The 72,089-nt window shown below is 33.3% G+C and overlaps 3 protein-coding genes, 1 long non-coding RNA gene and 1 pseudogene across 10 annotated transcripts; all 5 read right to left on the reverse strand.

Moving 5' to 3' along the window:
• LOC122274706 overlaps window positions 1–1,632 on the reverse strand; it is a 12,752-nt pseudogene extending 11,120 nt beyond the window's left edge.
• Window positions 1,633–10,452: 8,820 nt separating this feature from the next.
• On the reverse strand, window positions 10,453–12,421 carry LOC122274707 (DNA-directed RNA polymerase II subunit RPB1-like). The gene is made up of 2 exons (XM_043083720.1): window positions 12,109–12,421; window positions 10,453–10,799 (listed from the first exon to the last, which is right to left on the reverse strand). The coding sequence occupies exons 1-2, from the start codon at window positions 12,419–12,421 to the stop codon at window positions 10,453–10,455; spliced, it is 660 nt and encodes a 219-aa protein (XP_042939654.1).
• An 11,217-nt stretch (window positions 12,422–23,638) lies between these two features.
• Window positions 23,639–29,808, reverse strand: LOC122318861 (probable disease resistance protein At4g27220). Its single transcript, XM_043136565.1, has 2 exons — window positions 29,664–29,808; window positions 23,639–27,388 (listed from the first exon to the last, which is right to left on the reverse strand). Exon 2 carries the CDS (start codon window positions 27,026–27,028, stop codon window positions 23,831–23,833), a length of 3,198 nt encoding a protein of 1,065 aa, XP_042992499.1. The 5' UTR covers window positions 27,029–27,388; window positions 29,664–29,808; the 3' UTR covers window positions 23,639–23,830.
• Window positions 29,809–35,273: 5,465 nt separating this feature from the next.
• On the reverse strand, window positions 35,274–51,187 carry LOC122318860. Of its 6 annotated transcripts, XM_043136559.1 has the most exons (10): window positions 48,255–51,187; window positions 46,788–47,096; window positions 45,912–46,397; window positions 44,455–45,042; window positions 42,845–43,327; window positions 41,690–42,100; window positions 40,140–40,622; window positions 38,985–39,395; window positions 37,145–37,624; window positions 35,274–36,119 (listed from the first exon to the last, which is right to left on the reverse strand). In XM_043136559.1, the coding sequence occupies exons 1-10, from the start codon at window positions 51,054–51,056 to the stop codon at window positions 36,093–36,095; spliced, it is 6,480 nt and encodes a 2,159-aa protein (XP_042992493.1). In that variant the 5' UTR covers window positions 51,057–51,187; the 3' UTR covers window positions 35,274–36,092. The 6 variants fall into 6 exon arrangements, with proteins under 6 accessions (XP_042992493.1, XP_042992497.1, XP_042992495.1 ...); XM_043136563.1 differs by lacking the exon at window positions 45,912–46,397; XM_043136561.1 differs by lacking the exon at window positions 42,845–43,327.
• Window positions 51,188–55,876: 4,689 nt separating this feature from the next.
• On the reverse strand, window positions 55,877–59,703 carry LOC122318862. Of its 2 annotated transcripts, none has more exons than XR_006244920.1 (4): window positions 59,521–59,701; window positions 57,093–57,126; window positions 56,421–56,784; window positions 55,877–55,938 (listed from the first exon to the last, which is right to left on the reverse strand). It is a non-coding gene; the product is annotated as an uncharacterized LOC122318862 (long non-coding RNA). The 2 variants fall into 2 exon arrangements; XR_006244921.1 differs by having other exon boundaries at window positions 55,926–55,968; window positions 59,521–59,703.
• Window positions 59,704–72,089: the final 12,386 nt, after the last annotated feature.

Here is a 72,089-nt window from a genome sequence, read left to right on the forward strand (position 1 = left end):
AAGAACATTCGGACACCATGCAGATGCAGAATTGTGACACAGCTAGACACACACACACAGCACGTTGAAAACAAAACATGCATGGGACCAACAGCTGGCAGATTCACACATTCGGACAGCAGAGGAATTAGAAGCACATGACAGCAGACCACTCTCACATGACAGCAGGAAAGACACACGGACAGCACTCAACATGCACTCAACTCAACATGTACACATGCAGAACACATTTCGGAATCTGCAGCAGAACACATAGATGCACATGCAGAAAACATCCGGACCAGCTACCACAGCAGCTCACACTCGGACAGCTTCATATGGACAGCAGCACATGCATGCAGCAACAAGACTCTTGGACAGCACGTAGCAAACACAATCATCACATGGACAGCTTGCACATGCAATGAACACACCAATCACGGCTATAAAAGGAAGGTTTCATTCAACCGGAGGAGTTAATCCCGTAGCTTGTTTTAGGAGCAGCTTAGTTTTAAGTTTTTTATGCTTTTCAGTAGGAGTTCGACACAAGTTTTTTATGCTTTTCAGTAGGAGTTTGAGTTGTTTTCGGAGGGAAGTTTTTTTTTTAGTTTTCTTTACTTGTTTTACTTTTATTTAGAAGCAAGCAGCAAAAAGTTTGGAGTTTTTGTTTTGGTTTTATTTCGAGTTGAATTTCAATTTGGTGTGTATTTTATTTGAAAGTTCAATTTATTTTAGGATTCATTTTATTTGGAGAGTTCATTTTATTTGAGAAATCATTTTATCTGGAAGTTCAGATTTTTGGATTGGAGAAAGCAGTCTCGATTTCCAAACATCAAGTTTATTCCTTACAATTCCTGTTTTTATTTAATTTCAGTTTAATGTCTTTTATTTTTCCTTTCACCTTTAATTTCTGTCTATTTAAATTACTGTCATTTATTTCTCCTTGCACCTTTAATTCCTCTATTTAAATTAATGTCATTTATTTTTCTTTCTCCTTTAAATTTCAGTCTATTAATTTCAGCAATTTTAATTTACTTTCTTGCATTTTAATTCCTTACATTTCATCGCTGCACTTAAATCCAACAAACATGAATCTGGTTCACGACCAGTAAATTTTGATTTTCATTGCACTTTTCCATCCATTGTACATATCATCCTCTTATTTTCTCTTTGTGAAGTTTTTCACATTTTTTTCAACAAGTTTAATTTTAAGCAACTTTCCCTGAGGAGACGATCTAGGAATTTATTCCTAATTATTACACGACATCCTCCTGCACTTGGGATAGCATTAGTGCTACTCATTTTTGAGTGAGTCAACCACAACCTGCAAGAAACAACCTGCACAGACAAAAAGTAAGAATAGAAAAAATTGAGTGTAAAGAAAAGGACATACCTGAAGATAAAACCATCAACCGAGGCACATTAACAACGTCTTCGGATTTTCCGAATGTAGGGAAGACCCCCTTTGTCCAGCCGAATATTGCCTCTTATGGAAGCAGGTAGATCAGATAAAGAAAACCATGAGAGGGTATGGCCCTTAGCACCCATTTTAGCAAGCCCATCCGCAACTGAGTTACATTCTCTATAGCAGTGAACAAGAGAAACATTGAGCCCTGCGAGACGACTCTGGATCTCATCCCAATAATCTTCCATGTACCACAGGCCACATCTCTAAGACCTCAACCAGTTAAGCACAAGCATGGAGTCAAGTTCGATTTTCACATATGAAACACCCAACAAGCCAATATGACGAAGCCCATGAAGTAAACCCATCAGTTCTGCATAGTTGTTGGAGTTATGCCCAGTGGCAGCTGCAAACCCGCAAAGAAAGTTGCCGTTATCATCACGAATAATGCCTCCTGCACCCGACGGGCCTGGATTGCCAAGAGAAGAGCCATCAACATTCAATTTGACCCAACCTGGCTTAGGAAGCTTCCACTTGACTGGAATAATAAACTCTTTCCTCATAACATTTAAAGGCATATTAAAGCAATGTAATACACCTTCGTCTTCGTCACGTCGAGAGAGCAAGTTGACATCCTTAAGCTTTAACCCGATCCAAGAGACCCAATATTTAATAGAACACCAAACCTGTTGGACCGATTCCATCAAGCCTTCCATTCTGGCTTTACAGCGACGTCTCCATAAATGCCAAGTAATGATAGCCGGAAGAAGACCCAGCAATTGACCCGGGCGATTAGAATTTTTTGCCCGCCTATACCAGCACTCCACCCTCTGTTTCCAAGAACTACCTTCTAACCAAGGAATTCCAAGAACAACAGAACAAATATGCCAAATTTTTTTAGCAAAATCTCCTATAGCAAGACAATGATTGAGATCTTCATATTTGGAATTAGAGCAGCGATTGCAGCGGGAGACAATAGAAATACCAAGATTACAGATTCTGTCATCCACAGGAAGACAATTGTGAATGGCCTTCCACATAGTAATCGAAATATTATTGGGAAGAGCGGAATGCCAGACCCAATTAGCCCAAGGAAAAACAGAGGCTCTTATACGAATACAATTCCATGCGCTTTTAGTAGAGAAGAGACCGTCAGCTGAAGGAAGCCAAATCAACAAATCCTTCCCGTTTTTAATCCGACCCAATTGCAAAATAAGGTCCTCGGCTTTGTGATGACCAACCAACAGAGTAAACAAATCCATATTCCAACCCAACCCAGCTTTACAATCCTCCAATTTAAGATTTGGCATATCAGAAATTAGAATATTATCACTAAGAGGAGCATCATCAGCCCAATGGTCATGCCAAAAGAGAACATTACCCTCCCAAACTTTCCATTTAGAATTAGCTTGCACTAAAGAAATACTGTTCAAAATCATCTTCCAAAAAAGAGACCCTTTCTTATGATCCACCATGGAAATATGTCTATCACCAATATATTTAGCATGAAAAAACTTGGACCAGAGAGAAGTACCTTGCAGAAGGTTCCAGGCTAGCTTCATGTGAAGAGAAGACTGGACGTCTTGAAGGTTACGAAGGCCCAGACCGCCTTCCGAGACAGGCTTACAAATATCCACCCAAGAGCGCCATTTTTTCTTAGGTTTCCCATCTTTAACACCCCAGAAGAAGGTACTGATGATTCTGTGAATTTTCTCAATCACGGCTTTCGGAGTTCTTAAGATAGAAAGGCTGTGCACGGGAATACTTTGAAGAACATGTTTAATGAGAGTCAAACGCGCCCCACTGGATAACAATCTGGCCTGCCAACCCTCCAATTTAGACTGAACTTTAGCAATTAAGTCATCAAAGTGAGCAATCTTCAATCTTCCTGTGATAATAGGAACTCCCATATATTTAAAAGGAAAACTTCCTTCCATAAAACCAGTGAAACGAAGGAGAGCCCGACGCCTAGATACAGAGATCTGAGTAGAGAAAAAAATATGGGATTTATTTTTGTTCACAGCTTGCCCTGACCACTGTTCATAAGTCTTCAACACATCAGTAATAGCTTTCAAAGAAGCCTTTCCCCCATTACAAAACAGGACCATGTCATCCGCATAAAGCAGATGTGAGATAATAGGGGAGCCTCGCGGGTGGTGAAACAGAATGATCTTGCCCATATGGATCTGATTATTAATCATCCGCGAGAAAATGTCTTCCACAAGAATGAAGAGATAGGGAGAAATGGGGTCACCTTGATGCAATCCCCGACCACCTTTGAAGAAACATTTGGGGATTCCGTTCATGACCACAGAGAACCAAGGATTCGTGATGCATTGACGAATCAATTTACAGAAAAAATCTGAGAAACCGAAAGCTTTAAGAACCTGCAAAAGAAAGGACCAGTCTACACTATCGAAGGCCTTCGCCATGTCAATCTTCAAGGCAACATCCCCACCATAAACAGGTTTATTAATAGAGTGAATCATCTCTTGAGTCATGCTAATGTTATCAAAGATGCTACGGCCCGGGAGAAAGGCTCCTTGTTCAGGAGAAATAAAATTAGCAAGCAGGGGGGATAAGCAATTAACTATGATTTTAGTGCAAATTTTGTAGAAGACATTGCACAAGCTAATCGGTCTAAACTTATCAAAACTCGTCGGATTTTCAACTTTTGGGATTAAAACTAGATGAGTAGCATTGAAAAACCAAGGGAGAGCCATACCTTGAAAAAACTCTGACACAACAGCGACAACATCGGTACCCACAATATGCCAACAAGATCGATAGAAACCCGACCCAAAACCGTCAGGACCCGGGCTACTATCTTCCGAAATGGAGCAAAGAGCATCATAGACTTCTTGAGACAAAGGAACACAAGAAAGGAGATCGTTGTCATCTTGTGAAATAGTCGGTTGAACTAAGTCCCCCAGATTAGGCTCATCACGACTGTTACCTGCTTTCAAGAAATTTGAAAAATAAGTGATAGCCCCATCGTGAATTTGTTTAGGTGAGGGGAGAATAGAACCATCCTCTAGCTGCATCGCTTTAACCTCTTTATGATTACGACGACTGACAGCACGGAAGAAAGCAGAATTTGCTTCACCCTTCTGAATCCAGCGTTGTTTGGCTTGTTGGGCTAGGCGTTGTTCTTCCCTATTCAACCAGACTGATAGCTCCAACTGGGAGGCAACAAGATCATCCTCCACGTCTTCAGCATACTGAGTTTGTAAACTTGCCTCCAAGCCCTTTATACGATCCTCAAGAGCCGCTATGTGGGAGACATTTTTGCCAAAGGTATGATTGTTCCAAGTTCTCAAAGCAATTTTGAGACGTTTAAGTTTAGTAACAAGCATATACAAACGAGATCCCCCAACATCATCACCATTCCAAGAGTGCGAGACACAATCGAAAAACTGAGCATGAGAAACCCACATTTGCTGAAATTTAAAGGAAGGAAAGCCATAACGAATAAGCTGATTCTCCAACGAGACTGCCATTGGCGCATGATCAAAAGAAGTGCACGCCAAGTATTCCATATTAGCACCAGGAAAAGCATCGAGAGCCGCTGTGTTGAAAAGACAACGATCAAGACGAGCCCAGTGTCGTGATCTACCAGAATGACCATTACACCAAGAAAGAGAATTCCCACAGGAAGGCATGTCAAGAAGCCCACAAGAACCCACCCAACTGTTAAACTCCTCCATAGCCAAAGCCAACCTTGGCCTTCCCCCTCTACGCTCCGAGTCATTTCTAATAATATTAAAATCACCCATGACCATCCAAGGAAGATGATGAATATTAGCCCCCATCAAAGAATCCCACAGCCTTCTACGCTCCAAATAGGAACATTTCGCATAAACAAAAGTAATACGAAAATCATTCAGATTAGTGATTCTAACAGTCAAAAATTGATCACCCATGTTCTCGACAACAAGGTGTAAATCTTGAGACCAAAACAACCATAATTTGCCGCCTTCCTCAACATTAGAGCAACAACCATCAAAATGCAATCTATCACGCCACATATCTAAACGAGAGGTTCTAACCATAGGCTCAGCAATAACAACAAGTTTAGGATGAAACTTTGTTACCAAATTTTTAAGACGCTTTCTCGACGTTCCGAGACCCCGAGCATTCCAATATAAATAAGAGACCTTCATAAATTAAGACGGGAGGGCTTGCTTACAACCCTGGAAGAACCCCTTAGTTTAATGCCTTTCCCATTCCGTTTAAGTCCCGAAGGAATATCCGAGTCCGAGACCACAAGGTTGTTTTTAGCTAAATGCTCCAAGGGCCCTTCAGAATCGGTATCTGAACAAACTTGACCATTAGAGCAGGTTGTTTTACGTTCAATCTCCTCACAAATAGGTGCACTTTCATCCGGGACCATGGCAGGCCCATCATGGACCATATCCTCGGCTTCTTCCTCTTCAAGCTCTTCAATAATGATCAGATCCGGTTGAGCCTTGGAGACGTGCCCAGTTTTGCCATGTTCCAAGGTAGAAGCCACGGGCTCAGGACCCATCGAGTTCAAAGTACCTCCCAAGACTTCAGCACCCGAGTGTGGCAGCACTCCTTTATGATTTTTCTCACACAATCCAGACGTAGAAGTACATACAGTCCCTAGACCCGCAGCATCAACGTGGGCATGCATGTCCAGCGAGAGGTCAACCATAGGAATAGGCTCACCGACCAGAACGGGAACAGCCTCCTTCAAAGCAGTCTTCTCTGAATCTTCTTGCATCTGCTCCACATCTTCCAAGCTCTGAAGAGCTTTGGTGGCTACCAGTTTGGAGTGAACTTTACTGGGTTCACCCTGTTCAGCAGTCACAACACCAACAAAAGGCTCCACCCTCTTCTCAATATTATCCGAGTTAGACACATCCACTGTAATCGGTAAACCGCCATTGTCATAAAAGAATCCCTTTGCACACTAATTAAAAGCTAGGAAAGTTGGTGTGAAGCTTTTGTCTCCAACTACATGTCATTGATAATAACGCATATAATTTTCTTGTTTCGTCTTCCTATGTGCATGCATGACTTTTATTCGATGGTGTAAATATTTAAGAAAAATTTGAGGTTGTACATAAAAATGATTTATTTAAGGTAAAAAAATAAAAAATAAAAAACACTGCAAATCTTGACCATGTCTGCTGCCAAATGTTTTTAAATTGTAGAAGGCTAAAGTATACTTATACAAATGAAGATAAAATGGATGCTATCAATTTAGTTAAAAATCACTAAGTAAACATACAAATCAAGATAAAATGCAAGAGTGCTTTCACCAAATTCAATCAGTTACCAAATGGGAAAAAGTGATGAAAATAAGCTAAAGAAAGGGCTAGAGAAGGTACTGAGGATATTGGCAGCTATCGGAGCTGAAGAAATAGGAACCCATAACTGCAAAGGAAAGACCTTAAATGTGAAAAAAGCTAGTTCACATGATTTTGAGAAGTTCGTGAAAGAGGAAAGTTCAAGGCAGTTGAAAGGGCTTTCAAATCTGCTATGTTCGGCGCATTAAATGGGGGAGCTGCAGGGTGGGGGTTGACCCAAAGAAGTCAGTAGTGAACCAGATGGGGGAGACATGGGAGGTAGAGGGGCTTTTCGTAGCAGATACAAGTGTCTTTCCCACAGCTTTAGTGTGAAGAGATTTGACCTTTTATTGTTTTTTTTATTTTTTATTTTTTTTCCATGTACTTATCCACTTGGCACAATTCGTGCTGTTTCGTGCTATACAGGAGGCTTCCCTGTAGCAGCTCTCTGCTACCTATTTATCATTTGTTTGGCAAGTTGGCACAAAGACATTGCGCAACAAGAAGTAATACTGCCATTTGTTTAGGAAATGATATAATTAACTTATTAAATGCCTATTCATAGGTTTTCTTCCTTGTATGTCATTAATCAAAAGTCAAAATAAAATAAAATAAAAAAGTCAAATTAATAATTATTACATTGCTGCGTTATTATTCATACCAAGTTTGTTGAGTATTTTTCAAAATCGTATAACACTTTCACTTTAGAATATGGGTACGATGTAATTGAATCAGATTGCATGTTGAACTATTGTGTGCAACTTTTTCTTTGAGAATCAACCAATGGATGCGCGTGTTTCTTTCCCTCCTGCAAACTCATACATTAACAAAAAGTAATAAATATCAACAAGACTCTAATCCTCTCTAATATCTATGTACCTTCCAAGTCATTAATGTAAGGGTTGAATCTTCTTATTTTGAATCTGAATTCTTTCTTTGTTCCCTCCTTTCATAGAATATCGAATTGGTTGCCCAAGAGGGATTTACTTCTGAGCAAATGTATAGGACGAAGGTAAGACTAAAGAGCACTTGCAAACCAATTTGCACATAAATTCAAGGACTCTACCTTGTAATTCAGGAGTAGATGTCATACAATGTGCAGTTGGTAGCCCAAGAACATTGACCAACTAATCAACCAAGTTTGAGAGTTGCACATTTTTTATCTGTTTAAAAAGTAATTGCAATTGACAAATAGAGTTCAAGATGAAAAAAAAGAGTATCACTGTGATCATAAAAAAGAAAGAAAAGAAAAGAATAATAATAATAATAAATCAATAAAGAATACTTCTGAGTCCCTGACAAGATGAAAGGTACCCAAAGAATTTTGATGGATACATATGTTCAAGATGCAAATACAGTCAGCGGTGTAGGAATGATAGACAAGTAAACGAGTACCAAGATGAAATTGGCACAGGCACCGCTTTAGGCTGGGTAGCTTGATAATGATGTGTCTTGTCTCTCTGCAGTAAAGCATCAGCAGCATATGTGGAGTATAAACTACCCACTCGATCAATTTCTGTTCTGCGTAAATTGGCACTCTCAATTGGGTGCATTCCACCAATAGGATAAGAACCTGATAAAGCACTATAATGATAACAATGGTATAGATCCTTTGTATAGGGGCTTGAAGTAGTAGCATATGTTGCAGTTGCAAAAGGTACAGTGGATGGCGTTACAGGTCTAGCACTGTAAGAAAAGGAGAGGGAAAACAATGGAAGAGAAAAGTCCTATGTGTTCTATTCAATTTAGAATGAATGAATAAAAATGTTTTGTACAAAAGACAACCATATATACAGCTACATGACCAGCTGCCTACAGACAGCAACAAAACGTATCACCTGTTCCACTACTAACAATAAAATGGCAAAACAAATAGTATTTGTACAGCTCAACAAATAAGGCAAAAAAAAAAAAAAAAAAAAGTGGAAGAGAAAGGAAGGATTAATCTGGTGCGTCTCCATGCACATCATCCAAAGTAGACAAAAGACATGTAGGAACAGAGATATCTTCTAGATCTTCATGATGTTCATGCCAGGTAGTTGGAGGTAGACAGCCTGTAGCTTCTGTTCTAGCTTCATGACTTGTAGCAGCAATACGAGCAGAGTGCTGCAATCCCCCCCACAAGATGGAGAATACAAATTTGCCATTCTCATCTTGAGTAAATGAGAGTTGAGAAGAGTAGAAGGAAGAGCCTTGGTGAGAAGGTTTGCAAGTTGGAGTTGAGTAGGAACATGAGAAGTAGTAATGGTTCTATCAATAATCTTATCTCGAATTAGATGACAATCTAATTCGATATGCTTGGTTCACTTATGAAAAACTAATTTGTAGCAATGTGTATGGCTAGTTAATTATCATAGAAAAGGTGTGCAACTTGTGGATGGGGAACTTGGAGGTCAGCAAGGAGGAATTTGAGCCATGTAATCTCAGCACAGGTTGTAGCCATAGACTTGTACTTGGCCTCTGCTGAGGACCTTGAAACTACTCATTGCTTTTTAGATTTCCATGAAATTAGTGAGTCGCCAAGCAGAACACAGTAGCTAGTGACTGACCTGCATGTGTCAGGGCATGAAGCCCAATTCGAATCACAATATGCTACTAACTGGAGTGAGGAATGTGTAGCTAAAAGAAGGCCTTGAGTAGGAGTTGCTTTAAGGTACCTTAAAACTTTGTGAGCAGCTGACATGTTGGCTTGGACATGAATTGACTGACTGTGTGGACAGCAAAACTGAGGCCAGGGCAAGTAATTGTCAAGTATAGAAGCCTTCCAACTAATCTACAATAGATAGAGGGATCCTGTAACTCAATACCCGAGTCCTTGCTAAGCTTGAGGTTCTGATCCATTGGAATTTTGATTGGTTTGGATCCCAAAGTACCAGAATATGCAAGGATTTCCAATGCATATTTACATTGAGACATATGAATTCCCTTTGAAGATCTTGCCACCTCAATTCCAAGAAAAAATCTGAGAGGACCAAGGTCCTTAATCTTGAAATTGTCATTGAAGAAAACTTTGAGAGCAGCTATGGAATTGAGTGAATCAGTGGCCACCAAAATATCATCGACGTATACTAAAAGTGCTGTAAAGGAGTAGCCAGTAGCTTTAATGAACAAACTATAATCAGCTCTTGATTGGGAAAAACCAAAATTCAACGAGCAGGCAGTGAGTTTTGCATACCAATGCCTTGAAGCTTGTTTTAGGCCATAAATGCTTTTCTGAAGTTTGCAAACCTTATTAGGACCTCCTTTAGTATAGCCTGGTGGTTTTTTCATGAAGATTTCCCTATGGAGAAAGGCATTGTTTACATCAAATTGATGTAAATGCCATCCTCGAATTGCAGCTATGGAGAGAAGACAACAAATAGTTACCATTTTGGAAATTGGTGAGAATGTTTCAATGTAGTCAATTTCCTCTTGTTGAATGTAGCCTTTTGCTACCAATCGTGCCTTTAATCTTTCAACACTACCATCTTAGTTAAGTTTAACTTTGTACACATATATGCAGTCTATGGGCTGTTTACCGAGAGGAAGGTCTGAAAGAACCCAAGTATTGTTTTGCTTCAAAGCATCTAATTCAGCATCCATGGCTTTACACCAATCTGGATCCCTAACTGCTTGGGAATAGGAGGTTGGCTCACACATAACATACACATAACATAAAGGGATGAAGAAAAAGGCTTGGAAGGAAGGGGTGAAATGTTCATAAGTGAGATAGTTATGTAAGGGAAATAAACAATAAGAAGAAGAAGAGTTTACCTAAGCCGTTGATTGTGATCTTGAAGACAAGGCAGTCTGTTGACAGTGGAAGTCCCTCAGATAAGTAGGTGCAGTCCTAATTCTGACTGACCTTCGAAGACAAGGTGATATAGTGGGAGAAGCTGGGCCTAAAACAGGTGCAGGAGGAACGTAGGTAGGATTGGATGGAGGTGAGGGAGAAGTGTTGGTGATGGATGACTCAACAGTTATGTTGGTTGAAGGTGAGGGAGAAGTGTTGGTGATGGGTGACTCAACAGGTACGTTGATTAAAGGTGAGGGAGAATCAATGGATAGGGAATGTGTAGTAGGGAAAGAGGAAGAACTATGGATAGGTTCTGAAGTGGGTTCTGAAAGAGAAAGAGGAAGAACAGATGAAGGTTGAGAAATAGAAGGAGGTTCATGGAGGTTCATCAGGGTGAGAAGCATAAAGACAAGGAAATGATTCCTCATAAAAAATAACATTCTAGAAACAAAATTGGTGTGCGACACAAGGTCAAGCAACTTATACCCCTTAATGCCGAAAGGATAGCCTAGGAAAATGCATTTTCTGCCCCTTGGATCAAACTTCTTACGACCATGGGATAAGGTAGTTGCAAAACATAAGCATCCAAAAACTTTTAGATGATGGTATGTAGGTTTAGTTGAAAATAAGAGCTCATATGGAGTTTTATTGCCAAGGAGAGGGGTATGTGTTCTATTTATAAGATAGACAACTGTTAAAATGTAATCATTCCATAAATGTAAAGGAGACCTGATTGAAAATGCAGTGCTTTTGCAGTATTAAGAATGTGTTGATGTTTTCTCTCAACAATGCCATTTTGTTGAGGTGTTTCAACACAAGAACGTTGGTGTATAATTCCTCTTTGATTAAAAAATTCAATCATTTGAAACTTAACCCCATTATCACTTCTAATGACATTGATCTTAGTGTTAAACTGAGTTGCTCCCATGTTACAAAAGGATTCAATGCAAGCTCTAGTTTCTGATTTTGCATGCAATAAATAAACCCAAGTAGTCCGTGACAAGTCATCTACAATGGTCAAAAAATACCTAGTTCCATCATAAGTAGGTATGGAACATAGCCCCCAAATGTCTACATGCACCAAATCAAAAATGGAATTTGACTTGTGATGGCTAATAGAAAAGGGAGTTCTGTGTTGTTTAGCAATAGGACAAACTGAACAAGGGGAAATTTTACTAACACTGAAGTTGTCTCTTACATTTGGATCATCAATTAAAACCATTCTAGCATTTGAAATATGACCAAGGCGACAATGCCAAAGGTTAGAGATATTGCTGCTAGTCATGAAAAAAACACTAAGAAACTTAGATTTAAGAGATGAGGCAGAGAGGGCCTTCGTGAAAGCATCTAGGGAAACAAACACTGGCAAAAGGTGATACTGGAAAGAGTTTAAACAACCAAATGCCTTCCTTCGTTGCTCTCTTTTTGTTTGTGCTTTTCCAACTCAATGATATTCCATTGGTTATTTTCTGGCTGATGGCTCTTCTCCTTATGCTCTTCATCATTAACGTTCTTCTCATTGCCTTCTGCTCTAGAATTTAGCCTTTTAACCTCTCCTCCACCATTGCTGCTTTCTATGTTACCCTTCAATACACGCTTATTATTCTTTCTTTGTTTCCACTGAGCCTACTGACCACTTTTATCTTCTTTGGAGTTCAAGGATTTACTTCCAAGAGGCTTCTTTGCAATTTTTGATTCAGCCTTTAATGATTTCAGGGTTTTCTTTTTTGATGACTTTGGTCCAGTAGATGCCTCTGTTTCCTTCTTTTTATAATCTGGTTTCATAGGTGCCTCAACAAGAGAGTCTGATTCATTTTTGTTATCTTCTTTTTCCTTCATGTTAGAGTCTAATTCGTTTTTGTTATCTTCTTTTTCCTTCATGTTAGACTCTGGTTCAGTAGGTGCCTCTGCAGGATTCTTTGTTTCCTCATTTTTTTCCTGTTCCATATTTCATGAACCAAGAGGCTGCCTGATCAAGATGTTTCCCAGCAAGCACGTTGCCAATAAAAAGCTTTGTCTTTGTTTTCAGTTAACTTTAAGCAAACTAGATTAAACAATTAGGATAGGATGAAACAAAAATGAGAAGAAAACGAGAATAAGAAATTCATAAGTGTTTAAATTAAATTGGTAAAAGTAAAAGTTTAAAAACTTGAAAAAACAATAATGCATTATGTATTAGCCACGTCAATCAAAATAAGGTCAACACAATAAAAAAAGTAAGTTACCATCTTTACATACTAGCTTCCTCTCATTTGTGAAGGCTTGGGTTCTACAAATTATTATATCAAGAAAAGGGTAAATCAAATTATGTCCATCCACATCAATTGTTATCTAAAACATAATTGTTAGTTGTCATCTTCGTTTTCTCCTCCCACAATCAGGAATTGCCACATAGTGAAAGAGGTGAAGCAAGGGAATTCTAATTTCGAATGGATCAAAGACTTCATGGACTAGAGTTCCATAGGAGTTAGAAAGCAGTTTCAAAGTCTAGTCGGAAACACATGACGATGGTCTGGTGGTCATGATGCAGTTGATGTAACCCTAAGGCATCCATCCTGCCACCACCCCTCACCCACTCTCGACCGGCGAGTGACACCTCACCACCATCACAGACGAGGCCAATGGGCACCGGCGTCCTCACTGAGGGACATTTGGCGTCGGTCCTTCTTTCGAAAAACTGGTTTTTTTGCTATTTTTCTTTCTTGGAGGCATCATCAAACGTCGCCTGTGCATGTGCCTCCTTCACCACCATAGGCTTGACCAACATACTCCGGTGACTCCATCGAGGGGCCTTCGACGTCAGTCCTCCTCCGGAGACTGAGAGTTTGTTCTTCTTCTTTTTTTTCCTTAAGTGCAGTTTAGGGTACTGCAACTGTCAAACCTATCTCTCTGCCTTCGCCACCACCACAGACTAGATCGATGGACTTCGACGACTCGATTGAAGGGCTTCGACGTTAGTCCTCCTTCGACGATCTGGTTTTTTGTTCTGTTTTTTCGTAGGCACAAATCTGGTGATTTGGGTGGGATAGAGTTGTAAGAAACAAGTTTAAGATAGGCCTGAATCCTTTAAACTCAGATAAAGGAAATGGAAAATCAGATTCAGCCTTGTCACTGTAACTAGATCCAGGAGAGAGTGGCGGGTCAAAAGGAAATCTAGGTTATTTGAAGTGGGTTCTACATCAAGTATCGGCGTTGAGACATCCGTAATGGAATGCCTTTCACCACAGGTAACACATGAAAGAACGATAGTCAGTGTTACACCCATGGTCAGTATTCTCCCCGAAGAAACTATGGTTCCCACATTACAGCTGAAGGAAAATGGTGTAGGATCCGTAGAAGTCACACATAAAGGGTTGCCAGAAGTGAAGAGACTTGCTGCCAACCCAGAATATCCAATGGTGTCCATGACCTTACCATTGGAGAGAACCAATAGAGTTACTGAGGAGGTATGGGATTTGAATATGGGTTTTTCGTTAGTGCCTTGTGTGGAGGAATGTCTAGAGTCGGGAGTGCAGTTGGGTATTTTGTCTAGGGACAATGTTGTTTCCTGGTTTCTCTTTTGCCGATAAACAATATAGCGGGTTTACCATTGGATTAAGGTCTGCCTAAAGTTAAAGAGGTTCAGCATATCCTGGGGATTTCACATGGAGGATGTGAATACCAATTTAAAGCACTAATCATTGCGATTGAGGATAGTCACGTGCTTGAAATCAAATCAAGTTTCAAAAAAAGTAGGGAGTTAAAGTATTTTTCTTGGATAATCAACTACGACGCTAAAGGTGGTAGCTCAATTCGAGGGAAGACTAATAGGAGAGCATTGTGAAGACACTCTCATAGAGGGAGTTCTGGGTAGAGTAATAGTTTTTACGGGAAACAAGGGGTTAGGGTTGGGGTTGGGGTTGGGGAGCTATGTTCCATTTCAATTCGGGAATTGTGTATTTTGGACAGTTTTTCACTGGTTTTTTGGATCATTAAGGGCTCCCTAGTATTTTTACTTACTAAAAAAAAAATTTAGTTGGAATATGGGCCTCTTTCCAGTTTTAATAACAAATGGAATATTTGAAAAGATGGAAAATTTTCTTGAAACCTACTTCATTGGTAAATTTATTTTTGATGCAGGAAGAATGCAACGACAAATTGTTCATTGATAATTTGGAAGAACTGACAAGGGTGCCTTTTTGCTGCACGATTATCTAATCTTAAAAATCTATTCAACATATTTAAAGAAAGTACTAGAAGTGGAAACATAGAGTGGGAGGCTTTTTTGGTGAAAAGCTATCCAAGAATTCAAGAACTAGAAAGACATGAAGTACAAAAGAAAGACACCCAACAAAACAAGTGAGAATCTAAGTAATGCATAGGAAACTCTACCATCGACTATAACTCTAAAACCAAAAGGATTTATGTTTGCTTAGTCAATTTCGATTTGAAAGCAAGCAGCATTTGTACATCTTGACCCATCTATCGATTAAGCCAACTAGGATGATAAATATGCCTCATATTAGCTCATGGCATGCCCTCCTTCACCTCCATAGTCTGCTTTTGCACACACTGTCTTTATATTTACTTAGGTCAACTTCTTCCAAAATGGAGAAAATAAATTAACTTTGATCTAGCCATCACCCACAATAAAATAATCTTCGGCAATATCACAGTAGCCCTTTCTTTTCACTTCATTCCTTTGGTTTCTTTCCTCATACTTAGGTACTTCATATAAAAAGAAAGCACCAAGAAAGTTATCTTCACAGCTCTAGTACTGGAAACTATGATATTTCTCGCCATGAGTAGTTTGGGTGAGCAATGCAACAGTTTGAATACTGCCTAACTTAGTCATTACTTTTTAATGAATTTAATAGCATCTAATGTAGTTCAATATTCCTGTAAAAAAATGTAGTTAAAAAACACCAGCACAACTCCAAATATAGTGGGAAAAAAATTCAAGAAATGAATAATTTCCATAACCTCCTTTGTTTTCCCTTCCTATTCTTATAGATCTTTCAGTACACCAAAATAGTAAACTCTAACTATAAGAAAAATAGCTTTTTCCAGCGATCTTATATTTGCCATAAAAAAAATAGTTACTAATAGTACTTTATTGGAGCCAAGCAAAGTCGCCATGACAAATTTGATTTTTATTTCGTTGTGAACAGTTTTCAAACTTTTTGCAGTGATATTTTGATATTTTGTGGTGTTTGTAGTGTATTTTTGGTTAAATTCATTTTCAGCGATGGAAATTTCATCACAAAAAGTGAATTTTACTGTAGATGGGCTTTCTTTACAGCAATAGGAGAAAATGGTGTAATTATGCGTTTTTACGGCGGCAAAAAGTCACCGTAATAGGACCTCCTTAATGGTCGGAAAGTAATAAATAAAACCGCCGCAAAAAAATATATATCATTTTCTGCTTATTATTGTTTCACGGTGATAAACAACCGCTGCAATTAGTTTGGACAAGAAAAATTACTTGTTTGCGACGGGGATTTAACTATTTGCGGCAACACTAAATCGCGTCAAAAAGATCACAATCAGCAACAGCAAGTAGCGAAAAGCATAATCTCTAGAGTTTAAAGCCCCCTCTGACCCACCCCGGGCCTCTCTCTCTCTCTCTCTCTCCCCTTGTGTCTCTGTAGTCGTCGGTAGCAGCCTTCGTCACACAGGTAAGTCTCTGTCCATCCTTCTGTTTGATTGTGTATTTTGTGAATATTCACTTTTCAGTTTGTAGTGATTTTTCCACTGGCTGTGGCGCACGCGATAGGGAACCTCTTGACCAACATAAGACTTGGAAAAGTTGTTGTTTCATTCACAGTTGTACTCCCAGCCCATCAAAACACGAGAGTCTAAGGGCATATGTCAATTTTTTTGTCTTTTTCCATATTAATTTTGAAAATTGGAAATCGGAATCACGAGTTTCTTTATTTCACTATTATTTGGTAATCGTATGAAAATCTGTAAATAAAACTAAAGATCCTCTAAATAAAACCAAATATCACTGATATCCTCATTGAATTCAACCAATTTGGTTGTGTAAGTTGATTCAGTCAGTTTTCTCCACAGCTATAGCTACTATTCTTTTCTTCTTGAACATTCTTTTTTTAGGAAACATTTGTCATTGTATTCAACTAGTGTTGATCATTCATGTTTTTTTTTTAAGGAATGATATTGGTCTACCCAGCAAAAGCACTGCAGTTGTTTCTGCTTCAGGGTCATCTGAAAGGTTTTAGCTTTTTTATTTTATTTATGATGGGGATAAACAAAGAATGGTTAATTTGACAACCAATCGCTTCAAAGGGATTTATGATTATGATTTAATAAAAAACAAACAACGGTTTTAGCATATTTTGTTGGGGATAAGCGAAGAGCCTTAATTTGGGAAACAAGTATTTCTGTATCTTGGCACACATGCAGTCTATTGTTGAAATGCACATGCATTATGCTTAGTTGCACTTTAATAATATGCAGTTAGGGAGCATTGGAAATGGAATTGAATTTTAACATTCTGAAGAAACTTTAAATTGCTGCATCTTTTCTTTTACATTTTAACATTCTGCATTTTCATTTCTGTAGGTTATCAGTGGCCACTTGGGATGGGTGAGATCTATTGCATTTGATCCAAGTAATGTCTAGCATCACGTTAGAATTTCTTGTCTAGTCAGAAATGTCTTGTTTATCCCAATTATCCTGATTAGATGGTTTAGCATTACTTGATGTAAACTTGGAAATGGTTAGGTAACTATTATCTTTAGAAACTGCCCTGGGGAACTTGGGCAGAAAACCTGGCAAAATTGAGCCAATTAAACTAAAAAACTGCTCTATTCCAAAGCTCAGTTATTGCGAGGTGGATAAAGAGATAGCGTGTCTCTTATCTGCAAACTGACTCTGGTCATGCAATCTTTTCTGTGATTTGAAAACCAAAGATTATGATTATGCAACTACCCTAATGCCATTCACTTGTGACATTTCTTTGTAAGGAACAACAACTGAGATTTCATTGTTGTTTTTGCCCAACCAGATATGGGATGTGGGAAGTGGAAGGCTAAAACTCGCACTAACAGGACACGTTGAACAAATACGAGCTCAGCTCCTAACAAATTATTGATGTTATAGAAATTTTTGTGCCTAATTATGGTATGGTTAATGGCTATATTATTGGGCACAAGATGGGTAAAAAAGTGTGTTTTCTTTTGCAGGCCGTCAGCAGCAAACATAGATGTTTTCTGCTGGTGATGACAAACTAGTTAAATGTGGGGACCATGAGCAGAACAAGGTTAGAACCTCCATGAAATAAAAAACTTCAATGCTCTATTGTATTAGGTAAATTTGGTAAACACTCTGAGTTAATATCCAGTGACATGATTTTCTACTGTAATGGGATCCTTATGGCTACTCAGTCTTATATACCTATCTAATCCAAACAATATTTCCATGATTTTCTTTATCTATCAGAATGGTTGTGCATCCATAGTTATTCATATTATATCTTAATCATATATCATTAATGTTTTTAATTGCTTTAATATATCAATGGAATTCTTTTCTTATAGTAAAAAGCAAATCATGAGTGTGTTCCAAAATGGTATTGAGGCATTCTGGCTTTTGTTTATCGGTAACAATTAGTGGAGCCATACTATATGTTTCTGCTCACTTAGCATGTAATTTGTCACATAGAGGTAGTGTGAACTGACATGGTATTCGTCTCCTCTCTCTTTGCACTCTTTGTTTGTTTTTTTTTTTTAATGTTTATATTTTCCAGTCATCTCCCGTAAAACAATAAAATCGTTTGAAAATATATTCAAATAAATGTTATCTAGCTCATACTTTAGTTAAATTTGCTAGAGGTTCCTACATGTATTCAGTCTTTGTTATAGAGCTTCCATCAATACAATTTATACCCTTTGATGAACAAAAAAAGAAAAAAGACTGTCAAACTTACTAAACAAGAATTTCTCAAAGCAGAATAAAATATAATTGAAATCATTGCCTGAACACTCTTCTCTTCAACTTCTAGAAGAGAAGAGTTTATTCATGACTTGAACACTTATACTTTAGATGTCTCAATGATGCAAGTGTCTCAATGTCTCTAGCATGACTTGAACACTTATATTTTGGTAAATTTGCTAGAGACATTTAGCTCATACTTTAGCTATCCATGACTTGAACACTTATATCATTGAGACATTGCTTGAACACTCTTCTCTTCAAAAAACCAAAACTACTCCCTTCCTCTATTAAGCCTCTGCAGGTGGTAATTATTTCTTCCCCAGGACTTCCTTTTATTGCTTGTCTGCAACTAAAGTATGGAATAAAATGGTTATTGTTGTTCATTTCCTTTGTGTCATTGTCATTTCCTTCTCTTTTCTTTCTTCTCAGTAAATGTAAGTGTTTATGATGCAGCTGTATTTGGTTAAACGTGGTTGTTACTTGTTTGTTATGAGTTGATTACTCAATTTACTTGAATTTTAAGTTTTACATAACTCCTTTCCATTGCAAAAGAAAAATTGTAAGTATATTATTATCAGTATTCTATTCACAAAATTTTAACTATTTTAAAATGGAGAAAGGGAAAATTATTCAAATTAATTTTTCAAAAAGAAGAAAAGACACCATGGATATAGAGGATGCCAATATATTCAATTCATCTATGATATAATATTAATTAACACTTCTTGTCATTTAATATTCTATCATTGTTTGATGAAATAGTTCATATAACACAATATCGGTATCCATATCCCGAAGGAAAATAGAAACCTTCTAAACAAGTTTATATATTGAACATGCAACATGAGGACGACCAAAAGTCATACTTCAAATTTACATGTTTAGGTAATGAGATGATATGAAAATTTTGTAAATAGTAATAAAATAGTTCATAAATAATAGTAAAATAGTTTGAGTTAAGATACTTTATTAAATTTTGAAAAATGAGAGAGAAAAAATTGAATAAAAATATTATAATGTTAAAAAATTGTTTTGATATTATTTTTGTTTTGAAATTTGGACCAATTGTATTATTTTTTGTGTTTGTTTGGAAGTTTAAGAAAATTATAATAATTAGATAATAATAAAATAAAAATATTGAAAATTTTAAATTAAAAAGTATTTTGTATTTTAGTAATATTTGGAAAGTAAATTATAGGAAGTTTTGAGATACAATTTATCTCATTACTGTTATAAAAACTAATAATCAAAAGGTGGAGATCAAATGGTCAAATTATAATCAAAAGATTATAATTCAAGTTTATTTGTTGGCAACATCAGAGTTGTTAACTACAGTACTTCATGAGGAGTTATATCAAATCAATACAATGTCAAACTTTTTTTTTTTTTAATTTTTGGATTCTCTCGTACATATAAGAGAGATTTAAAAATAAAGAAGACATAATAAAACAAGCAAACCATAATTAAACATTAATGGGAATGAAGGGTCCTCTGCCCGCACTGACTTCATCAAAAGAAAGAAACATCACCATTGGATCCACAAATTCTGCATTGAAAAGCTACATTCTAGCCTTCTTCAGAATTCTCAGAATGATTTTCATCTTCTAAAGGATGATCTTCATCTTCTTCAGAATTCTCAACCTTTCCATTGACAGAAAACAACATATTTATAAAGATAAAAGTTTCAAATATCAAATTATCATAAACGAAGCTTTTCATAAAAATAAAAATAAAAAATCAAAGAAATATCAAAGCCATCCATTCACTTGGCTTTCCCCACCTTTTTTTTTAAAATAAATAAATAAATAAATAAATAAAAGAAAAGCTCTGTTTTCTCTATGTTTAATATTACCTATAACGAATGAGAAATTATTGTGATTTATGAATGTTAAACCACCAATTTTACTTGTTTCAAAAATTTAACCTAATGGAAAAATATATATACTTAATTATCTATTTCAATAAGCATTAAGTGTGCTAAAAACACCAAATTCTATGTATGGGTTAACTAATTGCTAGAGTTTATATTGTAAGGGCTACGAAAAATTCTAATTGCTAGGTTAACAAGATTGTGTGAACTTATTGCAAGGGAAAAATTCTATGTATATGAAAATTAAACATTTAGTACTTTGGAGAGAGAGAGAGAGAGAGAGAGAGAGAGAGAGAGAGAGAGAGAGTAGAGTAGTTGATAGGATATGATTGTTAACCTCCTCAACGACGAACATGGGTTGTTGAATGCAAGTCGGGAGTTGGTTCTCTTGACTACTACTGCTGCTTGCAAATTTTGAAGCCCAAATCATTTTGTTCACTTGTTCACCACATTCCCACAGTTCTAATCGTTTCAATGAAGGCCATGATTCCAAATTAGTATGCACTCCTTCGAAAATCCACTTGAGTTTTGGCAATCCAACAAGTGACAATTGAGTTAGTATGGGGAACTCAATATGTGTGGCTATTCCGTCTTCTCTCGCTACACTTTCTTCCGTACCTGAACTTGGAGCCATTAAAACTTGTGGTTCTTTACCATTTTGCCCCTCCATATTTCCAAATATAGTTTCTAATGAATCACAGTTCCATATACGTAGACTAGTCAGACTTTGCATCAAATTAGATTGAAAGACGTGCAACAACTTGTGACAACTAAAAATTGTCAATTCTTGAATATTGGGAAAAGAAGTCGCGTCGACTTGATCCTGCCATATAGTTTCTAATGAATCACAGTTCCATATACGTAGACTAGTCAACTTCTTCAAGCTCGGAAACGAGAGCTATAAAATAAATTAGAACAGCAACAGTGGTTAACACATACCCCATCCAACATAACAGAAACTATAAGAAATATATTTCAGCTCGAGTGGAATTAAATATATTTGATGCATCGATATGTCTGCATGCAGTTTGATCATACTAATAAAAAACATCATCTAATTTAATGAAAGAAATATCATATTGTAAAAAACAAATATAATAAGATAAAAACAATTTCCAGTCTTAAATATGAGGTTTCATATGTTTTGTTTGTTGGTAATACTTCAACGCCTTTATTTAATGTTTCCAGCAACGAACCTCTAATTCGTGGGTTTAAAACTTTTAAAATTGAGACCTAAACAGAAAATTTTTCTTATAAAAATATGAATTTAAGTTATTTCAAATTTTAATTAATGCATTAAAAAATCATATAAGTAATTTATTCTGTAGAGATTATAATTTTGTTAATAAATCAGTTGTAATACTTAAAATTCTTTCTGTTTTTATTATTTAATTATTTCTTTATCAACCTGATATACAGAATGATGAGATTTGAGTATTTTTTTTAATAATGATTAATATTGTAATTAAATCTATATTTTTGAAAGACTAATTAATTAATTTTATCAACTTTATAAGGAGAGAGATCAAAATGCTTTCACAATACAACCTCAGTAGAGGGATGCACTTATTATTTGGGGGCATGCAGGGGAGGCCGTTGGGAGTGTTTATGATTGATACTACATATATTTCGACTATGTATATAGAGTGTATACGTACGGTCGATGCAAAGTGTGTGGTTGCTCCACTTTCTTCTGTCCCTGTCCCTGGGGATATTAAATCTTGTGGTTCTTTACCATTTTGCCCCTCCAGCTTTCCAAATATAATTTCTAACGAATCTATGTCCGAAATGAGCAGTGTCTCCAAGCTGGGGAATGAGTGCTGTAAAATTCATGGGATAAAGAGTAGTTAGTTAAGACATGATATCCCGTACTAATCCAACGTCATAACAGAACCAGCTATAACCAATTAACAAAAAAAACTAAAAAAAGGGCTATAACCAATTAAGGAAGAAAGTTCGTACTGATCTTTTGGTACTTTATATATGTATGGCTTAACATTAATTGAAGTTATATAATGTGGAACAACTTAAGCATTAATATATAAAATCTATTAATTAAAGTTAGCAAGTCATGGAATTCAAGCTATATCTGAATGCATGCAGGTTTCATCTTAGTAACAACACATCAATTTAATTCCCCAACTTAAAAGTAGTAAAGCAAAATTTGACCATTTTACAATTATATTTTTAATATATATATATATATTTTAATCTTTTTAGAATGTTGAATGTATATATAAACTGCATGTATTATTCTATTATTGATTATGGTGGAAAGAGTGGCATTTTTGGCACTGTAATTTTGATGAACTTATCTTGACGGAAAAAGATTCGAATCTTTTTTTTTATTAAAAAAAAAAATTAAAACACGGCCGGTACCACTTTGAAAAAGTCCAAACAATGGGACTTTAACATGCACTTTTATAAATGCATTAAAAAACATATATACGAGTTTATGTTTTTGTCATTTAATTTATATAGAATAATCAAATTTGAGTATTCTTTAATAATGATTAATATTGTAATTAAATTTATAATTTGTAAAGATTAATGAATTAAATTTATAATATTGGTAAAGATTGTAATTAAATTTATAGTTGGTAAAGTTTAATTAATTAAACTTAAGGAGAAATCAAAATGATTTTATAATATTGGGATGTAAATGTGGAAAAATTTCCAGTTCATAGTTCTTAAGAATTGTTTATATTCAAGGATTTGAACCTTAACTTTGGAGACAAAATACTACCAAAACCAAGGTTGCCACCACTTGAATCAATTTCTGAGTGTTACTTTGCAACAAAAGTCACGGTCTAACTAATAGACAAGGTTTTTTGAATAGAATTATTATTATTATTATTATTATTATTATTATCATTATTATATATTTCAAATTAGAAATATAAAAATATATAATGACAATAGTTAGACCATAACTTTTGTTGCAGAGTGCTTCTTACAGTTGCCTCTTTGTTTTTAGTCCTTTGTTTTATTAATAATAGTGATATCTATTGCCTATATAATATATTAAAAAAAAAAAACCTATATAATTTTTGAAGCTTCTTCCTCGTATTATAGTGAGCCACCTCATCACTTTGTTTTTATTTTATTAACATATTACAACCCTTCACGTACATATATTAAAAAGACTTTCCATTATATTGTATTTATTATCTCAATTAAGTCCATTTGATTTTTTTATTTTGAGATTTTAAATGATTAGTAATTCAACAGAGAAGAAAAAACAAAGAATAGTAATTCCTATTTTCCCTCTAATCAACCTGTAAAACTCTCATCTTAACTCCTAAGGATACTTATCGAGATGTCAAAGCAAATACTCATTTGCCATGCTACAACACTTGCGAAATTTCATTTTTATGTAATCGGCTATTTATTTCAAAATTATTTTAGACAAGTCGTCCCATCTTATTTTTGTTTTCAAATTTAAGTACTTTTATGCCCTAAGACTAAGCTGTAGGCGTCTTCCGCCACAACGTAATAGAGGCGCATGCAATTATACTTCGGTCACAATGAATGCCAACTATAAATGTTTATGCTTGTGTAATGTGTGGAATATTTTTTGGGTAATAATTACATACTGTGTAATGTACCTGATGATGTAGAAGCGGCAGCTGAAAATCATGCAGGTTGCCCTCTGAATTGGTTTCTATTGTGCTTAGGAAGCCCACGAGCTTTGGAAGATCCTTTAGCACTAAGGTTTGAAGTCGACAGAACAACATCATATCTCCCTGATCTTCTATTCCGTCTTCTTCTTCTTTCACGAATATTGCACCCACGTTGTTGCATCTTGTTATGTTCAGTTCTTCAAGTAGTGAAAGGCCTCTGGCTATAGATGATGAGAAGATAAATCTTAATTTCTCACAATTTTCCACCTTCAAAACTTTCAAGTTTTTGAAAGATGTCAATGGAATGTTGCCCTGACAAATTTCTTCCAAGCTGATCATATTACTAAGAATGAATGTCTCCAAGGTAGGAAACACAATAACCGATGTGCTCAAGTTAACGACATACTTAAGCTCAACACCATTATTTATGCCGAGATACTTCATTCGTTGAAATCCTTCTCTATCCATTTCGGGTATAACACTCATAACACCATTCAACCAGCCCTCTAAATGAAGAATTTCCGTTCTCTTCAATGGCATTTTGTTCCAAAACTCTGATTGAATGCTTGAATTCATCATCTTGAGTTTTAGTGTTCTTGAGGATTGAACTCTGTCAGACCAGTGCCAGACATCTCCTATGCATATTTTGTATCTCTCCAACTTCTCGAAATTTAAGTCCTTCTGTAGTTTGCTGACATCTTGAATTTGTATCTCTAAAGTGTTCAGTTTTGACAAATGCTTTAGCTCAACAAGGCTGGCATTTTTTCTTTCATCATTGAGACCTTCAACCTCCCATTGAACAACGCTGTTTCCCATATACAATTCTTCTAATTTGACCAAGCTTGATATGACATTTGGAGGAATCATCTCAAGTTTGGAGCAATGGCTCAAATCTAACAACTGCAAACGAACCAATGACCCTATTTCTCTTGGCAATTTTGAAATTTTAGAGTGAAGAAGACTAAGAACAACTAATTTCTGGAGTTCTCCAATGCCAGATATGTCTTCCAACGCACAGTTATCCAGACATAATGTTTGTAGGTTTCTAAGGAAAAAAAGAGACGAAGGAAGTGATGAAAGTAGCATTCCCGTCAAATCCAAAACTTTGAGCATTTTCATCCCTTGAAACAAAGTGTCTGGTATCTGCAAAGAACTAACTTTAGAATCAATAAAGAGGAATATTAATTCGGGACATTCCATTTCATTGGGAAGTTGATCATCAAAATCTCCATAAAAAATAGAGATCGCCTTGCATCTTTTGAGTGCATCCACATCCGACCATACTTTTAGCCCACCATCGTCTCTCATGACAAACATATTACAATCCCTTGATGCAATTATTGTAGCGACATCACGAACAAGATCATGCATACAAAATCCATTGGAATTTTCCAGCAGTAAACAAGAGTCTTTTAATTTACGAAGTAGTGTATGTAGCGCGTCTCTGGCTTCTTCTAATGTATTAATGCCATGAAATAAACCATAACCATAAGAGTATATCAACAAATCGCGATAGTGAAGGAAGTTACTCAATTGAGCACAAAGCAAAAAGAGGGATTTTAGCTCCCGAGATTCCAGATTATCATAACTCAACTCTATGGGAGAATATATGGTTTTCAACATCTCTGTGACGTGTTCGGGAGCCGGTCTTTTTAATCGGCGCAGGGCATCCTTCCATTCACTTAAATTCTTATTTTTTAATGCCTTTGAAACTGTTACAAGTGCGATAGGAAGACCTGCACACTTTTCAACTATCTCAATTGCTATGCCACTCACCTTAGGATTTCTGACAATTTCACCCGCCCTCATCTCAAATAAGTTCCAAGCGTCTTCTTTCTGTAAAATTTTAAGTTCAATTTCTTTTTGGGTGCCCATTCCACAAATTAATACATCACGATCTCTTGATGTCATTACTACTTTGCATCGTTCTGAAGGAATTCCTATTTTTTGTAAATCAAGTTCTTTCCATATATCATCCAGGATAACTAGTATCTTCTTGTCCTTTGATAGCCTCCGTTGTAGCTGACTTGCTCTCCCTAGTTCATCAGTTTCTTGATCAAAATTTAGACCTAGCATGGATGCAATCGCTCCTTGAATTTTCCTTATAACTGGGCTATTTGTCACAAGTGTCTCAACCACCTCATCGAATAAGCCTTCTTCCCTGGCTTGTCTGGCAATTTCTTTCATCAGAGTACTCTTTCCAATTCCGGGCATCCCCCACACGCCGATCTTGTAGATATCAGCACTTCTCAACGCCTCCATAATCCCCTCCACCACTGCCATTCTCGACTTCATGGCCATGTAATCCATGTTTATTGGAGTCTCCATTTCTTGCAAAGCAGGACGATAGGAAACTCCATTGAAGTTTCCATTTTCAAGAAGTTCAGCAATATTTTCCACAATCTCCTTTGCTTCCCGACTTAATTGATGCCGCTGTTCGGAGTTTTGGCATGCCGCATTAGAGCTCCCCATACCTGCTTCTTCTTCGATTTTACTAAGTTTTGTGGTGGCCAATTCTGTAATACGATCTACATCTATCAACCACTTGCTAACATCAGGATAAATTTCCTCACCATTTCTAAAAGCAGCATCAACTGATTGTTGCACCCTTTCACGAGCATGTTGCAGCTTCTCTTTCTGATTCTTCAGATTCTCCATGTTGCTGTTGTAGTCCATTTCTTCTGAAGGAAGAGCAGGATTCGAAACTTTTTCAAAGTTTCCGTTGTTATGAAGTTCGGCAAAAAGTTGGGCAATATCTTCCACAATCTTCTTTGCTTCTCGACTTAATTGATGTCGATGTTTCAAGTTTAGGCATGACGCATTAGAGCTCCCTGTACCCGCTTCTTCTTCGATTTCAGGAAGTTTTGTGGTGGCCAATTTTGTAATGTGATCTACATCTATCAACCACTTGCTAACATAAGAAAAAACCTTCTCTTCATTTCTAAAAGCAACATCAACTGAATCTTGCACCCTTTCACGAGCACATTGCAGCTTCTCTTTCTGTTTCTTCAAATTCTCTATGTTGCTGTTGTAGTGACATGAATAGCATAGCCACTGTCCAACAGGTGCAACAGTGTACTCTGCTATTTTCGCTGCAATTGAAATAATGATATTCTCTGCCATTTTTGTTCCGGTGGAATTTTTTTTTTGGTTTTTTGGATTTTTGTGCAAGTAGAAAAGCAACCAAATAACTATTGTACCAACGAGAGATAAGAAAAGCAAAGATGGAGAAAATAGAGAATAGGAAAATGAAGATGGATCGGACTTTGGTAGTGAGAGTACTTCAGAGGCAAAATGAGTCCAACAAACAGCCTAAGGAGGGGCGAGGCTATTCATTCCACAAGATGATGAGTGAATATTAGTAGCAAGCAAAACACACCTTCAGGAAAAACAAAGAAATGAAGTGGTCACCCAAAGTCAGTGACAGAACCTCCAGGCAGTACGTTATGTGCTGAGCATTCAAATTTGTGTACACATTAGGAGCTGGTAAGATTATAAAAGCCGTCACTACAATAACTTTTGAAAACCAAATTGGAAATATAATTGACTAATAATGGTGGAAAAAGCAAACCTTTACAACCAATAAATAAAATGAGACACAGAAGAAAGAAAGAAAGAAAGAAAGAAAGAAAAAAAAAAAAAAAAAAAAAAAAAAAGCATGAAAGACTGGAATGATAACACGACCCACCAAATTAAGGTCTATTTCGACAACGAAACTATCTCAGTTTATCTTATTTAATTGTTATAATTTTCTTAAATTTTTAAACAAAATATAATACACAATTTCTCTTTTTTAAATTTTAAAATAAAAATAATATTTTGATAATATTTTTTCAAATTTTATCTCAACTCACTATCCAAATTAGACCAAAATGAGTTTTGATTTGATTTTTCATTGTCATAAGTCGTTGGTGTCCATTGGTGGCATCATTGTGGCCTTTGTGGGGGTGTCATGCTATTCTATAAAGAAAAATTCTACTCATCATCCTCGCATCACATATCATACATAATTTTTTTTATTTTCTTATTTTTTTCTCTTACAAAATGTGTTATGCATGCATGATAAATAGAAGAATTCAATTAGTTTATGAAAAATAAAACCAAAATGTTTTTAAAAAAATTTAAAACAATAAAAATAAGTGTGGTGTGTGAAGATGATATTTTTTCTTATACAAAGTTTTGCTACTCATCATCCTCATCACTACACTACACTTTTTTTTTTTAATTTTTTCTAATATCTAAAAAAAAGGTTCTAATTTTTTCTAATATCTACACACCACGAGTAGTAATATCTAATTTTTTCTATAATTTCTCATATATAAAGATATAAAGTGTATATATATATATATATTTATATTCACTAAATTGTTATTCGTTTGTCTCTATATTTTTTTTGACCTTTTACTTTTATGAAGCTAATATATCTTAGTTTTGGGCTGATTTTTTTAGCGGACTATATTTTAAGACTCCATCACTTTGACCTCAAATCTCCAATCATAAATTGACTGAGCTTTATTGTTGGCTCGAGAGAAAAATCAATGCACTTAATAATTTGTTCCGTGGGTTGTATGATTTGAAGCCTGTTTGTGCTTTTACTTTTATCCAAGTGCGCGTTCGAAATTGCGATACAAAATATAGCTTTTATTTTAAGATTTATAATTTAAATAATAATGAAGTCTGAAGAGATATCGTGTGCAAAGATTGAAAATTCACTGCATATATCATTTCTCTTATATAAATTAAAAAGAGATTAAAAAATCATAAAATCATAACTATCAACTATTTTTTATAAAGATAATTGACCTTAAATAATTTCTCTTATATTTTCACTTTATATTTCATATTAAGAAACTCAATATTGTATAACAAAAAACTTTAAAATCTAAATTAATAAGTTTATTATTTATCATAAACTTAGTTTTAATTTTAATTTTGAAAAAGCCATGTCCTTGAAAATATAGATTATATATAGAAATTATATAAAAATTTGAGACTATAAAAAATTAGAGAGACATTTTTAGATATATTGAAATTTTAAAAATTTTTAAAAAATATATGGAGATTATAAATTTTAGAGAGACATTTTCTATATTTATAAAATTATGTATAAAATTTCGGAGATATTTTATGATTTCAAGAAGTTATAGGGGGGCCTTAGTACAACGTGGTTCCGCCACTGCCTACCTGCAAGATTCCATATTCTCCATGTGCAAATTTTATTGCTACTTTGTGGGTCTCATGACACTTAATTTTATCATTTGGTCCGTCATTTTTCTGCCATACTTTATTAATTAGCTGTAGATGCCTGAGAAGTCAAAATAATTGATATTATTTAAAAAAACAATCCCCACAAGACATTAAGATGAGATGACGAGAATGGATTATTATATAAATTAGTTAACAAGGGTCATGACCAGCATGATTAGGCAGGTCCACAACCTAAAATTCTCTCACACTCTCCAACAACGTTTGCCTCCCCTGTTCAAACTTGGTAGTTTTGACCTAAGATCCACCTAATAATCTAGTCTTTTCTAAAGCCACCAGCGTACACAACGGCATCCATCATCATTCCAATTCTCAAAGTAGAACATCTATGAAAACTTATCAGATTATAATCTAACAAGATTCATTCACAAAATACATAAAACATAGCCTGTTTGGATGCAGACCAGGTAAAATCTTCATTAAACGCTCTAACTGACCAAGCATAAAGACGTGCAGAAGTGAGAAGCATTTAGAAAGTAGATGTTGCTCATACCGAGTTATCAGCTGATCCAATAACGGAAATGGGTAAAGTCGGGTGCCAATCAACAGTAAATGTTATAGCAGCACTGTGTGGAAGAGTTCTCAACCCACTTCTTTGACCACGAACCTGAGCCAAAAAATAGAAACAAAAACTCCTCTCTTTTTTCGTTCCGCTCGTCTGTTTATTTTTTTCTTCTTCGTTTTCGTTCGGTTCTTCCGATTCCACACATTTTAAAATCTAATCCATTTTCTGGACTATCAAAATCTTATACATTTTCTGGACCCTTCCGAGGCACTCCTCCATTGAAACACGTACGTACGATGCATAATTTGTTCAAAAGTCTTATAATTGTCAAAATGTCTTATAATTGTCATTTTCTTTAATTAGATAATTGAGTACTGTTTTTTAACATTAGGCCGCGTAAATGCTTGGAAGAATTTTCAGAATTTTCTTCTATTTTGTTTATACCGATTCTTGCTGTGTATTCCCTGGTAATTTGTTATGAATCTGCGTAAATGCTTGCTGTGATGAACCTAATAAATGAAAACTGTGATGTAATGGTGAATGCTTGTTGTGATGTAATGAGGAAAGGTTAGATTGCTGGGTTGGTTTGCTGTATTAAAAAATGGGAATAGATGCAAGATGTTTGATAAAATGCTCAAATGAGCTTATTTGTATGATCCTGATCAACCCCTGTGGAATAACAATCTCTCAGATTCTTCGGAAGCTACAAGGGAGGAGGCTGACGTGACAATTTTTTTTCAGAGAGAGGCAGAGGAGGCGGCCGATGGGGGTGGGGGGAGGAGGAGAGGGAAGATAAAACTGGAGAAGAGAGGAGTTGTGATTTGCTACATGCGGCTCTATTCACAATATTACTGAAATTCATGTGTGGCATATTGTTATTAGCTGTGGTGTAAAAAACCACTTGACACTCGACCGGCTCCAAGTGCTTCTCGAAAAGAAAAACAAGAAAGAGATCTCAGTCTTGGGGAGTCTGTGTAATAAATTCAGATGGCGAGATGACCATGCATGGAGTAATTTGAATATTTTTCGTTAATTCTCGGTCATCCCGGCCCCTTCAATCCAGAGTAGTTGTGAAGATTCAAAGTATCTAATTCAGAAGTCAAGATAACGGTAAGTAGGTGATAAGGTTTCATGGCCCCAGCCATACATGTGCATGATTCCGCCCGAGTGAAAAGTAAATCAAAGATGACAATAATGCTGTCCGATAAAAAGGATGGATCGATAATATCGGAAGAAAAAGCCGGTAGAGCCAGTGGAATCTCTTTATCTTTATCTGGCTCATGAGTCATGTGCATCGCTATCTTCTTCAATATTGCTGTTTAATAGTGCATATTAATATTAATGGGAGAGAAGTATACTCATCGAGGAAAAAATGCAAACACTTAAAACAATCAATCAAAAAAAGTAAGACGGTAAAAAAGAAAAAAACAAAAGCTGAAAAAGAAGCATTATGACATATGATCATAAATGATATTAAGGGCCTACCAAACAGAAAAACTGCGTTTTGATTTTATTTTTCACTGTCGCAGTCCGTACGTGGGTGTGTATCCATCGGTGGGCAGTCTCCTTTAACAGATTTGCAAAATTGTCTAAATTTTGCAAAAATTCCCTTCACTGTAAGAGAGGATTACTGTACTGCTCAGCTCTTATCACTTGATATGCTATTCAGTTCATTTTTTTAATTTTTTTTACATTTTTAAAATATTTTTAAAAAATAAAAATATATCAATACACTTAAAATCATTTTATTAATTATGAAATAAATAAAATAAATTTTTTTTTGACCTGCGGTCAACTAGAACGGTCAAGCCTAGGCAGCATAACCACTTTTGCCTTCACTATTTTCCTCTATTCCATTGAATAGTTTGGAGAATGATTGAAATGAAATTAAAGTTTAATAAAATATTAATTTTATTTTTAAAAGTTATAAAAATTAAATTATTTATTATATTTTATTTAAAAATTTAGTAAAGTTATAATGATTAGATTAACTCATTATCCAAAGAAGTCCTTGAACATTCCTTCTTTTTAATGGGAAGTGCTCATTTGGACTTGTTAGAAGTTTTTGTTTAAAATAGGAAAAAATTCTACTCATCATCCACACACCATATACCATAAGGCTTTCCACCTAATCCGCGGGTTGGAAAAATCTTCTTAAATTAAAAGGTCTATTTGGGATTATGTTAGGAGTGTTAAAAAAATATTTAAATAGTTTTAAAAGCTCTTTAATAAAAAAATCAGGTTGTTTGGATATTGTTATTCGGAAAAACTATGTGTTTTTTCTGAATAATGCTTAACGTAATTTAAATTTCTAAAAAAAAAAATTGTCGAGCTAAAATATTAATATAACTTTCAGATAATTACAACTTTCAAATTTTCAAAAATATGGTCATAATCTTTGCAAAATCAAATAATCATTCTTTTTTATCTTATAAAGTGTTTTTAAAAATTTTTTTCAAATAAATGTGACATGTTTGAACGTGATTTAACTATATGGTTACCAAACAGTGAATAACTTTTTTATTATAACTTAAACTATAAATTATAAATATTAAAGTTATAACCTATATGTTATATTTTCTATCGCAATCTCAAACATGTACAAAATGGTGCTTGAAAATATAAAAAGTCAAAAGATTAAAATCTTAGATTCCCTCTCTTTTTATGTTTGTGTTTTTAATTTTTTTAATAAACTAAGTGCCACGTCAAGAAGAAAAAGAGAATAGTATAAATTAGAGGGTATATAGTAGCATTACTCTTATAATTTGAAAAATGCTAATTTGTCCCTGGTTCAGTCCACGAATTTGATCACTTGCATATTTTGCTTTTTATTTTTAAATGTTTAGAAAAGTTATTATTAATGTATTTGTGTTTTTTAAAAATATTTAAAGATATAAAGAAAAAAAAAAGTGTAGGTTGTCAAGCGGTATGTACGGGAAGGTTTAATAGCATGGTCCCATATAATTAATAAGACTCATGCATGCACGAGATCAATATGGATATATGCCTTTTTATTGAAAATTTTGGACATAAATTATAATATAGCCTTATTTACTAGTGAAAATTAAAAAAAAAAAATTGTTGATTATTTGTAAATAAAATATAGGCTTGATTGGTGAATAGTTACTCTCTAATTTAAAAATTTCTTTTAAAATATTGTAGTTCAAAATCTAATCCAATACAAATCATTTATACAAAATTTAAATATATTTTAGATTTTATTTACATTTAACTATTTCAATACCATTACTCAAGCATCCCATCTTGAAAGTTGAACAGAAATTTCAAGTTATACCTGTACAAGTCTTGGCTATCCGAAATCCAAATTGGGTAGGTGGTCAAGTCGTCGCAGATCATGAAAGCGTTGTGACAACAGTGTAGTCCCATCAAATCAACCGGCAATTGAAAAGCAAGGAAATTAGGATAAAAGTGATAAAACTGTGATATTAAAAATTGTGGGTGGAATAAATTATAAAAGTCGATCATAGGAAGATAGGCACTACAATAATGTTTTATCTATTTTATTTTATTTTATTATTATAATTTTTTAAAATTTTAAAATAATAATAATATTTAAATAATATTTTATTTAATTTTTAATTTTTATTTTAATTTATTTAATCTTAACTTATTATCCAAACTCTACTTCAATAAAAGATGACAATAATGCTATGTAAAGAGGGTGGATCGAGAATATCGGATGAAAAAGCAGCAAAGTCAGTTAAAAAAAAATAATAATAAGTAATGCTAGGCTATTACTCAGCAATGACCGCTCGCCATACCGTTTAGTACAAATTTGTATTTGTATTTTTTTCTTTTTATTTTCATATTTTTTAACATATTTAAATATTTTAAAAAAATAAAAAAAAATACATCAATACATTAAAAGTTATTTCCTTAATTATTAAATAAAAAAATTAAATATATGAACAATCAAAATAAAAGAATAAATCCAAGCGTTATATTAGCATTTTCTGAAAAAAAAAAATAATGCAAGGAAATGAGTTAGCAAATGACAAAAATAAGTATCATGAGACCCATTAGAGAAGTGGGTTTATTTTTGCACATGGATCACGACCAATATAGAATCTTGTAGGTAGGACCTACATCCGCACATGTACCTCTTCATTTAGAAGTCATTATAGAGTTTGGAAAAATAACTTGCTACATTAACATGAGTTTAATTTTTTAGATTAAAATATATAAAATAAGCTAAGATAAATTTAATTTTTTTATAGACAATTAAAAAAATAGTGGATCTTATCAATGGTTAATTTGAAATGGATTGAGTTTAGTTCAACAAACAAACACAATCTTAAGGAACTCTAACTATTTTCCTGCTCAAATTAATACATCATGAGAAATTACGAAAATTTTAAATATAGTATTAGCGTGTACAAATTCTTAATAATTATGTGGAAAATGCTAGTTTTTCCACTAGAGGCTTACACTAGGATTTTTATTTATTTAATAATTAAAGAAATATTTTTTAATGATATTCTAAATTTCTTTTTAAAAACAATTTAAAAGCATTAAAAAAATGCATGTAAAAAAAAAAAAGTGAAAACTGCATATACACATAAAATACACTAACGGAAGCTCCAACAGTAGTTGTAGAGCCACCCTAATTATATTATTACATCAGAAATAATAATATGAACGAAGGACGGATTACGTTCTCGCTCTTATGCTTAACATTACCAGAGTTACTTTTTTTATAAGTGCTTTCCTATTAGCTTAATTTGTAGATTAAAATGAGTAGAAAAATTTTATTTATAAATCCGTATGATGATACACCAAATGTTTACTTAGTATAATTTAATTTAAAAGAATAATTAATTTAATTTAAAAGAATAATTTTAAAATTTAAATATTATAAATTAAATATTATATAATAATAAAATAATTCAAAATAAAGAAATTAAAGAAGTACCAGTCAAAAAGCAGCACCACATAGACCCACCAAAAAAGAACAGGTGCACTACCATTATTTTACAAATATCAAACGACAAATTTGCGGCAAGAATAACGAAATTTCTATGCAAGCTATATAAGGATTCACAAATCACAATATGTATATTGGGCTCTTTGACTAGCTAAACTTTGTCATAAATACTTGTATAAAATGGATGACTATATAGACTACATCTTATTGCAATTGTTGTACATGTCATTCAGTTAACACAATAAATCTATAGTTTGTTATGCATTTGAGAGTTTGTTGTATATATAATTTGGTTGGCATAATAAATTATAGCTTTGTTGTGCATATGATAATTTATTGTGCATGTGATAGTTTGTATACATCTTGGAATTCATCATCTTATGATTGAAAGTGACTCTTTGTTGATTGTTACAGAATTCAATAGACAAGGATTTTCATTGGCTACTATTGGAAAATGGTTCAGGAAGCAAGGGACTTGATGGCACGTTTTCAATCTTGTGGTGTGCATCATATTAACAGAAGTTGTAATGGAGCAATTCATTCACTTGCCAAGATGGGTTCAAGTGTTCAGGATATTAATTTATGGTGGGGTGCATACCTTAATGTAATCACTAATCTCCTTTGGTGGATGCTAGAACTATGTAAGCTTGCTATTGATAAATGAAGCATGTTTTTCTATTGAAAAAAAAGAATCCACATCTCTTTTAGTATCGGCCATTTTGAATCATGTACTCTTTTGTTAAAACACTTAAGTCTCCCTAAAATTTCAAGACATAGAGAAGTTACTTGAGGGAACACCAACGTCATTTTTATCACTTCTCATCCTTCAACTGCAACAATTTCCTCCACCCCCACAATTATAAATCTTAATTTTCTTCAATTGCTCGAGACATCTACCGATCCATGCTGGAAACATACTTTTCAGACTCACACATTTCCTAGCAATGATTACTTATAGATTTTGAAATAGGGAATTGTTTGGGAGTCTTTACTCCATACATGCTCTATTTTGATTAGACCATATAGATTCAATAGTTTCAAGCTAGGTCTGGATTTACTACTATTAATTATTTTATCATTATTTTTTACTTATTTTATACTATTATTCATTATTCTATTATTAATTTTTTATTACTATTTACAAAGTATATGAGATTATCTCACTATCCAAACACAACTTAAATCTGTTTCAATTAAAGACAGGACAGAGCAGAAAAAATTGGCGTTGAAAGCTGTACATACTACATATGGCGTTGATGGGAGTCCTTGATATTCCATACGTTTCTCAGTTTTGGCAGGGAACTCAAATACATCGCTCTTAGAAGTTGAGTCGCTGTTAAAGCATGGGATTCTTGACCATTTTGCCCCTCATGTTGCTCAAGTACACCTTCTAACGAGCCACAGTAGTGTAGTTGGACTTGCGGCGACTTGCCCGTACCATATGATTTCCAACTTTCCATTTTATAAATTTCCTATATCTCCAAGCTTGGGAATGACATCTGTCAAATTCATCACAAACAATGAGTTTTAGTTAAGATATTACTAATAGTTTATTTTTACATATAAAATGAAATGGGAAGAATTAAGATAAAAGTTAAAAATTAAATAAAATATTGTTAAAATATATTTATTTAATATTATTTTTAGTTTTAAAATTTAAAAAAGTTAAATTGTTTGTATTATTTTATATGAAAATTTAAAAAAATTATAATAGTAATATGATATGAGATGAAATGAAAAATTTTTTAAAAATAAATAAGGCGTAAATACATGAACACATCATATATTTTACTACTATCTCCTTTTCTGGTAGTTAAAATAATTAAATTAAAGAGACAGAACTTGAATTCTATCATAATCGTAACTCTTTGTTCACTGATTTTGAGCTGAAACTTTTTATCTGGTTTCATTACTCAACAAGCAAACTGGGCCTTTTCCTTTTTTAATTTGTTTTTTCTTGCTTCTTTCTTGGCTTTTGGATCTCTGGTGTAAAAATTCTATTTGGATTTTGGATTGGATTTATGGTAGGCGAGGAGGGCTTAAAATAAAGAAATAACAAAACATATTTGAAACTATTATTTTAATAATTTAGCTAAGCTGATAGATAATACTGGTTAAAATAATAAAAAAAATACGTAAAAACTTTAAAAATAATATTGGTGTATGTTATTTTTTTTTTTTATAAACATGATATATAGAATATGGAAAACCGAGTATTTTTTAGTAATTATTATATAATGATTAAGGTTGGGTTTGGGTGTTAAGAAGTGTTGAGATATATATGTTGTGAATAGTAGTGAAAAAGTAGATAAAAAGTAATAATAAAATATTAAATAGTAGTAAAAAGTAATAAAAAATATGTTAAAAGTAATAATAAATTAATGAATAGTAGTGAAAAGTATTGAGAAGTGTTGAATATGTCTCAACACCCAAACTGGCCCTAAGTATACCATGTCATTACTATCGTCGTCTTCTACATAAATGCAAAAATCTTAATAGAGCTAAATAATTTATAGTCTCTTACCTTATCCAGGAAAAGGGATTGTTTAATTGATATATGAGATTGCCTCTCTTCAACTGTTTCTTCATTCACAAGTCCAGAAGCAAATACTTCAACTTTCTCGCATCCTTCAATCGACATTGATTCCAGCATCGGCCATTTTGAAATATGCACTCCCTTATAAAAACACTCAAGTCTCGGTAAATTTGCGAGATCCAAAGAAGTTACTTGAGGAAACACGAACACCAACGTCCTTCCCACGGCTTCTCCACATTCATCCCCAACAATTTCCTCCACCCCACATTTATTAATTCTAATTTTCTTCAATTGCTTAAGACATCCATCGACCGAGGTTGGAAACAAACTTTTAAGACTTGCACATTTCTGAGCATTTATTTCTTGTAGATTTTGAAACCTGAGAATTGTTTGGGGGTCTTTACTCCATACATGCTTTATTTTGGCTAGACCACATATATGAAGTTCTGTCAAATTAGGGAAGGCAACCTGCAGGATTAAGTCCATAGTTTCAATTAAAGGCTGAGCAGAGCAGAGAAAATTGGTTGGTAGAGCTGGATGCATGTTTAGGTCTTGTCTGGATAGTGAGACCATCTCAATGAATATAATCTAATCATTATAATTTTTTCAAATTTTCAAATAAAATATAATAAATAATTCAATATTTTCAAATCTCAAAATAAAATAAAAAATAAAAAATAATATTTTAATAATATTTTATTCAATTTTTAACTTTCATCTCAACTCTTATCATCTCAATTCAATATTCAAACCAAATCTTAGTGTCATATATAGTAATATAGAAATTTGAGGCAAGAATACATGTATTTAGAAGCATCACTAACAAATGAGTGGTGCTACACCCATCGAGGGTGTAGCCCAAGGATGGGTCCCGATAAGATTAAATGTTTTTTTTTCTTTCATTCAATTTTTGTTTTATAGAAAATACTAATGTGTCACCTGAGTTTGCTCTCTCATTTTGATCACTCGTGTATTTATTTTTTCTTAAATATTTTTATTTTACTTACTGATTAAGGAATTGACTATTAGTATATTAATATTTTTTTATATTTTTAAAAATATTTTAAAATGATTAAAAAAATATGAATAAAAAAATTAAAAAAGAAAAGAAGGTGAATTTAGCCCAGCGGTTACTTGCAGCGAGCAAAAGCAAGCGACAATGCAGCACTGCTCTTTTTTCATATCCTTAAATATTTTAAAAAAATTACAATATCATTAAAAAATATGTTTTTGATCTTTAAATTGAAAATAAAAATTGATGGACCCATCATGGAGTGACTTTTAGCTTTTTCCTTAACAAATCCACAAGAGAGAGAGAGATCCATAGACATAGATTTATATAGAAATTTCGAGTAATTTTAGGGAGCAGCCACTGTTCATGCTGCACACCACACACTTATAGGTTTTTATACGGTGTAAGGATGCTTTTCATATGATATATAGATGTTTTTTATAGAATGTGTGGTGTGCAGTGATGAATAGTAGCTGCTCCCAATATTTTCTCAGAAATTTCGAATGGAAAATGATACCTTCACATACAAAATGTACTGATCAAGTGTACGGATTAGTGCTTTAAAGAGGGAGAGAGAGAGAGAGAGAGAGAGAGAGATAGAGAGCATTTGTATGTTTATTATTTAATAAGTTTTCAAAAAAGATTTTCACAAATTCTTTTTTTTTTTAATAAAAAACATAAAAATATAACACCGATATCCTTTTTATTCTCTATTCTCGTCGGATGTAGCTCATCCCATATAGCAAAATAAATGAAGGAGCAGCTCTATTGCTGAAAATGTTAAGAGAGATGGAGAGTGGTTGATTGGACTCGTACCTCTTCAATCCCGAAAAGTGTGCCTCCCTGCTCATGTAATTCCTTGGACAGCGACGATTCCAAAGTACGCAACCCTTGGAAAAACCACTTGAGTTTTGGTAACTCATCAAGGCTTAGAAAATTTAGGCTGGGGAACAAAAGCCTAGTTGTTGGATCTGTCCCGTCTTCTCTGACGACAATTTCCTCCATTACCCCACAATCATGTATCTTTAGAGACTGCAATTGCGGGAGACTTGCAGCAACTGAGGCTGCTGGAAACAAACTTTTCAAACTCTCACATCCCTTAACATTAATTTCAAGTAGATTTGGAAAGCTGTACATATGGCGTTGATAGCAGTCCTTCATATTCCATATCATTTCCAACTCTTCCATTCGACGAATTTTCAATATCTCCAAGCTCGGGAATGACATCTGTCAAATTCATCACAACACTGAGTTTCAGTTAAGATATCACTAAATACATGAACACAGATAATATATTTTACTATCTCCTTTTCGGGTAGTTAAAATAATTATATTAAAGAGACGGAACTTGAATTCTATCATAATCTATTAATCGTAACTCTCTGTTCCCTGATTTTGAGCTGAAACTTTTTCTGGTTTCATTACTCAACAAGCAAACTGGGCCTCTTCCTTCCTTTAATTCGTTTTTTCTTGCTTCTTTCTTGGCTTTTGAATCTCTGGTGTAAAAATTCTATTTGGATTTTGAATTAGATTTATGGTAGGCGAAGCCCTAAAATAAAGAAATAACAAAACAAATTTAAAAACTATTGTTTTAATAATTTAGCTAAACTGATAGATAATGTAATTTGACAGGCTAAAATAATGAAAAATACGTAAAAGCTTTAAATAATGAAAAACACGGAATATTCATATGCTTAATATGGGTGTATGTTATTATTATTTTTTTTAACAAACACGATATATAGAATATGGAAAACTGAGTATTTTTTAGTAATTATTATATAATGATTAAGTATACCATTTAAAGAGATTAATTAACTAAATTCATCAACTTAATTAAGGATATATCATAATGATTTTATAATATTCGGGTGTGAAATTTTTATTCACTTTCATGAAAATGATGTCATTCTCCGTCTTCTAGCTAAATGTGAAAATCTTAATAGAGCTAAATAATTTATAGTCTCTTACCTCATCCACCAAGAAAATGGGTTGTTTAATTGACATTTGAGATTGCCTCTTTTCAACTGTTTCTTCACGCACAAGTCCAGAAGCAAATACCTCAACTTTCTTGCATCCTTCAATCGACATTTTCTTTAGCATCGGCCATTTTGAAATATGCACTCCATTGTAAAAAGACTCAAGTCTCGGTAAATTTGCGAGATACAAATAAGCTACTTGAGGAAACACGAACACCAACGTCCTTCCCACTACTTCTCCACCTTCAGCCCCAACAATTTCCTCCACCCCACAATCATAAACTATAATTTTCTTCAATTGCTTCAGACATCCATCGACCGAGGCTGGAAGCAAACTTTTAAGACTCGCACATTTCCAAGCAATTATTTTTTGTAGATTTTGAAACCTCTGAATTGTTTGGGGATCTTTACTCCATACATGCTTTATTTTGGCTAGACAACATAGATGCAATTCTGTCAAATTAGGGAAGGCAACCTGCATGATTAAGTCCCTTGTTTCTATTAAAGGCTGAGCAAAGCAGAGAAAATTGGTTGGTGGAGCTAGATGCATGTTTAGGTCTTGTTTGGATAGTAAAACCATCTCAAATCATATAATCTAATTATTACAATTTTTTCAAATTTTTAAATAAAATACAATAAATAATTCAACATTTTCAAATCTCAAAATAAAAATAATATCAATAAAAATATTTTAATAATATTTTATTCAACTTTTAATTTTTCCTTCTTATCTCAATTCAGTATTCAAACCAAATCTTAGTGTCATATATAGTAACCTAGAAATTTGAAGCAAGAATACATGTAATTAGAAGTGTTATTAACAAATGAGTGGTGCTACACCCATGCACCAAGGGTGTAGACCGAGGGTGGGTCTCGATAAGGTTAAACGTCTCTTTTTTTGTTTTTTTCTCTCTCTCTATCTTTTACTCAATTTTTTTAAATCCTTAAAATATTTTTTAAAAAAATCACAACATCATCAGAAAAATACGTTTTAATCTTTAAATTGAAAATAAAAATTGTTGGACCCATCATTGAAACTCAAGTCTCGGTGACATTTAGCTTTTGAGAAATACTATTGTCATCGTTAGAGATGTTGCCAAAATTCTTTTTAAAAAAATGGATAAATAAAAAAAATAAAAAATGAAACTTTTTTGCTGTTGTCGGGACTCGGGAGCGTCTCGTGCTGTAGCACGGCTCTTAGCTTTTTCCTTAACAAATCCACAAGAGAGAGAGAATCTATGGACATAGATTTACATGGAAATTTCGGATGGAAAATGATACCTCCACATACAAAATGTCCTGATCAAGTGTAAGGATCAGTGTCTTTTTTTTATGCATTTGTATGTTTATTATTTAATATTTTTTCAAAAAAGATATTCATAATTTTTTTTTTAATAAAAACCATAAAAATATAACACCGATATCCTTTTTAGTCTCTATTCTCGTCGGATGTAGCTCATCCCATGTAGCAAAATAAATGAATGAGCAGTTCTATTGCTGAAAATTTTAAGAGAGATGGAGAGTGATTGATTGGATCGTTACCTCTTCAATCCCGAACAGTGTGCCTCCCTGCTCATGTAATTCCTTGGACAGCGACAATTCCAAAGTATGCAGCCCTTGGAAAAACCACTTGAGTTTTGGCAACTCATCAAGGCTTAGAAAATTTAGGCTGGGGAACAAAAGCCTAGTTGTTGGATCTGTCCCGTCTTCTCTGGCGACAATTTCCTCCATTACCCCACAATCATGTATCTTTAGAGACTGCAATTGCGGGAGACTTGCAGCAACTGAGGCTGCTGGAAACAAACTTTTCAAACTCTCACATCCCTTAACATCAATATCAAGTAGATTTGGAAAACTGTACATATGGCGTTGATGGGAGTCCTTCATATTCCATATAATTTCCAACTTTTCCATTCGACGAATTTTCAATATCTCCAAGCTCGGGAATGACATCTGTCAAATTCATCACAACACTGAGTTTCAGTTAAGGTATCACTAAATACATGAACACAGATAATATATTTTACCATCTCCTTTTCGGGTAGTTAAAATGATTATATTAAAGAGACGGAACTTGAATTCTATCATAATCGTAACTCTCTGTTCCCTGATTTTGAGCTGAAACTTTTTTCTGGTTTCATTACTCAACAAGCAAACTGGGCCTCTTCCTTCCTTTAATTTGTTTTTTCTTGCTTCTTTCTTGGCTTTTGAATCTCTGGTGTAAACATTCTATTTGGATTTTGAATTGGATTTATGGTAGGCGAAGAGGACTTAAAATAGAGAAACAACAAAACAAATTTAAAAACTATTGTTTTAATAATTTAGCTAAACTGATAGATAATGTAATTTGACTGGCTAAAATAATGAAAAATACGTAAAAACTTTAAATAATGAAAAACACGGAATATTCATATGCTTAATATGGGTGTATGTTATTTATTTTTATTCTTTTTACAAACACGACATATAGATTATGGAAAACTGAGTATTTTTTAGTAATTATTATATTATGATTAAGTATACCATTTAAAGAGATTAATTAACTAAATTCATCAACTTAATTAAGGATATATCATAATGATTTTATAATATTCGGGTGTAAAATTTTTATTCACTTTCATGAAAATGATGTCAGTTCTCCATCTTCTACCTAAATGTGAAAATCTTAATAGAGCTAAATAATTTATAGCCTCTTACCTCATTCACCAAGAAAATGGATTGTTTAATTGACATATGAGATTGTTTCTCTTCAACTGATTCTTCAAAATTGACAAGTCCGGAAGCAAATACCTCAACTCTATCGCATTTTTCAATCTTCATCTTTTTCAGCATCGGCCATTTTAAAATATGCACTCCCTTGTAAAAACACTCAAGTCTCGATAAATTTTCAAGATAGAAAGAAGTTACTTGAGGGAACACGAACACCAACGTCCTTCCCACTACTCCTCCTTCAGCCCCAACAATTTCCTCCACCCCACAGTTATGAATACTAATTTTCTTCAATTGCTTAAGACATCCATCGACCAAGGTTGGAAACAAACTTTTAAGACTTGCACATTTCTGAACAGTTATTTTTTGTAGATTCTGAAACCTGAGAATTGTTTGGGGGTCTTTACTCCATACATGCTTTATTTTGGGTAGACAGCGTAGACGCAGTTTTGTCAAATTAGGGAAGGCAACCTGCAGGATTAAGTCGCTTTTTTCAATTAAAGGCAGAGCAAAGCAGAGAAAATTGGTTGGTGGAGCTGCATGCATGTTTAGGTCTTGTCTCGATAGTGAAACCATCTCAATTCATATAATTTAATCATTATAATTTTTTTAAATTTTCAAACAAAATATAATAAATAATTTAACATTCTCAAATCTCAAAATAAAAATAATACTAAAAATTAATATTTTAATAATATTTTATTCAACTTTTAATTTGTATCTCAACTCTTCTCATCTCAATTCAATATTCAAACCAAATCTTAGTGTCATATATAGTAACCTCGCAATTTGAGACAAGAATACATGTAATTAGAAGTGTCATTAACAAATGAGTGGTGCTACACCCACCGAGGGTGTAGTCCGAGAATGGGTCTTGTTAAGGCTAATTGCTTCTTTTTCTATCTTTTATTCATTTTTTTAAATCCTTAAATATTTTTTAAAAAATCACATCATTAAAAAAATATATATTTAATCTTTAAATTGAAAATAAAAATTGTTGGACCCATCTTTGAGACTTGGGTCTCAGTGACATTTAGCTTTTGAGAAATACTATTGTCACTGAGAGTCGGGTCGCGATAATTTTTCTTTTACTTAATAATTAAAAAAATATTTTTTTAGTAATATTGTGAAAATTAAAAAAAAAAATATTTAACAATATAAAAAAATGAATAAAGTAAAATAAAATAGAATTTTAAAAAAAAAAATGTCGGGAGCGTCTCGTGCTGTAGTACGGCTCTTAGCTTTTTCCTTAACAAATCCACGAGAGAGAGAGAGAATCTATAGACATAGATTTACGTAGAAATTTCAAATGGAAAATGATACCTCCACGTACAAAATATACTGATCAAGTGTACGGATCAGTGTCTTTTTTTTTAAAAAAAAAAATAAAGCATTTGTATGTTTATTATTTCATATTTTTCCAAAAAAGATATTCACAAATTTTTTTTTAATAAAAAACATAAAAATATAACACCAATATCCTTTTTAGTCTCTATTCTTGTTGGATGTAGCTCATCCCATGTAGCAAAATAAATGAATAAGCAGTTCTATTGCTGAAAATTTTAAGAGAGATGGAGAGTGGTTGATTGGACTGTTACCTCTTCAATCCCGAAAAGTGTGCCTCCCTGCTCATGTAATTCCTTGGACGACGACGACGATTCCAAAGTACGCACCCCTTGGAAAAACCACTCGAGTTTTGGCAACCCATCAAGTCTTAGAAGAGTTAGGCTGGGGAATAAAAGCCTCGTTGATGGATCTGCCCCGTCTTCTCTGGCCACAATTTCCTCCATTACCCCACAATCATGTATCTTTAGAGACTGCAATTGCGGGAGACTTGCAGCAACTGAGGCTGCTGGAAACAAACTTTTCAAACTCTCACATCCCTTAACATCAATATCAAGTAGATTTGGAAAGCTGTACATATGGCGTTGATGGCAGTCCTTGATATTCCATATGTTTCTCATTTTTGGTAGAGAATACAAAGACATCGCTCTTAGAAGTTGAGTCGTTGTTAAAGCATGGGATTCCTTACCATCTTGCCCCTCATGTTCTTCATATACAGCTTCTAAGGAATCACAGTTACTTATATCTAGTCTAGTTGGACTTGCGGCGACTAGCCCGTACCATATGATCTCCAACTTTTTCATTATAGAAATGTTCAATATCTCCAAGCTTGGGAATGACATCTGTAAAATTCATCACAACATTGACTTTTATTATTGGTCATTAATATAGTTATTTTATATTTAAAAAATAGTACAGTGAATCATATTAATAGAGTGTAAGATGACTTTTAGTTATTAGTCAAAGAAGTTATTAAAGAGACAGAACTTGAATTCTATAATTGTCGTAATGCAGACAGTGACATTTATTTATAGAATGCATAAAAATATATAAAAGTGATCGAATATAAAATTTTTATTAAATTAAAGAGACAGAACTTGAATTCTAGCATAATCGTAATTCTCTTTTCCCGGATTTTGAGCTGAAACTATTTTCTGTTTCATTACTCAACAAGCAAACTGGGCCTCTTCCTTTTTTAATTTGTTTTCTCATGCTTCTTTTTAGGCTTTTGAATCTCTGGTGTAAAAATTCTATTTGGGTTTTGAATTGGATTTATGGTGGGCGAAGAGGGCTTAAAATAAAGAAATAACAAAAAAAATTTAAAAACTATTACTTTAATAATTTAGCTAAACTGATAGATAATCTAATATGACCGGTTAAAATAATAAAAATACGTAAAAACTTTAAATAATGAAAAACAAGTAATATTCATATGCTTAATATAATGGGTATATGTTATTTTTATTTATAAACATGATATATCTAACATGGAAAACTGAGTATTTTTAAGTAATTATTACATTATGATTAAGTATACCATTTAAAGAGATTAATTAACTAAATTCATCAACTTAATGAAGGATATATCAAAATGGTTTTATAATATTGGGATGTAAAATTTTCATTCACTTTCTTGAAAATGATGTTAGCTCTACGTCTTCTACCTAAATGTGAAAATCTTAATAGAGCTAAATAATTTATAGTCTCTTACCTCATCCACCAAGAAAATGGGTTGTTTAATTGACATCTGAGATTGCCTCTTTTCAACTGTTTCTTCACTCACAAGTCCGGAAGCAAATACCTCAACTTTATTGCATTTTTCAATCTTAATCTTTTTCAGCATCGGCCATTTTGAAATATGCACTCCCTTGTAAAAACACTCAAGTCTCGGTAAATATGAAAGAGACAAATAAGTTACTTGAGGGAACACGAACACCAATGTCCTTCTCGCTGCTTCTCCTCCTTCAACCTTAACAATTTCTTCCATTCCACAGAAATCATCAATTGTAATTGTCTTCAATTGCTTAAGACAACTACCGACGGAGGCTGGAAACAAACTTTTAAGTCTCTTACATCTACTAGCAGTTATATGCTGTAGATTCTGAAACCTGAGAATTGTTTGGGGATCTTTATTCCATACATGCTTTATTTTGGGTAGATTGCGTAGATTTAGATTCGTCAAATTAGGAAAGGCGATCTGCAAGATTAAGTTCCATGTTTCAATTAAAGGTAGAACAAAGCAGATAAATTTGGTTTGTGGAGCTGCATCCATCATGCATGTTTAGGTCTTGTCCAAAACTACCGTAATTCATATCATCTAATCATTATAATTTTTTCAAGTTTTTAAACAAAATACAATAAACAATTTAATATTTTCAAATATCAAAATAAAAATAATATTAAAAAATAATATTTTACTGAATTTTTAATTTTCATCTGAACTATTCTCATCTCAATTTACTATTAAAAAAAAAAATCTCAATTCACTATTGAATCACTATTTTAGTGTCATATATAGTAACCTAGAAACTTTGAGGCAAGAATATTAGTAATTAGAAGCGTCATTAACAAATGAGTAGTGCTATACCTCTTCAGGCCCGAAAAGTGTGCCTCCCTGCCCATGTAATTCCTTGGACGACGATGATTCCAAAGTACACACCCCTTGGAAAAACCACTTCAGTTTTGGCAACCCATCTAGCCTTAGATAATTTAGGCTGGGGAACAAAAGCCTAGTTGTTGGATCTGTCCCGTCTTCTCTGGCGACAATTTCCTCCATTGCCCCACAATCATGTATCTCGAGAGACTTCAAACTCTCACATCCGTTAACGTTACTCCAAACATGCTTTATTTTGGACAGACCTCTCAGATGCAGTATTTTCAAATTAGGGAAGGAAAGCTGCAGGATTAGGTCCCTCATGTTAGTTAAAGATGCTCAAGATTTCAGTGCTTCGAATTTGAAAATAGGCAAAATTAAACAGGGGAACAAATGTATTATAGCTGTAATTTTTTTTATTTGACCACCTATCGGGAATTAATTCGGGACTAATTTCGAAGATGCACATGTCCTTGACAAAGCTTTTTATGTGTACTTCATATAACTCAAGGAAAAATTTTAAGCACGATAATTCCTAAAAGCTATTTACACTAAAGAATTTAAACTTTAAAATTTAGAGGGAAACATACCATTAAGTTCAAGTCTCTTACCACTTGAGCCAATTTTTATAAGTTGGTCTAGAATGAAAGGACACTGTCTAACTATACTTCATTATATATATAACATATATATTCCAAATGGAAACTTCTATACACTATACTACCATCTTACTTGTATCTTACTAAGTAAGATGTGACACATTTATCACCATTGAATGATCATTTATTACATACTTTTTTATCATCAAATAATGATAAATGTGCCACATCATATATAATGCAATACAAATGAGATTGTGGTGTGGTCTTTATCATTACTCATTCCAAATTGGAGCTATAACTATACTTCTTTCTTTTGCCTCTGTTTTTAGTCCTTAATTTGTTTTATTAAAAATCTTCCTCGTATTCTAGTGAGCCATCTCATCACTTTGTTTTATTAACCTATTACAACCCTTTAAAGTTTACATAGTCCATTCGATATTTTTATATTAAGATCATAAGAAATAATAGGCTTGAAGACAAAAGGTTTCGTACCATTTACGATTAGTAATTCAACACAGAGGAAAAAAACTAAAGAATAGTAATTCCTAGTTTCGTTCTAGTCAAATTGTGAAACTCTCATGTTAACTCCTAAGGATACATACCTAGATGTGAAAGCAAATACATACTCATTTGCCATGCTACAACACTTGGAAAATATGTCCAATTAATTTCATTATTATTTAATCAGCTTTTTATTTCAAAATCATTTTAGACATGCAAGTCCCATCTTATTTTTGTTTTCAAACTCATCTAACAGAGGCGCATGCAATTATAATTTGGGCACATGGAATGCCAACTAAACCATGTTTATGCTTATGGTGTGCTTGACACATGATTTACATGGACTTGTGTAATGTACCTGATGATGATGTAGAAGCGGTAACTGAAGATCATGGTTGCCCTCCGAATTGGTTTCTCTGCAATCAGTCATGAATGAATCTTTTGTGCTTAGGAAGCCCACGAGCTTTGGAAGATCCTTTAGCACTAAGGTTTGAAGTCGACCGAACAACATCATATCTTCCTGATCTTCTATTCCGTCTTCTTCTTCTTTCATGAATATTGCACCCACGTTGTTGCATCTTGTTATGTTCAATTCTTCAAGTAGTGAAAGGCCTCTGGCTATAGATGATGAGAAGATAAATCTTAATTTCTTACAGTTTTCCACATTTAAAACTTTCAAGCTTTTGAAAGATGTGAATGGAAGGTTGCCCTGACAAATTTCTTCCAAGCTGATCATATGTTTCAAAACAAATGTCTCCAGGATAGGAAAGGCAATAGCCGGTGTCCTCAACTTAGGGATATGCTTAATATTACCACTATTTTGGATATGGAGATGCTTCAGTTGTTGAAAATCTTCTCTATTTAATTCATATAAGACACTCTCAGTTCTATTCGATTCGTCTAAATAAAGATATTCTGTCCTCTTCAGTAGCATTTTGATCCCAGAGTCCAATTGGAAGCTTCCATTCAGTTTGAGTTTTAACGTTCTTGAGAAGGTGGCCCCGTTAAATGTTTCCCATGGCATGATATCTCCAATGCGTATCTTGTATCTCTCAAGCTTTTTAGAAAACAAATCTTTCGGTAGCTTCATGCCATTTCGAATATGTATCTCTAAGGTGATCAAGTGTGACAATTTTTTCAACTCTGCAAGGCTAGCATTTTTTCCTTCATTGCTGGGTCCTTCAACCTCCCATTGGACATAGGTTTTTCGCATATACAATTCTTCTAAGTTGACCAAGCTTGACAAGACATTAGGAGGAATCACTCTAAGTTTGGAACAATTGCTCAAATCCAATAACCGCAAACGAGTCAGAGACCCTATTTCTCTTAGCAGATTTGAAATATCAGAACGAGCAAGACTAAGAATTACTAAATTCTTGAGTTCTCCAATCCCATGAATATCTCCCAACATACATCCATCTAGACACAATGTTTGTAGGTTTGTAAGTGGAAAAAGTGATGAAAGTTGCATATTTCTCAAACTCAGAACTTCAAGCTTTTCCATTCCTTGGAAGAAAATGTTCGGGATTTTCAAATTAAGTGTGTCTTTACAGTCGACGTGAAAGAATCTTAATTTAGGGCATTCCATTTTATTGGGATGTTTATGGATATCTCCACCATGAATAGAGAGCGCCTCACATCTATTTAGTGCATCCACATCTGGCCATGCTTTTTGCCCACCATCATCTCTCATGACAAACATATTATGATTCTTTGATGCAATTATTTTAGCAACATCACGAACAAGATCATGCATGTTAAATTCCTTGGAGCTATGTGGACTTTCTAGTAGCAAACAAGAATCTTGGAGATTACTAAGTAAACTTTCTAGTCTGTTTCTTGCTTCTTCCAATGTATAAATGTTGAGGAATAAACCCAAACCGAAACCATATCTCAACAAATCTTGGTAGAAAATGTAGTAATCTTGTTGAGCACAGAGTAAAAAGAGGGATTTGACCTCTTCACCAACAAGATGTTCATAACTCAGATGTATACAAGAATAGATGGGTGACCATATTTTTGAGTCATTTTCTGGAGCGGGTCTTGTTAGTTGCACCAGGGCATCCTTCCAGATTCCCAAACTCTTATTTTTTAATGCCTTTGAAACTATTACAAGTGCAATAGGAAGACCCGCGCACTTTTCAGCTATCTTAGTTGCTATGCCTCTCACTTCAGGCCGATCTTGGAAAGAATCACCAGCCATCTTCTCAAATAAGTTCCATGCTTCGTCTTTCTGTAAAATTTTAAGTTCATGAATTGCTTTTTGGGTGTCCATTCCACTAATTAATACATCACGATCTCTGGATATCATTACTACTTTGCATCCTTTGGAAGGAATTCCCATTTCCTGTAAATCAAATGCCTTCCATATATCATCCAGGATAACAAGCACCTTCTTGTCTTTTGATAGCCTCCGTTGCAGATGACTTGCTCTATCTTTTTCATCAGCTTCTTGATCAAAATTTAGATCTAGTTTGTATGCAATCGCTCCTTGAATTCGCCTTACATCTGGGCTATTTGTCACCATTGTCATAACCACCTCATTGAATAACTTTTCTTCCTTGGCTTGTCTGGCAATTTCTTTCATCAGAGTACTCTTTCCAACTCCAGGCATCCCCCACACCCCGATCTTGTCGATATCAGCATTTCCCAATGCCTCCATAATCTCCTTCACCATTGTCATTCTTGACACCATGGCCATGTAATTGTAATCCATGTTTCTTGTCATCTCCATTCCTTCTGAAGCAGGACGATATGAAACTCTATCAAAATTTCCATTTTTAACAAGTTCGGCAATATTTTCCGCAATCTTCTTTGCTTCCCGACTTAATTGATGTCGATGTTTCAAGTTTAGGCATGCCGCATTAGAGCTCCCTGTACCTGCTTCTTCTTCGATTTCATGAAGTTTCGTGGTGGCCAACTCTGTAATATGATCTGCCCTTATCAACCACGTTTTAACATCATCTTCAATTTCCTCGCCATTTCTTGAAGCGGCATCAATCAAGTGTTGCACCCTGTTCTTAGCATCCCGCAAATTCTTTTCCTGATTCTTCAGATTCTCTATGTTGATGTTGAAGTGACATGAATAACATAGCCACTGTCCAACTGGTCCAACAGTGTACTCTGCAATTTTCGCTGCAATTGCAATAACGATCTCCATTCTGTAGCGGTAAAGCCACTTTTATGGACTTTTATGGGTCAAAAATGGTGGCTAGTTGAGCTTGCATTCACATTTGCTTCCGCCATCTTCCAGTTGCTTCCGCCATCTTCCACTTGCTTCCGGTATCTTCCACCGCCACCTTTATGGGTCAAAAATGGTGGCTAGTTGACAACCTACATCAAGCTTGCGTTCACATTTGCTTCCGCCATCTTCCAGTTGCTTCCGCCATCTTCCACCTCCTTTAACTCCTATAAATACATGTTTTTGCTTTAAGAAACCTATCCCATTTTAAAAGAAAAATTTAGAGAAAGAGAGAGAGTTTTAGAGAGAAAAATAGTGAGGTTTCTCCTATATATTGTCTCTCATTTTATAAGAAAGAGTGAGTTTTCTCCTTTTATAAGAGAGGGTATTGTCAATTGTGCTCTCCTTATTCAAGAGAGAAATTCTTGTAATCCTTTTGCTATAAGTGCAATTCTTCTACAATTGGAGTTCTTTTATTCTTTCTCATTTCTACTTCAGTTGTAATTGTATGCCCCGTACCACAACCTCCTAACAGTGGTATCAGAGCATCAGGTTTATAGCCGGTTTTCGTGCTACAGTTAGATCCAGTTAGTGGAAAGGAGGCATCTTTAATAATGGCGACGAAGTACGAAATAGAGAAGTTCAATGGGAGTAATTTCTCATTGTGGAAAATGAGAATAAAAGCAATTTTGAGGAAAGATAATTGCTTGACGGCAATTGGAGATAGGCCCGATGAGATCACTGACGACGGCAAGTGGAACGAGATGGATGGCAATGCTATTGCTAATCTGCACCTAGCACTAGCTGATAGAGTATTATCAAGTGTGGCGGAGAAAAAGACAGCAAAAGAGATATGGGATACTCTGATAAAATTGTACGAGGCTAAATCACTACACAACAAAATTTTCTTGAGAAGAAAACTCTACACCCTTCGGATGATGGAGTCAACTATGGTGACAGACCACATCAACACCCTCAACACTTTATTTTCACAGCTCACAGCAATGGGGCATAACATAGAGACGAGTGAACGTGCTGAAATTCTACTTCAAAGTCTACCTGATTCGTATGATCAACTCATCATCAACTTAACCAACAACATTGAAGTTCTAGTCTTCGATGATATTACAGCTGCGGTTCTTGAAGAAGAAAGTCGGCGCAAAAGTAAAGAATATAGACCAGGAGGTTCACAACAAGCCGAAGCTTTGGTAATGACAAGGGGGAGATCAACGGAACGTGGTCCTAGTGGGAGTCAAAATCAGAGTAGATCAAAATCCAGAAGTAAGAAGAATGTCAAGTGTCATCACTGTGGCAAGAAAGGGCACTACAAAAGGGAGTGTTGGCATCTCAAGAAGAACGAAGAAGCCAAAGGAAAAGGCCCAGAGTTGTCAAAAGCTCAGGGTTGTGTAGCAAGCACCTCAGATGATGGTGAAATTTTATATAGTGAGGCAACAACAGTTACTGAAGGTAGAAGAAGATTTGCTGATGTCTGGCTTATTGACTCAGGAGCAACATGGCATATGACTCCCCGAAGAGAATGGTTCTATCAATATGAACCTATCTTAGGAGGATCTGTGTTCATGGGAGACGATCATGCCTTGGAGATTGCTGGTATTGGTACCATCAAATTGAAGATGTGTGACGGTACAGTTCGCACCATTCAGGAGGTACGACATGTGAAAGGCCTGAAGAAAAATCTATTGTCTTTAGGACAATTAGATAATAGTGGGTGTAAAACCCATATTCAAGATGGGAAAATAGTTAAAGGCGCGCTTGTAATGATGAAAGCGGAAAAGATAGCTGCAAATTTGTACATGCTTAAAGGAGAAACACAACAAGAAGGAGAAGCATCCACTGCGCTGGCAAGTTCGGCAGAAGAATTAACAATGATGCGGCACCGTAAGCTTGGCCACATGTCGGAACGAGGTTTGAAGATTCTTGCTGAACAAAAGCTTCTTCCAGGGCTCAAAAATGTTTTATTACCCTTTTGTGAGCATTGTGTTACTAGTAAGCAGCACAGATTGAAATTCAGTAGTTCCTCTGCTAGAAGTAAAGCTATCTTAGAACTAATCCATTCTGATGTTTGGCAAGCACCAGTTTTGTCCCTAGGAGGAGCAAAATACTTTGTGTCATTTATTGACGATTACTCTAGGAGATGTTGGGTGTATCCAATAAAAAATAAAGCAGATGTATTTCCAGTTTTCAAAATATTCAAAGCGCGGGTTGAGCTTGAATCTGAAAAGAAGATCAAGTGTTTAAGGACAGACAACGAAGGAGAATATACTGGTATTGAATTTGATAGCTTTTGTCAACAAGAAGGTATCAAAAGGCAGCTCACGGTGGCATACACTCCACAACAAAATGGAGTAGCAGAGCGAATGAACAGAACCTTGTTAGAACGAACAAGAGCGATGTTGAGAACTGCGGGAATGGCCAAGTCATTTTGGGCAGAAGCAGTCAAGACTGCCTGTTATGTGATCAATCGGTCACCATCAACCGCAATTGATCTGAAAACGCCGATGGAGATGTGGACTGATAAGCCAGCTGATTATTCTCACTTACATACATTTGGAAGTCCTGTTTATGTTATGTACAACGCCCAAGAAACATCAAAACTAGATCCAAAATCTAGAAAATGTATTTTCTTAGGGTATGCTGATGGAGTCAAGGGGTATCGCCTGTGGGATCCCACTGCCCGCAAGGTGCTAATCAGCAGGGATGTTGTATTTGTAGAAGATAAGGTACAAGAAAAAGAAAATGATAGCGCTTCAAAAGAGAAACCAGAGACTACTACAGTTAAGTTGAAGAAAGACAAGAATTAGAAGTTCCAGATTCTTCTGAAGCAATATCAGAGCACGAAGAACAAGAACAAGCTGAGTGTGCAATTCCACAAGTTCGACGATCAACTCGGGAGAGAAGAGAACCAGCTTGGCACTCAGAGTACATCATGGAGGGAAATGTCGCATACTGTCTACTAACAGAAGATGGAGAACCGTCAAATTTCCATGAGGCTACAAATAGTCAAGAAGCTTCTCTGTGGATGGTTGCAATGCAAGAAGAAATTGAAGCTCTCCATAAAAACAAAACATGGGATCTTGTACCACTACCACAAGGAAGGAAGGCCATCGGAAACAAATGGGTTTACAAGATCAAACGAAATGGCAATGATCAAGTGGAGCGGTATCGTGCTAGATTGGTGGTGAAAGGATTCGCTCAGAAAGAAGGCGTAGACTTCAACGAAATATTCTCTCCTGTTGTTCGACTCTCAACGGTTTGAGCAGTCCTTGCGATGTGTGCTACATTTGACTTGTACTTAGAACAACTGGACGTGAAAACTGCATTTCTTCATGGAGAAATTGAAGAAGAAATTTACATGCTCCAACCAGAAGGTTTTGAAGAAAAAGAAAAAGAGAACTTGGTTTGCAGGTTGAACAAATCTCTATACGGTCTCAAACAGGCGCCGAGATGTTGGTATAAGAGATTTGATTCCTTTATCATGAGCCTTGGATACAACAGACATAGTTCAGATCCTTGTGTTTACTACAAGAGATTTGGTGATGGTAATTTCATTATTCTGTTGTTGTATGTTGACGACATGTTGGTAGCAGGCCCCAACAAAGATCGTATTACAGACTTAAAGGCACAGTTGGCTAGGGAGTTTGAAATGAAGGACTTGGGACCAGCAAACAAGATTCTAGGGATGCAAATTTACCGAGACAGAAATAATAGGAAGATATGGCTTTCTCAGAAAAATTATTTGAAGAAAATCTTGCGACGCTTCAACATGCAAGATTGTAAGCCAATTTCTACCCCTCTTCCTATTAATTTCAAGTTATCCTCAAGTATGAGTCCTAGCAATGAAGCAGAGAGGATGGAAATGTCTCGAGTACCGTATGCATCAGCAGTGGGTAGCTTAATGTTCGCTATGGTTTGTACAAGACCAGACATTGCACAATCAGTGGGAGTGGTTAGTCGATACATGGCGAATCCTGGTAAAGAGCATTGGAGTGCTGTAAAGAGGATCCTGAGATATGTCAAGGGTACCTCAAATGTCGCATTATGTTATGAAGGATCAGACTTTACTGTCAGAGGCTATGTTGATTCAGATTATGCAGGTGATCTTGACAAGAGCAAGTCCACCTCAGGTTATGTGTTTACTCTTGCTGGAGGAGCTGTAAGCTGGGTTTCAAAATTGCAGTCTATCGTGGCTACTTCCACAACGGAGGCAGAATATGTCGCAGCTACACAAGCTAGCAAAGAGGCAATATGGTTGCAAATGCTACTGGAAGAGCTCGGACACGTACAAGAGAAGGTTGATTTATTTTGTAATAGTCAGAGCGCTTTGCATTTGGCAAAGAATCCAGCATTTCATTCAAGGACAAAGCACATACGAGTTCAGTATCACTTCGTTCGTGAGAAGGTGGAAGAAGGAAGTGTGGATATACAAAAAATCCATACAAAAGACAACCTAGCAGATATATTAACAAAGCCAATTAATAATGACAAGTTTATCTGGTGTCGATCCTCCTTAGGCCTAGCAGATATGTAAGCGGCATGGAGATGGAAAGTGTAGAAAAGATAGAAGGATTACAAAAGTGACTTTAAGTGGGAGATATGTAGCGGTAAAGCCACTTTTATGGACTTTTATGGGTAAAAAATGGTGGCTAGTTGAGCTTGCATTCACATTTGCTTCCGCCATCTTCCAGTTGCTTCCGCCATCTTCCACTTGCTTCCGGTATCTTCCACCGCCACCTTTATGGGTCAAAAATGGTGGCTAGTTGACAACCTACATCAAGCTTGCGTTCACATTTGCTTCCGCCATCTTCCAGTTGCTTCCGCCATCTTCCACCTCCTTTAACTCCTATAAATACATGTTTTTGCTTTAAGAAACCTATCCCATTTTAAAAGAAAAATTTAGAGAAAGAGAGAGAGTTTTAGAGAGAAAAATAGTGAGGTTTCTCCTATATATTGTCTCTCATTTTATAAGAAAGAGTGAGTTTTCTCCTTTTATAAGAAAGGGTATTGTCAATTGTGCTCTCCTTATTCAAGAGAGAAATTCTTGTAATCCTTTTGCTATAAGTGAAATTCTTCTACAATTGGAGTTCTTTTATTCTTTCTCATTTCTACTTCAGTTGTAATTGTATACCCCGTACCACAACCTCCTAACATATTCTTGTTTGCCACGGTCTGTCACCAGCTTCCTCTTAATTTTTTTTTTTAGGGAATTTGTTTTTTATTATTTTTAAACTCAAACAAACTGATGAAAACCAGGAAAGTTATAGAAGTTGAAACTGCGATATGGCAATAAAGCACGAGGAAAAACAAAGAAATAAATTCGAGTACCTCTCCTTAGGACAGTGATGGACTGGAGGCTGGAGCAAAGAGTCAACAGGATGAAGTTGGAAACCAAAGAGAAATATGAAAACTAGGCGGGTGGGCCTCTTATTCCACAATATCAATGTAGATACCAGACCAGAAACAGAGTTGGGATTGGGATATTGCAGTAAAGACGGATCAGTACTAAAATGAATCACTGAAGTAGAACGAAAACTCAAGAACGAAACGAGAAAGCTTTTCACCAAAAACGGTAATTATCAATATGCCAAAAGGCAGGAACAGAGAAAGAATGGTCAACCACTCTCGGTTACCCTTCCACAAATGCATCACTTTCTTCGTCACTCATCAGGCCCTCCAGTCATGCCTTGTGCTGAAAGTTCAATTTTTTTAAACATAATTACAAGTGTTAAAATGCAAATATTATGGAAGAAATATTACACAAATATTTGTTTTTAGGGTCAGAACCAGTCATTCGTCTCGAAATATTGTATAATTTTTCTAGTCCAAGTCTCGAACAATTGAAAAAAGGACTATATCATCATATATAGTATCTAAACTAATTAGTGAACTGTGCAAAATTGTTAAAACAAACAAGATGAAAAAAAAAAAAAAACAAAATAAATTCTGCTAATATATTGGGTTGGAAGAACAAATGTTTAAAGTTTCTTTCGGACGCACCTCACTTTTTGTCCTCCTCCATCCCGCATCAAGACTGCAAATTACGCAAAGAAGGTCACTGGAATCAATTAATTATATGAAAACCAAGATCGATCGGCATTTAGAAGTGAAACATCATTAAGAGTGTGTGGCGAAGTACCAAACTTTCAAATACCAAACGACATTCGTAACTTAAAAAATATAGATAAATGACTGAGTTCTGATCTGTCACAATCGGTGGGTGTCGGTAGAATCTTTGCGGGGGTGTTATTGAATGGTGTAAACTCCCTCTAAACACCACATCTGATTTCTAGCCTCTCATAATAGAAATATCAAATTTCTCATGATGAAGTATTGGCAGTAGAAAAGTTTTGTGACAACGAAAGCATGATGTAACCCGACCAAATCAACAGACAAAGCATGCAAGCAGGGAATTAAAAGGCCGGATTAGAATAAAATCGTGGTGTTAAAAAATGTAAGTGGAACATGAGTACCTTTCTCTTTTCCACTGCATTAATATAAGAGTGGTGCAAAATAAATCAAAGACGACAACAATAATGCTGTTCTTATAAAGGGTAGATCTCAAACATTAAATAAATAATATGAATTAGATCCACAATCAAGGAGGAAAAAAAAGGCTCAATGACTGCCTTTCATATCAATGACGATAAGAAAATACTCAAAACATGTACCGTGCAATTAAAAATCAAGTTATGCTAATTATCCTTTGACAGCGCAATTTCCATATTGCTCAGTATATATCATGTGAATAATAATAAACTGATTTAAATTTAAATATTTTATTAAATTTTAAAAAATAAGAAAAATAATATTAAATAAAAATATTATGTAGAAAACACATGTTTTAAAATGGAAGCACTCTCCTTATTTCTATACCACCTTACCTTCTAGATTTTCACAATGAGAAAGACCCACCCTACTCTTTAATAATTTTAGCTACTTCACACGCTGTAATTTACGTCTGTTTTATGCACGACCTTGTTAAAAGAAAAAATGTTCTCTCTCTCTCCCTCCCCTCCCAAGATGATTAGTATTTGTAGGTTTACAGGACCCTGTCTATGTGACTGAGCTTGTGAAGACCAGTTCTTGATCCTATTCTGTCGAGATGTACTTAGCTAGGGGAGTATTCTAAACTTCAGAACTCCTAACTTTAGAACCTCTACTGGGACTAGTAGACTACTCCTAGTAGAAAGTGAATTAGGCAAATGTTATGAGTTAACAAAAAGGGGTAAATTTAATTATTTGATTTATATTCTAATATGTTTTCTAATGTGGGTCAAACTCTATTTAATGAGTCAGTTTAAGACAAGTGAAATATTTAATTAAATTAGATAAAATATAGAGTTAGGCTTTGTTTGTTTACACAAACCATCTTATCTTATCTTATCTAATCATTACAACTTTCTCAAATTTGTAAATAACATACAATAAACAATTCAAAATTTTCAAATCTTAAAATAAAAAATTATATTAAAAAATTACATTCTAATAATATTTTATTTACCTTCTATCTTATCTCATCTGCTTAATCAAATCAGGCATCATGATTACTCAAAATTCCTATTTTGATACCATGTAAACAATCATCACTACTTGTCCTAACAGTATGTTGAGAATAGATAAATTTAAGCTTGTATTTTAACACTACTCTTTTTGTTATGAGTTGGGTTAGAGCTCATAATTAAGTTGAAAAATATATAAATTAATTGATCAAACTTTCAAAATTCTAGTTTGTTTAATATTTATTGACATGAATTTTCAAGTTCTTTTAAACATAAATGACCAAATTCATGATAGATCATTTATTGCATTACTCAACAAAAGTGGAGCTAGCTTCTGCTTGGATATTTACATATGTTATAGAGACTGATGTGTTGAATAATTTAAATTGACATTATAAGTAGGCATAAACACCTATATATATATATATATATATATATATATATATTCACAAACTAGATCTGCAATTGAGTTTGCCTATGGGGCCGGGGAATGGTACTGCATGGGTGAAGCCTGATATCAGGATTTCCCTGCCAGGAAGAAGTTGGTGAAAGTATTTCACTAATTAACGAGCTATTAGGCATGCAACAAAGACTCCCCCGAACGTCAGTAGAAGTTCATCGATCTCTCAAAACACGATTTGTACCCACAAATCCATGTATGATGTAACTATATATGTTCACTGATGGGACCTGTACTGAGGCAACGGTCTAACTTAGTACTCTTTTGTGGTTTTTGCGATCACTTTTAACACATTCGATCAAGGTATCACCATATTATATAGAAAACAAAAAACAAACTTGAGTTTTATAGTAATCTAGAAAAACTCTATAGCCAATCGAAGAAAAGCATATTGATCACTACAATAAATTTGAGAACCAAAGAAAGTTATATATAGAGATGGACAAAATTAGAAGCACGTACGTACCTCTCTTTTGCTGCTCTGAAATATCAAGACTGCAAAGCAATGACGCTCAATGGAATCGATTTTAAAACGCCAAGGGAGTGTTCGCAAGTCCAACTTTTGGAGCAGCTCATACGGTAAAATGGCTGGCTATATAGCAGCCAACTTGAAGAATGGATCAGGGAGATCAGAAACGAGCAAATCGTGACCACAAACTAAAGATAAGTTGTGGAGAAAAAAACACCGTCCACCAGTCTTTTGTTTTGGCTATTTTTTTTTTTTTTTTTTGGTTGCAACTAACAACCACCCATCAAACCTAAAAGTCGTTGACTCGTTGCATGCCTACGATATAATTTGCAAAGACTAATGACAGTTGCGATTGTTACAAAAACTATTATATATATATCTTCTTGTGCTGTGCGTATCTCTCAAAAATTATTAAAAAGTTAAAAATCTGTCTTTTATAATTATGAAGAAAATAAAATAAATTAAAAACTAATTACGTTGATAAACAAAATAGATAAATAGAAAAATGTGGGAAGGAGAGCGGCGAAAATATTTTCAGGAGCCTTTTTAAGAGAGAGAGAGATTGTCTTTAACTATTATCCAATTTGGAATAGGGCCCAATTAGCCCACAAATAATTTGGGTAATACCCCTAGACTACAAAATGTTAAAATATTCTAATTCTGTACCTCATATCCACGATGCAAAAACTTAAAAAAGTGGAAAACTTAAATAAAAAATGAAAATTTATTTTAAAAATTCAGAAAGCTGTAAAAAACACGTGAACATTAAAAGATAAATTATTTATAGAAAAATGAAAATGAACAATTTCATTTTACATATATAAACTTTAAAAATGATTAAAAAAATGAACGATTAAAAAAGTTTACTTCTTACAACTTTTTATTTTATTTGCTTAATAAGTTTTTATGTGTTAGAAGTATTTTATAATTTATTTCTTATTAATGATTTTTAATAAGATTAATTTTTATCATGATCAATATAACATGCGTACGTTGTGTTTTTTTTTTTTTATATTTTATAAGAATTTGTAGGGAAGTTTGTACCGAAAGATAAGTACATCGTAACATTTTCCTCGATAATTTCGTTCCACCGGCCAGAATATTCAATTGGGGCAGTAATGGGGCTAACCACCCCACCGCCCTCAATTAAATTTATGAAAGTGACCTTTTAAAGTGACAAGGAATGAGACACCCAACAAAAATCTGAAGCCTCGAAAGAAAAATAATTGAAACTTCAGAAATGCTCCATTTATTTTACAAAAGAAAAAAAAAAAATAATTGAATGTACGTTCTGGCATCAACCCGCCATATATAGTACTTTGACTTCAACAATTAAATTTCTTAATTTCATCTGATTAATACATAGTAAGAAAGTATATATAGCGATACTAAATAATAAATTTGAACTTTGACTATTAAAAAAATATGTGCTTTTCATGTGTTTAATAGACTTTTTTTATTTCTATAAATGGGTTAAAGAAAATCTATAGTCGGGAGAAAATTATGTTCTTAATTTCAACAAGGGGTAAGAGCATTTACGTTAGTTTCTTTATCTTATTCTTTTAATTGTATAACCAAACTTCACTTTTTCTATTTGAAAAATTGACTTTTATAATATATTATATATCAATGCATCTATTTTTTCCTTATAATTTAAATAATATTTTTTTATTATTTTTAAATATTTCTTTTCTACCTATAAATTTGCAAAATCCATATATTTTCTTATATTTGCAATATATTTTTATATACAATATAATATAATTCAATCCTTTACACACAAAATAAAAACATATAAGCTAAATAAAAATTAAAAATAATATCAAAATATGAAAAAATTGGATAAAAAAATATTTCCAACATATTTGTTAGAAGAAAATGAAATAAACGTGTTTTAAATAATGAACAATAAAAAGAATTTACTTACATGATGAAAATCAAAATAAAAATAAAATGAGATAGTAAATAAAATTTAAATAATAATAATATTTACAGAATAAACGATACCCATTAAATATAGCAGGTTAATGTAGTAATATCTAATGTTTCTATAATGTCTCATATACAAAGATTTATATATATATATATATATATATATATATATATATATTCTCTTTCGTTTCTCTCTTTTGACCTTTTACTTTTATGAAGCAGATATAATGTATTTTTTGGCGGATTGTTTTTCAAGGAGTATATTTTAAGAATCCATGACTTTGACCACTACCCTTTTTCTATGAGAAAATAGATTGCTAGAAGATGGGAGAAGAACTGTAATTTCCTCCTAATATCTTAAATCAATACATCAAATGTTATACTATCATTTCCTGCTTTTCTCTTACATTCTCTCTCTTATGCCCCCCCTTGTCCCCATTTCTTACTTCTCACGTGTCTTTTATGGATATTTTATCATCTTCAGCTCAATCATAAATTAAATGCATATTTTAATATATAGTGTATTTAGTATGGCTCTAATTTTTTATGATAGTATTAATTTTTGTAATTCTTTAGAGTTCTTCTTCTTCCAAAATCTACAATAAATTTTGAAGATATATTATATCATGTGTAGATCTAGATTCTACTTACAAGATTCCATATTGGTCATGATCCATGTGCAAACCTTATCACTACTTTGGTGGTCTCATAACCACTTATTTTTGTCATCACTCATTTTTCCTCCCTACTTTATTGATTAGTTGTAGGTACTTTTTTTTTTCTTCGAGACTTGATCCAACCATTTTTATGTTCAGCATTATTGTCAAATGTAGAGCAGAAATTTTAAATTATTAGTCTACAATTGTTGGCTATCCAAATTAGCTAGGTGGTCAATTCGTCATAGATGAAAAGTATTACAAAAAATGTAGTCTAATCAAATCAAATGATGAATAAAAAATCAAGGGAGATTAAAGGATTGAGTTAAATTTTGATATTAAAAATTATCAGTTAAACAAATTATGAAATTCGATCAAAGATAGACACAAAAATAGTAAATTAAAGATGTCAAAAATACTGTACAAAAAGGGATGCATCAAGAAGCTTTCAGAAAAAAGCATTTACTTATAGCCAATTAATAAAGATGGGCAGAAAAATCAGTAACTAAATGATAAAAATAAATGCATATATCTTAAGTCATAAAAGGGAGATTAAAGGATTTGGTTAAATTGTAATATTAAAAATTGTCAGAGGAACAAATTATGAAATTCGATAAAACAAAATATAAACAAGAATAGTAAACCAAAGATGACAATAATGTTGTCCAAAAAGGGGTGGATCGACAATCTTCAAAGAAAAATTAGCACATATATACAGCCAATCAATAAAAATGGGCGGAAAAATGAGTAATCAAATGACAACAATAAGTACATCATGAGACCCACCAAAAGTATTGTCGTAATTTTAAATTGCACATGGATCAGACCAAAGTGTAATCTTGTAGGACCTAGATCTACACATATATCTTCACATTTATTATAGAGTTTGAATAGTGAGTTGAAATTAGATGAATTAAAATAAAAGTTAAAAAGTTGAATAAAATATTATTAAGATATTATTTTGATTTTAAAATTTTAAAAGTTAAAATTTTTATTATATTTTATATAAAACTTTATAAAAATTATAATAATAAAATAAGATGATATGGATTGAGCAATTCAAACCAAGCTTAAAGGAGGAAAAAACAAAAACTTACAACCAATAAAAAAAAAAGTAAGACACAAAAAAGAAAAAAGCTCAAAAAAAGCATGAAAGACGATAAATGATAAAAACCCACCAAACTAAGCGTGTTTTGATTTGATTTTCCACTCACAATCCGTTGGTGTCCATCGGTGGGACCATTGTGGGGTCATGTTATTTGACAAATATTGCTACCACGGGTTTAAGTATTCAAATCTCGATTCTCTTCATGATCCATTTAAATATACATATATATATATATATATATATTTAAAAAGGATTGTTAATATGTTGTAATTGCATACTTTAATATATACTGTATTTAGTATGGCTCTAATTTTTTATGATAGTATTAATTTTTGTAATTCCTTACAGTTCTTCTTCTTCCAAACTCTATAGTAAATTTTGAAGATATATTATATCATGTGTAGATCTATATTCTACTTACAAGATTCCATATTGGTCATGATCCATATGCAAACCTTATCGCTACTTTGGTGGTCTCATAGCCACTTATTTTTATCATTTGGTTACTCATTCTTCCGCCCAACTTTATTGATTAGTTGTAGATACCTTTTTTTTTTCTCTGAGACTTGATTCAACTTTTTTATGGACAACATTATTGTCAAATGTAGAACAAAAATATTAAATTATTAGTCTGGTCAATTCGTCATAGATGAAACCTAGTACAAAAAATGTAGTCCAATCAAATCAAATGATGAATAAAAAATCAAGGGAGATTAAAGGATTGGGTTAAATTGTGGTATTAAAAATTATCAGTTAAACAAATTATGAAATTCGTTCAAAGATAGACACAAAAATAGTAAATTAAAGATGACAATAACACTGTACGAAAAGAGATGCATCGAGAAGCTCTAAAAAAAAGCATGTACTTAGAGCCAATCAATAAAGATGGGCAGAAAAATCAGTAACTAAATGATAAAAATAAATGCATATATCTTAAGTCATAAAAGGGAGATTAAAGGATTTTGTTAAATTGTAATATTAAAAATTGTCAGAGGAACAAATTATGAAATTGGATCAAACAAAATATACACAAGAATAGTAAACCAAAGATGACAATAATGTTGTCCAAAAAGGGGTGGATCGACAATCTTCGAAGAAAAATTAGTACATACATACAGCCAATCAATAAAAATAGACGGAAAAATGAGTAATCAAATGACAACAATAAGTACATCATGAGACCCACCAAAAGTATTGTCGTAATTTTAAATTGCACATGGATTAGACCAAAGTGTAATCTTGTAGGACCTAGATCTACACATATATCTTCACATTTATTATAGAGTTTGAATAGTGAGTGAAATTAGATGAATTAAAATAAAAGTTAAAAAGTTGAATAAAATATTATTAAGATATTATTTTGATTTTAAAATTTTAAAAGTTAAAATTTTTATTATATTTTATATAAAACTTTATAAAAATTATAATAATAAAATAAGATGATATGGATTGAGCAATTCAAACCAAGCTTAAAGGAGGAAAAAACAAAAACTTACAACCAATAAAAAAAAAAGTAAGACACAAAAAAGAAAAAAGCTCAAAAAAAGCATGAAAGACGATAAATGATAAAAACCCACCAAACTAAGCGTGTTTTGACTTGATTTTCCACTCACAATCCGTTGGTGTCCATCGGTGGGACCATTGTGGGGTCATGTTATTTGACAAATATTGCTACCACGGGTTTAAGTATTCAAATCTCGATTCTCTTCATGATCCATTTAAATATACATATATATATATATATATATATATATATATTTAAAAAGGATTGTTAATATTTTGTAATTGCATACTTTAATATATACTGTATTTAGTATGGCTCTAATTTTTTATGATAGTATTAATTTTTGTAATTCCTTACAGTTCTGCTTCTTCCAAACTCTACAATAAATTTTGAAGATATATTATATCATCTGTAGATCTAGATTCTACTTACAAGATTTCATATTGGTCATGATCCATATGCAAACCTTATCGCTACTTTGGTGGTCTCATAGCCACTTATTTTTATCATTTGGTTACTCATTCTTCCGCCCAACTTTATTGATTAGTTGTAGATACCTTTTTTTTTCTCTGAGACTTGATTCAACCTTTTTTTTGCACAACATTATTGTCAAATGTAGAACAAAAATATTAAATTATTAGTCTGGTCAATTCGTCAAAGATGAAAAGTATTACAAAAAATGTAGTCCAATCAAATCAAATGATGAATAAAAAGTCAGGGGAGATTAAAGGATTGGGTTAAATTGTGGTATTAAAAATTATCAGTTAAACAAATTATGAAATACGTTCAAAGATAGACACAAAACTAGTAAATTAAAGATGACAATAACACTGTACGAAAAGAGATGCATCGAGAAGCTCTAAAAAAAAAGCATGTACTTAGAGCCAATCAATAAAGATGGGCAGAAAAATCAGTAACTAAATGATAAAAATAAATGCATATATCTTAAGTTATAAAAGGGAGATTAAAGGATTTGGTAAAATTGTAATATCAAAAATTGTCAGATGAACAAATTATGAAATTTGATCAAACAAGATAGACACAAGAATAGTAAACCAAAGACGACAATAAAGCTGTCCGAAAATAGGTGATCGAGAATTTTCGAAGAAAAATTAGCACATACTTACAGCAAATCAATAAAGATGGATGGAAAAATGAGTAATCAAGTGAAAACAATAAGTACATCGTGAGACCCACCAAAAGTATTGTCGTAATTTTAAATTGCACATGGATCAGACCAAAGTGTAATCTTGTAGGACCTAGATCTACACATATATCTTCACATTTATTATAGAGTTTGAATAGTGAGTTGAAATTAGATGAATTAAAATAAAAGTTAAAAAGTTGAATAAAATATTATTTAGATATTATTTTGATTTTAAAATTTTAAAAGTTAAAATTTTTATTATATTTTATATAAAACTTTATAAAAATTATAATAATAAAATAAGATGATATGGATTGAGCAATTCAAACCAAGCTTAAAGGAGGAAAAAACAAAAACTTACAACCAATAAAAAAAAAAGTAAGACACAAAAAAGAAAAAAGCTCAAAAAAAGCATGAAAGACGATAAATGATAAAAACCCACCAAACTAAGCGTGTTTTGATTTGATTTTCCACTCACAATCCGTTGGTGTCCATCGGTGGGACCATTGTGGGGTCATGTTATTTGACAAATATTGCTACCACGGGTTCGAGTATTCAAATCTCGATTCTCTTCATGATCCATTTAAATATACATATATATATATATATATATATTTAAAAAGGATTGTTAATATTTTGTAATTGCATACTTTAATATATACTGTATTTAGTATGGCTCTAATTTTTTATGATAGTATTAATTTTTGTAATTCCTTACAGTTCTTCTTCTTCCAAACTCTACAATAAATTTTGAAGATATATTATATCATCTGTAGATCTAGATTCTACTTACAAGATTTCATATTGGTCATGATCCATATGCAAACCTTATCGCTACTTTGGTGGTCTTATAGCCACTTATTTTTATCATTTGGTTACTCATTCTTCCGCCCACCTTTATTGATTAGTTGTAGATACCTTTTTTTTTTCTCTGAGACTTGATTCAACCTTTTTTTTGCACAACATTATTGTCAAATGTAGAACAAAAATATTAAATTATTAGTCTGGTCAATTCGTCATAGATGAAACCTAGTACAAAAAATGTAGTCCAATCAAATCAAATGATGAATAAAAAATCAAGGGAGATTAAAGGATTGGGTTAAATTGTGGTATTAAAAATTATCAGTTAAACAAATTATGAAATTCGTTCAAAGATAGACACAAAAATAGTAAATTAAAGATGACAATAACACTGTACGAAAAGAGATGCATCGAGAAGCTCTAAAAAAAAGCATGTACTTAGAGCCAATCAATAAAGATGGGCAGAAAAATCAGTAACTAAATGATAAAAATAAATGCATATATCTTAAGTCATAAAAGGGAGATTAAAGGATTTTGTTAAATTGTAATATTAAAAATTGTCAGAGGAACAAATTATGAAATTGGATCAAACAAAATATACACAAGAATAGTAAACCAAAGATGACAATAATGTTGTCCAAAAAGGGGTGGATCGACAATCTTCGAAGAAAAATTAGTACATACATACAGCCAATCAATAAAAATAGACGGAAAAATGAGTAATCAAATGACAACAATAAGTACATCATGAGACCCACCAAAAGTATTGTCGTAATTTTAAATTGCACATGGATTAGACCAAAGTGTAATCTTGTAGGACCTAGATCTACACATATATCTTCACATTTATTATAGAGTTTGAATAGTGAGTTGAAATTAGATGAATTAAAATAAAAGTTAAAAAGTTGAATAAAATATTATTAAGATATTATTTTGATTTTAAAATTTTAAAAGTTAAAATTTTTATTATATTTTATATAAAACTTTATAAAAATTATAATAATAAAATAAGATGATATGGATTGAGCAATTCAAACCAAGCTTAAAGGAGGAAAAAACAAAAACTTACAACCAATAAAAAAAAAAGTAAGACACAAAAAAGAAAAAAGCTCAAAAAAAGCATGAAAGACGATAAATGATAAAAACCCACCAAACTAAGCGTGTTTTGACTTGATTTTCCACTCACAATCCGTTGGTGTCCATCGGTGGGACCATTGTGGGGTCATGTTATTTGACAAATATTGCTACCACGGGTTTAAGTATTCAAATCTCGATTCTCTTCATGATCCATTTAAATATACATATATATATATATATATATATATATATATATATATATATATATATTTAAAAAGGATTGTTAATATTTTGTAATTGCATACTTTAATATATACTGTATTTAGTATGGCTCTAATTTTTTATGATAGTATTAATTTTTGTAATTCCTTACAGTTCTCCTTCTTCCAAACTCTACAGTAAATTTTGAAGATATATTATATTATGTGTAGATCTAGATTCTACTTACAAGATTCCATATTGGTCATGATCCATATGCAAACCTTATCGCTACTTTGGTGGTCTCATAGCCACTTATTTTTATCATTTGGTTACTCATTCTTCCGCCCAACTTTATTGATTAGTTGTAGATACCTTTTTTTTTTTTTCTCTGAGACTTGATTCAACTTTTTTATGGACAACATTATTGTCAAATGTAGAACAAAAATATTAAATTATTAGTCTGGTCAATTCGTCATAGATGAAACCTAGTACAAAAAATGTAGTTCAATCAAATCAAATGATGAATAAAAAATCAAGGGAGATTAAAGGATTGGGTTAAATTGTGGTATTAAAAATTATCAGTTAAACAAATTATGAAATTCGTTCAAAGATAGACACAAAAATAGTAAATTAAAGATGACAATAACACTGTACGAAAAGAGATGCATCGAGAAGCTCTAAAAAAAAGCATGTACTTAGAGCCAATCAATAAAGATAGGCAGAAAAATCAGTAACTAAATGATAAAAATAAATGCATATATCTTAAGTTATAAAAGGGAGATTAAAGGATTTGGTAAAATTGTAATATCAAAAATTGTCAGAGGAACAAATTATGAAATTTGATCAAACAAGATAGACACAAGAATAGTAAACCAAAGACGACAATAAAGCTGTCCGAAAATAGGTGATCGAGAATTTTCGAAGAAAAATTAGCACATACTTACAGCAAATCAATAAAGATGGATGGAAAAATGAGTAATCAAGTGAAAACAATAAGTACATCGTGAGACCCACCAAAAGTATTGTCGTAATTTTAAATTGCACATGGATCAGACCAAAGTGTAATCTTGTAGGACCTAGATCTACACATATATCTTCACATTTATTATAGAGTTTGAATAGTGAGTTGAAATTAGATGAATTAAAATAAAAGTTAAAAAGTTGAATAAAATATTATTTAGATATTATTTTGATTTTAAAATTTTAAAAGTTAAAATTTTTATTATATTTTATATAAAACTTTATAAAAATTATAATAATAAAATAAGATGATATGGATTGAGTAATTCAAACCAAGCTTAAAGGAGGAAAAAACAAAAACTTACAACCAATAAAAAAAAAAGTAAGACACAAAAAAGAAAAAAGCTCAAAAAAAGCATGAAAGACGATAAATGATAAAAACCCACCAAACTAAGCGTGTTTTCATTTGATTTTCCACTCACAATCCGTTGGTGTCCATCGGTGGGACCATTGTGGGGTCATGTTATTTGACAAATATTGCTACCACGGGTTTAAGTATTCAAATCTCGATTCTCTTCATGATCCATTTAAATATACATATATATATATATTTAAAAAGGATTGTTAATATTTTGTAATTGCATACTTTAAAATATACTGAATTTAGTATGGCTCTAATTTTTTATGATAGTATTAATTTTTGTAATTCCTTACAGTTCTTCTTCTTCCAAACTCTACAATAAATTTTGAAGATATATTATATCATCTGTAGATCTAGATTCTACTTACAAGATTTCATATTGGTCATGATCCATATGCAAACCTTATCGCTACTTTGGTGGTCTCATAGCCACTTATTTTTATCATTTGGTTACTCATTCTTCCGCCCAACTTTATTGATTAGTTGTAGATACCTTTTTTTTTTTTTCTCTGAGACTTGATTCAACTTTTTTATGGACAACATTATTGTCAAATGTAGAACAAAAATATTAAATTATTAGTCTGGTCAATTCGTCATAGATGAAACCTAGTACAAAAAATGTAGTTCAATCAAATCAAATGATGAATAAAAAATCAAGGGAGATTAAAGGATTGGGTTAAATTGTGGTATTAAAAATTATCAGTTAAACAAATTATGAAATTCGTTCAAAGATAGACACAAAAATAGTAAATTAAAGATGACAATAACACTGTACGAAAAGAGATGCATCGAGAAGCTCTAAAAAAAAGCATGTACTTAGAGCCAATCAATAAAGATAGGCAGAAAAATCAGTAACTAAATGATAAAAATAAATGCATATATCTTAAGTTATAAAAGGGAGATTAAAGGATTTGGTAAAATTGTAATATCAAAAATTGTCAGAGGAACAAATTATGAAATTTGATCAAACAAGATAGACACAAGAATAGTAAACCAAAGACGACAATAAAGCTGTCCGAAAATAGGTGATCGAGAATTTTCGAAGAAAAATTAGCACATACTTACAGCAAATCAATAAAGATGGATGGAAAAATGAGTAATCAAGTGAAAACAATAAGTACATCGTGAGACCCACCAAAAGTATTGTCGTAATTTTAAATTGCACATGGATCAGACCAAAGTGTAATCTTGTAGGACCTAGATCTACACATATATCTTCACATTTATTATAGAGTTTGAATAGTGAGTTGAAATTAGATGAATTAAAATAAAAGTTAAAAAGTTGAATAAAATATTATTTAGATATTATTTTGATTTTAAAATTTTAAAAGTTAAAATTTTTATTATATTTTATATAAAACTTTATAAAAATTATAATAATAAAATAAGATGATATGGATTGAGTAATTCAAACCAAGCTTAAAGGAGGAAAAAACAAAAACTTACAACCAATAAAAAAAAAAGTAAGACACAAAAAAGAAAAAAGCTCAAAAAAAGCATGAAAGACGATAAATGATAAAAACCCACCAAACTAAGCGTGTTTTCATTTGATTTTCCACTCACAATCCGTTGGTGTCCATCGGTGGGACCATTGTGGGGTCATGTTATTTGACAAATATTGCTACCACGGGTTTAAGTACTCAAATCTCGATTCTCTTCATGATCCATTTAAATATACATATATATATATATTTAAAAAGGATTGTTAATATTTTGTAATTGCATACTTTAAAATATACTGAATTTAGTATGGCTCTAATTTTTTATGATAGTATTAATTTTTGTAATTCCTTACAGTTCTTCTTCTTCCAAACTCTACAATAAATTTTGAAGATATATTATATCATCTGTAGATCTAGATTCTACTTACAAGATTTCATATTGGTCATGATCCATATGCAAACCTTATCGCTACTTTGGTGGTCTCATAGCCACTTATTTTTATCATTTGGTTACTCATTCTTCCGCCCAACTTTATTGATTAGTTGTAGATACCTTTTTTTTTCTCTGAGACTTGATTCAACCTTTTTTTTGCACAACATTATTGTCAAATGTAGAACAAAAATATTAAATTATTAGTCTGGTCAATTCGTCAAAGATGAAAAGTATTACAAAAAATGTAGTCCAATCAAATCAAATGATGAATAAAAAGTCAGGGGAGATTAAAGGATTGGGTTAAATTGTGGTATTAAAAATTATCAGTTAAACAAATTATGAAATACGTTCAAAGATAGACACAAAACTAGTAAATTAAAGATGACAATAACACTGTACGAAAAGAGATGCATCGAGAAGCTCTAAAAAAAAAGCATGTACTTAGAGCCAATCAATAAAGATGGGCAGAAAAATCAGTAACTAAATGATAAAAATAAATGCATATATCTTAAGTTATAAAAGGGAGATTAAAGGATTTGGTAAAATTGTAATATCAAAAATTGTCAGATGAACAAATTATGAAATTTGATCAAACAAGATAGACACAAGAATAGTAAACCAAAGACGACAATAAAGCTGTCCGAAAATAGGTGATCGAGAATTTTCGAAGAAAAATTAGCACATACTTACAGCAAATCAATAAAGATGGATGGAAAAATGAGTAATCAAGTGAAAACAATAAGTACATCGTGAGACCCACCAAAAGTATTGTCGTAATTTTAAATTGCACATGGATCAGACCAAAGTGTAATCTTGTAGGACCTAGATCTACACATATATCTTCACATTTATTATAGAGTTTGAATAGTGAGTTGAAATTAGAT

Source organism: Carya illinoinensis, chromosome 8 (assembly GCF_018687715.1).
Source record: "Carya illinoinensis cultivar Pawnee chromosome 8, C.illinoinensisPawnee_v1, whole genome shotgun sequence".
In the NCBI taxonomy this organism is placed as follows: domain Eukaryota; kingdom Viridiplantae; phylum Streptophyta; class Magnoliopsida; order Fagales; family Juglandaceae; genus Carya; species Carya illinoinensis.

Coding starts and splice junctions, on each gene's coding strand:
- LOC122274707 (XM_043083720.1), bottom strand. CDS start 12,421: ATGGAACAGGAAAAAAATGAGGAAACAAAGAATCCTGCAGAGGCACCT. Junction 10,800..12,108: donor CTCCAAAGAAGATAAAAGTG/GTCAGTAGGCTC, acceptor TTTCTCTTTCAG/AACCCACTTCAGAACCTATC.
- LOC122318861 (XM_043136565.1), bottom strand. CDS start 27,028: ATGGCAGAGAATATCATTATTTCAATTGCAGCGAAAATAGCAGAGTAC.
- LOC122318860 (XM_043136559.1), bottom strand. CDS start 51,056: ATGGAGATCGTTATTGCAATTGCAGCGAAAATTGCAGAGTACACTGTT. Junction 40,623..41,689: donor CACTGTTCGGGATTGAAGAG/GTAACGATCCAA, acceptor TTAATCATGCAG/GTTGCCTTCCCTAATTTGAC. Junction 37,625..38,984: donor CACTTTTCGGGATTGAAGAG/GTACGAGTCCAA, acceptor TTAATCCTGCAG/GTTGCCTTCCCTAATTTGAC.